Source organism: Meriones unguiculatus, chromosome 15 (genome assembly GCF_030254825.1).
Source record: "Meriones unguiculatus strain TT.TT164.6M chromosome 15, Bangor_MerUng_6.1, whole genome shotgun sequence".
In the NCBI taxonomy this organism is placed as follows: Eukaryota; Metazoa; Chordata; class Mammalia; order Rodentia; family Muridae; genus Meriones; species Meriones unguiculatus.
The window spans coordinates 73,759,322-73,831,410 of NC_083362.1; the positions used below are offsets into that span (position 1 = coordinate 73,759,322).

Below are 72,089 nucleotides of genomic sequence, written 5' to 3' on the forward strand. Positions count from 1 at the left end.
CTACACCTGTGCCACGCGCACATATACATGTGACCTACACAACACACACACACCAGAATAAGGTTGATTCACATTGCTGCCTTGCTCTGCACCCATCCTAGAGTGTACAGCTGCCCATCAAGTGGCCAAGAGTAGGCACCGCTTTTTGCCTTTGCTTTATTCATTTTGTGTAGTGTAAGACAGTGCAACCTGGAGTGGTGGGCAAGCTTTCCGTCATGGTGACATAGTACCTGAGGGAAGTCAGCTTCCAGCAGGAAAGATTATTTGGACTTGTGGTTTCAGTTTGCAGTAGCTCAGCCGGACAGGTTGTAGGCCCGTGGTGAGGGAGAACATGGCAGCAGGCACATCATGTGCACATCATGGAGGCTGGAAAGCAGACTGAAGAAGAGGCTAGGCTCTGATGCTCCATTCAGAAGAACATCGCAGTGACCTGCTTCCTCCACTTGGGCTCATCTCCTAACGTTCTTGCCCTCTCTGCCTGGTACCACTAGTATGACCCAAGCTCTCAGCGTATGAGCTTTGGGGGGTGGGGCGGACACTAACATTCAAATTACAACACTAGGTGTACTTCTAAAGTCCTCGGATCTAGTCCTCACTTTTTCTTTTGAATCCAGGGCACCAGCTCACCCAAGAACCATAAGGAATCACTTCCCATTTACACAGTGAGGTTCCTTTCTCGGCTGGAGGCAAGAGGCAGGCATTCCTTGCAGGGTGAGCTGCACACTCTTCTAGGGTCTGCACTATGTGTGGGCCAGAGCTGAGCATGGCACTGAGTACGGTAAACTAAGGAGAGATCAGGCAGTGTGTTGCCCAAACTCAAGTGTCCAGAACCAGGGTTAGAAATTGGATGCAGACTGACAGCTTCTTACTTGCTACAAACCAGAGAGGCAAGGAGGGAGCTGCAGGGTGAGGATGGGCTGAGACTTGCCTGTGCTTTTCTTCCCTGGGAGCTCTGATGTGCTGAGGACTTTATTCTTGGCAGGAAAGGCTCAATTTAAGCAGCCTCGGGTGGAACAAAGAGCACCTATCCACTTGTGTTCTCTTCCCTCTTCCCCCAGTAAAGCAAGTAGGTGAAGTGAGAGTCATTTTCCAGGCCTAGGCTTCATCTTTGTAGCAGCTTCTTCCATACTGTTATGGCCACAGTGCCTGGCAGGAACAGCTGACGGGAGGAACAGGAGGAATGGTTGAGCTGAGTTTGCAGTTTCCAAGGGTTTTAGTCCATTGTGGTTGGGAAAGCATGATAGAGTTCATGGTGGCAAGGAGGCTTCTCACCTTGTAGCAGGTCAGGGAGAAGAAGGAAGACAGAACCAGAGGAAGGTAGAACCAGAGCACAGGATAGACCCGTCAAAGACCCAACCTGCTTCCTTCAACCAGTCCTCATTTCTTAAAAGGCTGCAGGACCATTAAGTAGTAAACAGGACTAGTTAGGAAGGCAGCTTCCAACACAAGGTTCTCTTGTGCTGTGGGAGAAACACACCTTAACTAGTCAGAAACACACACACACACACACAGGGGTGGAAAGAGGCACGCACATGCACACATACCAAAATAAAGAAGAAAAACAGTAAAATAAAGTGAAGCTGAAAGAGCTCATTTGTGACTTGTGCGTTTAGAACTTCCACTCAAAGCTCATACAATAAATCATGAGTTCAAACCCACAGCAAGAAGAAGGAAACAACAGGACATGGAAGACCAGTGAAGGCGTTGAAAATTCCCTGGACAAGGTTCAGAAAGGGTTTCCGAAGAGAGCTTGCCTGCTGGCTCTGCACAGCACAGCCTTTCTGTGACTAAGCCTGTTTGAACCAGGCGTAAACACTGACACTGATCTCAGATCTCTTCAGCTACAAAGAAGTGAATTCATTGTCCAAACATTAGGCCTCATGAAAGTGATGTGGCCAGCATTCTTATATATGTGTGTCAAATAGCTCCGAGAAAAGACCACCCATGATTCACGATGACTCATATTAAGTCATGATTAGCAACCCCAAAGAAGCTGTTCTGGGCAGGATTACTTCAGGATTTGGTGACGTAGTAGTTTTCATACAAAAATTCAAAGGAAATTAAACCTATCAGTGAGGCAAGTATTGCACTGAGTTTAAAGTTAACACTTCGCTAACTTTCAAAGACTTAAATGAGGCCCGATGGGATGGCTGACCAGGCACAGTCAAGTGCTGCCAAGCCTGACAACATGAGCTTGATCCCCAAGACCCACACGGTGGAAGGAGAGAACCGACTCCCAGGGCTCGTCCCCCACATGCACTCTGCAGCACATGTATGCACTCACATACATGTACACACAAAAACGAAAAATGCAGGAGGAAAACTTAACAATTAGAGTAACGGTTCCTATGCCAATGAAACAGGCTACTTTAAATGAGACTATACTGCTGTACTCTGAGCAGCTCTCTTAGCCATAGGCACGTTTGCAACCAAGGAGCTGGGATAGGGCACTGGATGTTCTCCTTCAGGAGAACATCTAGGCACATCAGTCATGTGAAGGGAATTTAGAATGCAGCTCCGCATGTAAGAATGGCCCACTATTGTCATCATTACCTGGTGCTCACATCAGGAACCTGGTGGCCTGTGTCACTGTGTCACCTCTTACCCTTGTGCCGTTCCTTTACTTTGGCTTTCTAACTATTCCTTAAATGCGTATTCTCTGGATCCTCTTTGTTCCTACTGCCAGCCAGGCCTGCAGTTTTCCCTCCTGGCTTCGGATGAGAAGCTGAAGCATGAAAAACTCAGTAAAATATTTGAACAGAGAGTTCATAAAAGAAGACGATGATCAGTGAGCCTATAAAAACATGCTTAACACCATTAGTCTCTGATAAAATAAAATATAAAACCAAAATGAGATGCCACCTCACATCCATATTAAAACTGAAAAAAACAAAGAGAGAACCAAATGCTGGCCAGGTCATGGAGCAGCAGGAACTCTGGCATGTCGTTAGTGAGACCCTCAAACAGTGCAGCCGCTTTGCAAGATCTGTGGAGCTTTTTTACTAAGCTGAACATATACTTGTCCCACATCACAGCAAATCTCGTAGACATGCAGAATCAAAATATGTCTATGAGAAATCTTGCAAGTGAATGTTCATAATAATGTTATTTATTATAGCCCCAAACTGGAAAAAAAATCCCAGTGTTCATCAGCAGGAGACATGACAGACAGATTGCTGTTTCTTCATACAGTGAGGTGCCTTTCAGCAATAAAGTGAGATAACTACAGATGTATTGCAAAGGCCTTGAGTGAGCAAAAGAAAGCAGAAAGCTCTATACTGTGTGTTCCATTTACCTGGAGTTCAAGAAGAGACACAGCTGATCTGTGGGAGGAGAAGTCAGGACTGCAGTTACCTCTGAACGTAGAAACTGGCTGGAAAAAGCTATATACTAGCTAGTGTTGTGTCAGATGAATACAAGCTAGAGTCATCCAGGAAGAGGGAATGCCAACTGAGGAGTTTCCTCAATCAGACTGGTCTGTAGACAATCTGTGGGGGCATTTTTTGCTTGATGATTGATGTGGGGGACCCAGCCCACTGTGAGTGGTGGCATCCCTGGGCAGGTGATCCTGGAATGTTTAAGTAAGTGAACTTAGCAAGCCGTAGGGAACAAGCCAGTAAGCAGCACTCCTCCATGACCTCTGCTTCAGCTCCTGCCTCCAGGTTCCTGCCTTGACTTCCTTCATGATAGATTATAAACTATAACCTGAAACAAACCACATCTCAAGCTGCTTTAAAATAAAAAGCAATAAAAAGCAGCTAAGACAAGCAATAAAAAGCAAGCTAAGACAAGCTCCAAAAGAATGCACTAAAATTTTGGATTTTATTCTACCTCATTTGCATGACCAGATTCATAGAATCAGATGGGATTTTGCAGCTTTTTGGCTTTCAATATAAGAACTGTTCACACAGAGCACACTATAGTTTTCAGGAAATTTACCCTGTAATTAGTGAATCTTTTCCAATTTCAAATTTGGATTTTTCCCAAAATATAGGACAATTTACCTCATAATAATGATTTCTTATACCCAGATTGAATCTAAGATGCTGGCCTTCACTTTGGGAGGTGAGAGTTTAGTCAGCGGGACACAGCCCTCAGCTCTCATCTCCTCCAAGCTCCTCAGTGTGTTTGATCCATTCATCTCCAGAATGCACCTGCTCCCTGGTGATAGCAACACCGAGTGGACAGCACTGGCCCTGCTGACTCCTGCACCTGAGCACAGGCTGTGCAGGTTCCCCACAGGGATCTTCTCTCAGTCACTGTGACCTCCTGGAACCTGTGCCTGCTTACTTTAAACATGCCCATCAACCTCCCCTCTTAGAAAGCTGTTTGCATAAAGTCGTGGACCCCTAAAGTCCTTGGTTCAAGGGAGAAGGGCGTGTCTCTTTGTTTCTCCCGCTGCCTGTACCCTTGCCTTCCACGTGGGCATGGTGGCAAACCTGGAGGCCACGTACTCCCCGAGCCAGCAGTTAACTACATCTTTATCTCCATCTTGGGTCTCTTCTAAGCATGGGAAGAGTTTTGTTAGTTACTTTCATATTGCTGTGAAAAGACACCATAGTCACGGCAACTTATTAAAGAAAAAGTTTCATTGGCCTCACAGATCAGGGATGCATGTGAGGGAACAGCTGTGCCCCACGCAGAAGGGCACACTGGGAATCCTGAGAGTCTTCAGAAATCTCAAAGCACAGCCCCCAAGTGAAACACTTCATCTAGCAAGAGGATTAGGCCACACCTCCTAATCCTTCCCAAGCACTTCCATTAACTGTGGACAAGGCATTCAAACATAGGAGCCTATGGGGGCCATTCCTGTTCAAACCATAGCAGGTGCTTTCTATCTCAAAAAGCCTAATTTACAGTATTTTGTTGTATGATGTTACTTCTATCAATTCTGATGTCATCTACAAAATCCAAGCTCACCCACTACATTCTCTGGGCCTTGATTGTGTTCCTGAATGCTTCCCAGGATGACTCCCCACGCCACAGATACTGACTTTCTCTGATGTGCCTTGTGCCATTAGACTGGTGACGCTCTGTCTGGAGTATATGACACTATCTCCACAGTGTGTGCAGTGCCCCTTAAGTCCTGGACCCCTCACTGGGGTGGAACTCAAGGCTCATGCCTCTGGATTCATACAGATTTAGCTTGTCAGCAGAGGCTCCATCCCTCCCTGTATGCCTGGGAGACTGCATCTAAGTTAACGAGACGTTTAGGTGTAACTGCTTCGTAATTGTGAGGATTTTGTGAGACGTTTGAAGGGTGCTGTGTGTGGGTCCAGGCAAAGCACAATGAATGAACTTCTGTGTCAGATGCAGCATCTTCACCCTGGCTGAGCTTTCTCTTCACTGCTATGTTTTGGTGTCATGCTCCCAAGCACACAGCTTCTTCATGTTTTTGCACACTAGCTGACATGTGGTAAGCTTACAGGGAGTGTTTGTTGAGAAAACAGATTCACTCAAGTAATGAATTAACGAAAAATCTGTTCTTCACAGAAACTGCAACGTAATGAATCAGTTACTGTGCCCAGCAAAATGCTGTCACAACATTAACCTAACAGACTGAGCAATGAGCACATCAGGAATGGAGAACCTGTTTCCTGTTACACTTTTATTCAGATATGTGTATGATAGTGCCCGTAAGAATTGAACTTCATGCAACTGGAACTTTAGGGAAAAGATTGTTTAAGTGATTTTTTTAAAATTATTATTTATTTTGTTTTGCTTTTGAGACAGGGTTTCTCTGTGTAGCCTTTGCTGTCGTGGACTAGCTTTGTATACCAGGGTGGCCTTGAATTCACAGAGATCGGCCTGCCTCTGCCTCCCTGAGTGCTGGGATTATGGGTGTGGGACACTGCAGCTGACTTTAAGTAAATTTCTAAGTTGCTATTTATTTCTTAAATGTTTTGTATGTATGTGTGTATAAAGGTATATGTGTTGATGCTCTCAGATGCATGTGTGATCTCAACATGCATGTGTGTTGAGATCAGAGAGGTCAACTCTAGGTGTCATTCATTCTTTAGGCACCATCCACCTTGATTTTAAGACAAGGTCTCTCACTGGACCCTCTGGATCAATAAGACAATCAGTGAGCTCCAGGAATCCTGTCTCTGCCTCCCAGAGCTGGGATTGTAAGCGGCTACTATGCCAAGCTTTTTATTTAGGTTTATGTGGCTGTGGGAGGCTGACCTCCGGTCCTCATGCCTTTACTGACTAGAATACCACCTCAGCCCTATTTTAAAAATATTTTTAAGATGGCTCTAATTCTTAGGGGTGTTATTCTCTCATTAAATTTCAAGATAAATTACCAGACGAACAAGGTAAAAAAAAAAGGGGGGGGAACCATTTTCCAATAGGTTCTTAAAGTTTAGAGAAATCCCATCCTCAAAGTTGTAATATAATTTTCAGATCAGAATCCAAATACGTGAATGTGATCTTTGAGAAAGTTTCTTTATTCTTGAGAATTTCACTCCTGTGTGCAAAGACATCTGATCATGTTCACCTGCAGAGCCCCCCATTCAGTTACCCCATGCCCCACATCCCCATCACCAAATCTTCCCTCCCAACTTCATATTTGTTTTTTTGTTTTTTAATAACCCACTAAATACCATCTCTGTAGGCAACAGAAAGCCAGAACTTCCACCCTAGAGTTTTGCATCATTAGCTTAAGATGGTGGTTGACACGCTGGCCTGGTTACATATGCCTCTCTTGATTTTGTACCGTCATTCCTAATATCCCAGCATGTAGGCCTAAGGCACTGTCTACCAAATCCAGGCTTGGCTGGGACCACTGGAGCCAATCACATCTGACAGATCCTGAGCCTCTGGTGGTCATCACTCCAGGATCTTTCTCTTCTTAAGGAGGCTTAGCATTTGCAACTGGGACCCGCGCCAGCACTGTTGACACCGTAGACACTGGCCAGTCCTGGGCTCTGACTGCAGGGCAGCATCTCCCCTTGCCTGAGCACTCGGTGGTGAGCTGAGCGGCAGGAGCTCCTACACCTGCTTCCAGAAGAAGCAGACATGATGACGGGTGCTCCAGTGACACTTCCATCCAGATCAAGAGGCGGTGAGTGGTGCTCTCAGGAGAATGGGAAGAGGGCTAAGATGAAGATTCAGACATTGTCACGGAAGCTGCAGCTAAGTGCCATCCTTCCTGTTAGTAAGTAGCTGGCTGAGAGCTTCTCCAAGAGGCCAGAACTCAATAAAGAGGTACTTAGCTTTTTTCCTCATTCAACATTGAGTAAGTTCTAGTATAAAATTTGCAAAAATTATGCAAATATTTCTTTTTTTCATTCATTGATTCCCCTTTCCTCTCATCAGCAACGTGCTTCTGTGGTAGTGAGATAGCCCACAGTCTCCTTATCCACGGGGAACATACTTCCTATTCATACCTCCACGAAAGACAAATGTATCCATCACATGTCAGCGTGTGCTTATGGTTTTTGTAGTCAGAATTCTTGGACCAATGTTTGTTTCCCCCATTGATGTCATCACTTGAAATATGTTAGGTTTACTGATACATTTTTTTTTTCTGTTTGAATTTTAGTTTATTTTCTCCCTTTTCTTCTCAGTCTTGCAGAGCTAACTAATTTCCAGTGTATGAAAGATAACAGGATTCTGAACATGAAAACTGTACACAAAATAGTGTGTCCACACTGCCCTTCTGGGTCTGTTCCCACCGACTCCTCTGGCCTGTTCTCACTCCATCTTTCCTACTTGCCTCTGACCATTTTCACAAATGGCCAATTCCACCATTTGTATTTTTATTTCTTTTTTTTTTTTTTGTTCTAGTTCCCATTTGCAAGCACAAGCACCCCTCATTTCAAAGGCTCTAATAGTACTCAAAGTTTTACGTGAGAATATTTTGTCCTCCCCACGCTTTATTCCTCACAGCTGCCCCTTTCTTTCAATACCTGGAGGATCCATCTAGGTTCTTTCTCTGATCTTTGTCCAGTCTCAGCCTGGTAAGAGTCACCTTGCTGGGATGAACACCCACATGTGCAGCCGGGCCTTTAATCTTTCCTGCTGCATGGAATACAGCTGGCACATTTCTCCCCATAAACCTGGACCATTTTGCCAATAGACTTGCATAGCATCCTCCCACAGCCTGGCTTCCTCATTCTATTAGGTGGCATTTGTGTCAATTTTAGGGGGACAGATGTACACATAATCTCCCTGCTAATTTGGGACAGTGCTTTGGGATGGTTTTTAAAGTTCTTTCTTCTCCCTCTCTCTATTCTTCCCCCTCCTCCCCCCCTTTTCTCTCTCTCTCTCTCTCTCCTTTTCTTTCCTCTTTCCTTCCTTCTTAATGACCAAATTTGGAATTCAGGTTTAGTGAATGGCTAATACTCATCAACATCTTGATCCCTGATGAGTAACTTTTCAAAGATTTCTGTACTTTTCTAGTATTTAGTTCTTTGTTCAACAGCATTGTTGTTGTTTAATCTAGACTTTGAAAATGAGTTCACTTGTTTGAAAATTGTTTCACTGTGCATCTTTGATGTCAGGTTTTCTTTCTAGAATAGTTTTTCCTTCTAGGTTTCTTTGGAGTCCTTCTGGTTAAAGACTCTCAACGGTTAAAAAAAAATATTTTGTTCATGAAAAACTATCTCCAATTAGTTGCTATTTTTATGTGTACTTTCTGAGTTGCAATGCCACACTGGCTTGCAAAGGATATCCCTGCACTTTTTCTGGCTCCATTCAAGCTAACAACAAGGCAAAGGATTTGCCTCTGTGTGGAGCCAGGGCTCGGCTAACCTGAGCTCTGCCATCCCTTCTTGTGCAGCCTTGCCCAGGGTTTTGTTGAAGAGATATTTTGAGAACATTAAAGAAACAAACGAAGGTCCAACTGGTCTTTGAGCAGATTTGCTTGGATCTCTAGGGATTGATAATGGGTATTCCAGACTTTACTGGATTTTGGTCGCAATATGAATGACTGGGGACTCAGGCAACATAAAGAAAGAATGACTATTTTGCTAAGAAAGCCACACCTTCAGGATGAGGTTGAGACAAAGAAAAAAATACCATGTTTGTGGTGAAGCACCACACACAAAAGCATTCTTCATCTGTGACACCATATTCGTGAGGTGAGTCATGGCCCAGCAGCATTAGTGAGCCAGCCAAGCTCCAGCGGGAAGTCTCAGATTTTAAAGTGTTGACGAAGGAAAGAGAAAGCATTGAACTTCACATTATCTAACTTCTCAAGGGGATCTCAAACATTTATTATAAATCATTTCAATCAAGTAGAGAATGCTGTGCCTGCTTTGTATTTAAATCTAATCATATGAGCTCTCCAGATATTACAAGAAATTAATTAGCTTAATGTGATTTCTATTTATACTGACTAGATTGAAAAAAAAAGAAGAAGAAGAACCATTCCTTTTCTGTTTGAATTGTTGACACCAGACATGAGGAACTTTAGTATCTTTAATTTTATGTTTGTGAGGGGGTTGGTGGGTACACACATGTGTTCACGGGCATGGAGTCAGAGGACAATCCAACTGTCCTTCCTCCAGTGCCACTGATCTTGTTTTGGAGAAAGGGTCTCTCACCGGCCTGGAATTCATCAAGTCAGCCAGGAGGACTGGCCAGCAAGCCCCAGGGATCTGCCTGTCTCTGACTCTGGGATTATAAGCATGTACTACTATGCCCGACTTAAAGAAATAATAATAACCTTAATTTTTTGTCATTCTTAATATAAAAGGTGAAGTCCTTACTGAATGAATTGGGGGCCTAGTGGGCTTTGATTTTCCTGGCAAAGTGAAATCTTCATCACCTGCATGAAGTCTCGGATCTGATCCCAGTTCCCCAAAGTGCCCCATGAGGGACTCCTATTCCCTGAGACCCTGCAGCCTCACAGGTGAAGTGAGTTGTTTTAGTTTAGAACTTCAACTAGCCAGAGAAAGCCAAGATTTACGTGAAGAATGCCACTGGTGAGTTGCAAAGGAAGAGGCATTGCAGATGGGCCCAAATCTTCCTGAAGGAAGAGCTGTAAGCAAGGCATACAGTTGGGAGTGGGAGAAGGAGAGAGCCCTAGCCCCAGTTAGCAGCTCTTCAAATGCACTTAAAATTGTATTTAGCACTGTGAGTATGTGTATGTGTCCACACTGTATGCATGTGGAATGTATGTCCACACTATACGCATGTGGAGGTCAGAGGACAACACTTTTTTTATTAAATTTATTCATTTTACATCCCAACCACAGCCTCCTCCCTCCTCTCCTACTGGTCCCATCCTCCCACTCTCTTCCCCTTTTCCTCTCTTCCCTTCTCCTCAGAAAAGGAAATTCCCCATTACAAACAAACCCACCCTGGCACATCAAGTCATATCAGGACTAAGCACGTAGAGGACAGCTCTCAAGATTCACTTCTCTCCTTCCACTAAGGGATGCTGGGATTGAACTCAGGTCACCCGGCTTCTATTTCCCTGCTGAGCCACACCACTGGCCCCAGTTAGCAGCTGCTGACAGATATTATAAACAATCTAGTCCTGCAGAAGATGGGGACCTCCTGAGCTCAGTGTTGATAATGCCAATGTCTTCAGATTCCATGAAAACACATCAACCAAACTGTGAAGCCACAATGAACGAAAAGACACAGGTTGCTTTTGGAGACAGGTGCTCCAGAACTCTTTAGTAACCTAGAGATGCAATATTTTAGGATTTTAGGTGTAACTTCGAGCTGAAGGATATGCTAGAAGGTTCCATTCAATCTTAAGAATTCAGGGAGGTGAGGTGACAGCAGAATAATCATGCGTTCAAAGCCAGCCTGGGTTACAGTACAAATACAAAGTGGGTCAGACTGGGCTACACTGGCGGACCCCTGTATTAAAAAAAATGCAAACAAACAAAAGACCCAAGGTTTGGAGAGAGAGTAAATCTCAGCTTGATCCCCAGTTCTGGATGAATAATGACACAAGGTGACAGCGCTTTCACCCACTAAGCATTGTTCTAAGTGACAGCTCACTGCTCAGGCATTTGGAGAGAAGGACTCGGCCCAGACAAGTAGGACATTTTCAACAGTAAACAAACGTTCAGGAGGAAAGGAGCACTCTTTTAGAGCCTGAGGCTGGTTGCTTCTGGAAGCCTTGGAAGCCTGCCCTGGTGTCGGTTCTCTCTTCAAATAGAGACTTGTCCCCCCAGCCTGCATTTTCCAGCCTAGTTGTCGTACTGTGCGAAGTTGGCTGGGACCCGTGAGATCCTGGCTGTGCCTGCAAGCCTACTGTGCCTGAGTGCCCCTGCCATACTTTCGGAGACTTATTAACTAGTAACTGACACTCATCAAAGAGAAAGCATGACTGGAAGTCACTTCACACTGTAAAGTGATTTTCAATGGGAGGAAAAGGCATGTGTGTTCAGTCACCCTGGCGCTGTCTTCTGGTACGGGTCTTGTCCTGGAAGTGCTGTTGGTGGTGAGGTCCATCCAGGTCACACATATAAAATGTGAGGTCTCTGGAGGCGGCGTCTCAGAGCTACAGGCCGGTGTAACTTCACAGGGCCACCAGTCCCCTCAGGAGCTGTGAACCCAAGATCTCAACTTCTAATCTACGATGGAGTGGGATACAGCTGCAGTCAAGAAAATGGAGTCAAGATTTACTAAACCATCACTAGAGTAAGTCCTTGTCCAGTGTTAGCCTAGAGTTAGAAATGATGTACAGAGGTGGGTCCACTTTTGAACATAACTGTAGTTAGATGGAGGGAAGAAAGCAACTCATTGTCAGCAGAGTGTCTGTCACTTCTCAGCTGCTGTGATAAAACACCGTGAGCAAGGCAGCTTGTAGAAGGAAGGGTCTCAGGTGTATAAGAACATCCATCATGGTGAAAAACACCAAGCAGCAGGAGCAGAAGCCTGAGCAAAAACACCAAGCAGCAGGAGCAAGAAGCCTGAGCAAAAACACCAAGCAGCAGGAGCAGAAGCCAGGAGCTCACGTCACTAACACAAGCACGGAGCAAAGAGAGCAGCAAGGAATGATGGGAGTCTTTAAACTCTCAAAGCCCACCTCAGCTGACACACTTCTTCCAGCAAGACCACACTTCCTGAATCTCCAGGCAATGCTACCAACTGGGGAACCAGTATTCAAATGCCTGGGGCTGTGTGGGACATCTCACTCAAACCAATACAAGCACCTTGAGGACTGGCTCTACATGGGAATTTTTTTTTTTTTACATCATTTTCAAAACTGGTATGTGTTCTCTAAGGTGTATACAATGTAGTTAAAATATACTGGTTGGATGTGCTGGCCTGTGGAGGCTGAGGCAGGAGAATCCTAAGTTTGAAGCCAGCTTGGTCTCAGAAAACCACTACAGAATGACGTGCTATAAGAGGGGAGAACCAACATTGGGAGAAATGTTCCACAGAGATTTCCATATTTCTGGCCATACACACTCTGTTCCCAGGCAACTGGGAACACCTTAAACCCTGAGAGGACCACACAGCACCAAACTGTGGCATTTTCCCGGAAGGAAAATGGTAGCCCTAATTCAAAACTCTGACTTAGCTCCAGGGGCAATGGCAATCAGCTACAGAATGCAGAAAAAGGCATGAAAACCAAAGGTTCTGGGAAAGTTCAATAATCATTTTTGAAGTCTCTCCATTGTCTCAGAAAATCATAACCACCTGCAGCCAGCCAAGGAGGGGCAGACAAGTGCAGTCAGCACATAGCGAACAGCCCAGGCAACTCTCTCAGGCTCAACTCCATCTCTCCAAGTAATTTGCTCTGGAAACTCTCCACAAGCCCCTAAACTGACTGGCAGCTCCTGCTCCCTCTCCTTCCTCTGCTTCCAGGGGATGGGGACCGGGTTCCTGGGTGCCATGTAACTTGGAGGCAGGCCTTACCAAGTCTCTGTCCTGGTTTACAGTCTGGTGACTCTGGACCATCTATGGATTCCTGTTTATTTTAGGATACAGTGAGTAGAAGACTAAGATCCCTCCCCCACCACCCCAACCTACCCCACTGTTAAGGAAGCATCTCCATGGTTCTTAAGACGAAGCCCTATCACCGCCCATCCCCCATCCCTGAAAGATTTTATTGTTTCCCTTTATTCTCTCCTAGTTTTCTGTGGGAGAGGATGCGTGGGTGCATGTTGGGGGGTGCACATGTGTGTGGGTGCATGTGGAAGCCACAGGTCAACCTTGGGTGTCATTCCTCTGGCACCATCCATCTTGCTTTATTATTATTATTAAATTTATTCACTTTATATCCCAGTTGTAGCCCACTCCCTTATCTCCTCCTGGCCCCACCCTCCCTCCCTCTTCTCCCCTATCCCTCTCCCCTAGCCCACTGACAGGGGGACCCTTCTATCTGACCCTATCTGTTCCCTTCTATCTGACTCTAGCCTATCAGGTCCCATCAGTACTGCCTGGATCCTCTTCCTCTGTGGGCTGGCTAAGTCGCCCTGCAAGAGGGGAGAAGTTAAGAGCAGGCAACAGAGTTCATGTCAGAACTAGCAAAGATCATCCTGAGTGAGGTAATCCAGAAGCAGAAAGACACACATGGTATATGCTCACTTGTAATCGGATATTAGCCTTATAACATAGGATAAACAGACTAAAATCTACAGACCCATCATGCTTTTGAGACAGGGTCTCAAATGGACCTGAAGCTCACCAAGTAGGCTAAGCTGGTTGGTTGGTGAGCTCGAGAGATCCTCCTGTCTCTACTTCCTCATCACTGGGATTACAGTCACACACCACCGTGCCTTGACTTTTTTTTTAACATGGGATCTGAGGATCAACCCGGGTCCTAGTGCTTTCCAGGCTCTTTGCCCACCAAGCTGTCCCTCCAGCTCCCCATCCTTGTTTTCACTCTGATCAACTAGACAGTCAGCTCCCAGGGCAGGGACTTGTCCTCTGTTTCATGTTGCTCTCCTCCCTTATCTTCTGAACATTCTAGAGGTTGTTTCTTGGTCTTTCATCTAATGTCAGCAGAAGAAATCACGAGCGGACTGAGTGCTGCCTCTGCCACATGTCTGTGCTGGGGAAGAGCAGTGGACAGTGGACAGGGCAGAAGAATTTATAAACACGGTGGTCTGAAGTGAGCTTGAAGCAAGTGATGCTTGAAGCGCATCCCAGAGGGACGGTCAGGGCTGAGCAGAGGGGCTGTGCAGGCAAACGGCGCTCCCCGCCAGACCTCCTTCCACGTTTTCCAAGCACCTGGCAACAGAGTCCTGCAGGGAGAAGATCCAATTGTTCATCTAGGCTTATTCTTGGCAGACCAACATGTGAAAATAGACGTGTCAGTCATTTTCACAATTTCCAGGGAGACTGCCAAGTTCCCAGCAGGACCAGGGGTGGGAGCTGACGTGGTCGGTGCGCACCTGCTATTTTCCCATTAACATTTTGCTGTTTGGGGCTACTATTCTGCCAACTTGTCAGGAGATTTTATCTGTTTATATTATAATGTGTGAATTCCACTTTTTTGTGTGTTCAAATTTTTTAAAAAACAGATGAAGAGTTGGTATATATATATATATGTATATGTATATATATATATATATATATATATATATATATGATTACAGAATCTTGGCATTTGGCATTCTTTTGAAAATGCATTTTCATTAGGCAGAGACTGACAAAGTTGCCACTGATCTTAGTTCTTTGGGCTTACCCCACCTGTAGGCTCCCCGTCCTCCCTCGATGCTTATTTAAATAAATGAAATTATCAGAAGTACCGCTGTTATGCGGCTATGGTTTGAATGTGCCCCCTAATTTCATGTGCTGGAGTCTCTCTATCTCAAGTGTGTTTGGAGGTGGGGGCCTTTGGGAGGCAGTCAGGGTTAAATGGGTTTGTGAGGACAGGACTCCTTGGTGATGTCAGTGGCCCCTTAGAGGAGGGATGGGACAGAACAAGCTGTCTCTAGCTCTCCCATGATGCCCTGTGCTGCCCGGAGACTGCACGGTCCCCACCAGCAGGAAGTTCCTCACCACGTACCGGGCAGGTGATGTGGGTGCCAGGCAGTCAGAAGTCCCACCCTTCAGAACTACGAGCTATATGAGCCTTTCCTTTCCGTAAGTTACTCGCTCTCTGTTTGGCAGATGTGACAATCAAGTCCCAGTGTATTAAGTGACTTGCCAGGGTCCCGTTGCCTGTGATTGGTGGAATTGGGACTGGAAATTGGACAGTTGTCTCAAGGACCGACATTGTCAAACACCACATCCTGCTGCTCCTGAAGTGTATCCTATCTGGCATGAAAGGAAGAGATTTCTAAAACAAACACAAATAAGATGGCTTGGGGGTCAGGGAAATGGCTCAGTGGTTAAGAGTGAGCACTCACTAAGCAGACTGGAAAAAACCTTTACCTGGGAACCTTGGGCTTCTTGTCTGTGCAGATGCCATGAGGGCAGTGCTGGTGCTTGCAGGGACTCACGCGAGTTAGGAGATGGCCCAGCCTGTGGAGCAGAGGAGCTGGTTGGTGCCATTGAAGAATGTATCATTATTTTGTCATCGTTGGGGGAGCGGGGAAATCACAGTGAGGGAAACAACCAAAATGTAGTATTTTGGTCCATTCTAACCATGTTTCTGAGCTCAGAATATTTCAGTATTAAGTTGAAAAGTCAGCTAAGAAGTGTATACTGAGCCTTCATCGTGTCCCAGCACAATTCTAGGACTCCGATAAAGGAGCTTAGAAAACTTACATTCTCTGTGTGCTGTCTATCGTTCTCCACCTTAGTCTGGGACACAGGTCTCTCACACAGCTTGGAGCTCATCAATTCAGCCAGACTGTCTGGCCATCAGTCTCCAGGGCTCCTCCTGTCTTCACACCTCTCCTTCCTGTCCTGTGGTTATACACGTATGCCATCGTGCCAAGCTGTTACACAGGTTCGTGGATACAAACTCGGGTCTTTGTGCTTGTGTGGCACTTTACTAAGTGAGCCATCTTCCTATCCTGGAAGCTGAGAGGGGGAGAGAGAGAGGGAGAGAGAGAGAGAGGGAGAGAGAGAGAAGCAAGGGCATGGCAGCCTTGGAAATAGTGTCATTTAACTACCAGGAAATCTACCTTTGCACTCATTCGATTTTTCCGGCCTCCTCTGTATTGAACATGGAAAAGGTGAAGCAGCATTGTTGCACCCTGTGGGGAGCTTCAGCTCAGAGAGAGCATTTCTGAGGACCTCTGGGACTCTGTTAAGCCTTCAAATGCATAAGACCCCTCTCAGTCAGGAGGTTAGAAGGCGCAGTTTCCCCTCAGCTCGCTCCAGCGTGTTTTGAGGTCATGTGTGGAGACCACCCTCAGACAAGAGCACCTGGCACTGGCTGCACACGTTCCCTTGGGGGTTCTTCCCGCCTGGGAGACTAGTTTCTGTGACTCACAGGATGTGAGATGGTGTGAGGAAGAAGGGAAGGTACACCGAAGTCTGCAGCAAAGGGGAATGGACCCCTTCATGTCTTTATGGGTGTATCCCAAAGACAAGCATTAATTTCCTGGAAGATGTCCCCAGAATTCTTTTGACTATGGAAATAAGACAATGAGCTAAAAATCCAATCGTCAGCACATGTTTCAACTTGCCATTCATAGCCGATAGCAATTTGGCTGGCTTCTGAATAACCAAACAGTAAAACACAGTTACATATTAGGAAAGCTGCAATTTACAGCCAGTGGAAGAGAGGGGTGTGGCAGGAATCTTCACTTCCAAAGGAAGCCGTTCACCTTTGTTAGCATGCAATGAAATGCATGGAAAGTAGTCCTAGTGGGAAAATGAGACCCACAGACACTGATGGCAATATACGGGTCCTAGGTCATGGCTCCCGCCTAGGGATTGAATGAGGATCTTTGTAACAGCAGAATACTACATAAAGGCAAATTTCATTCCAACTGAGAATTTGGTTTTTTATATTTCTCTCTCTTTCTCTCTCTCCTATCCGCTCCCCCACCCTTTTCTGTTCACCATCATGTCACAGCATGAGTGTGGGAGACAGTTTTCTCCTTTCTCCATCTGGGACTCAAGGGTTGATCATCAGGCTTGATGGTAAAGCACCTTTACCCACTCAGGCATCTCAGAGCCCACAGTTGAGTGGGCTACCTCTACTGGTAGCTCACTTACTATGGGTGATGAGCAGACAACCCTGTCCTGTGTACCATAGCCATGCTCCAAACACTGTGACCATACCCCATAGGCCAGAAGCATGCCTCAGCACCACAACCATGTCTTATTTACCATGTCCATGCCCTGTATACCATAGCCACACCTAACTATATCCCATAACCCATGGCCATGCCCCAAACAAAATAACCTTGTTCAATGCACCATACCCAAGACTATGTCCCATGCATCATGCCCATGCTCCAAACATGAGCATGTACCATGCATGATGACTTAAGCCCCACCCTGGTCTAAGGAGCTATTGGTTAATTGGTAGCTGCCTGAAAATGGAGAATTAGGATTTATTATTAGCTGATTTTTAAGATTTTTATTTTGGAATATGAATATGTCACCAACTATGCCTAGGATTTTCAACTTCTTTTCCCTTCGATGTTTTTGTTTTCATTTTCTTCTTTTTTTTTAAAGATTTTGGTTTTTTTTTATTATTTATACAACATTCTGCCTATAATAAGATCACACCAGATCTTACTATAGATGGTTATGAGCCACCATGTGGTTGCTGGGAATTGAACTCAGGACCCTTGAAAGAACAGCTAGTGTTCTTAACTTCTGAGCCAGCTCTCTGGCCCTATTTTCTTCTTTTATTAAGTTATTTCCTTACTTTACACCCAATTACGGATTCCCCTCCCAAGAGTTAGGTTTTTTTGAAAGGGGTGTCTCATAGTAAGTCAACCACACTACGAGGAATGGACATCTACCCAAGAGTATCAAGACAGCACTAATTAGACTCAATGGATTAAAAAAAAACAAGTATAATATTTTAGAAGTACCCATTTTGCGGGTGGTGTTTCCTCCTGTCCTTAAGCTCCGAGAATAATGACTTGTGAGACTCAAGATAATTATTTACAAATACCTAGGCCATATAGAAAGGTTCTTCTCTGACTAGCCTATAACTTAAAATAACCCATTATGCTAATTTACATTCTGCCACATGGCTGGTTACCTGGGCTCAAGTACCACATATCCAGCTTCCTCACCTCTTGCTAGTTGAATCTCCTGCACCTGCCTCTATCCCAGAATCCTCTTTGCCTACCAGATGGTCTACCTTCTATTTCTCGCCTAAGCTGTAGGCCATCAGATTTATTATTAACAGTTGCTACAGCCATCTAATACACAATATATTCCTTCTACATGCCCATTACTCATGTTATCCCCTACACTGATTTCCTCCACCCCCTGACAGGCCAGGTCCTTCTGAACCTAGCCTGACTGAGTGGCAGTGTGCCAACCTTCTACCCACCTTAGAACAATAATCCATCCCCCAAACACCAGGAGAGTGGTTGCCATCTCTACACTGTATATAATGGTCAGGACCATGAACCCACACATACTCACATAGTCCAGTGGCATCTCTCCTTGCAGCTGTGTTCACCTAGCCTGACACCTACTTTCATCTGTAGAGAAGAAAACTCTTTGACACCAATCAGTTCTCCAGTGGACAAAGGCTCAGCAGCCTGTACCTCAACTCTACCTGGGGACTAGAGTCACATCCCACAGGGAAGCACTGAATCCCAGATCCCCAGATGAGAACTGTGCTGGCACATACTAGTCACAGGTTAAAGGTTATTGCTTATACTTTTGACCAATTGGGTTCCCACAGCCGCTTCTTGAGTCAGCGTAGTTTTCTAGTACAGCTCAAAACACTTCAGGAAACACTTATCTGTGTCTTATGAGTGCTATTATTAAGGATATGGGGAGAGGGCGAGGAAGAGAAGTGGGGTGAGGACATATAGAAAGAGCTTCCAGGCTTCTCCAGATGCTGTTCCTATCTTGTGGCTCCAAATCTTGCTGGCAGATTTTAATAGAACTTCATGCCTTTAGTGTTTAGAAAGGCACTTTTGTCAGTGCTAAATGGCTATTACTCACATCCTTATATTTTTTTTTCTTCTGCTGTCAATTCGGGTTTGTTACCATGCTGTTTTGGGTAGAGTAGCTTAATACCAAACCCTTGACCTGATGATAACACTAATTATTCCATCCTGTAGAAATAATAGTATGAACAAATTCAAGGAGGCTAGGCATTGTTGGTATTGGGGAAAAATAAGATAGAAGTGACTGGCTGGGACTATAACCAGCAGTAGAGTGCTGACCTGATCTGTGCAAAGCCATGCGGTCCATCCCCAACACCACAGAGATAACATAAAATAAAATGAGTAACTAGGTAAAATACTGGAAACTCATTTCTAAAAGAGGACCGTGGCTGAACAAATCACTGAACAGCCAAAGAGAGGAATGCTAGAAGCTCCTGAGACTCACTTGGGTCTAAAAATACTACTGTAGAAATATATCAGTGATATATTAAGCTGTAAGATTTATGTATGTACACATGCATGTATATATAATGATCCTGTTTTACGTAAGTGGGTGTGTGCTATGAATATACATAGATCTGGGATAATTTGTCATGAACTCAAGAAGCTAACAACTAGCTGTCAGAGGATCCATGTGCTAGGCAAGGCAATGGGAGTGGGGGGCAGGGGGGAGGGCAGTAAGAGACTTGTCTTTCATTTTTTAAATTAGTTCCAGAACAGGAACTCAAATATGGCAGGAACCCTGAGGCAGGAACTGACACAGAGGCCATGGAGGGGTGCTGCTTACTGGCTTGCTCCCCGTGGCTTGCTCAGCCTGCTTTCTTATAGAACCCAGGACCACCAGCCCAGGGATGGCACCACCCACAATGGGCTGGGCCCTCTCCCATCAATCACTAATTAAGAAATACCTTACAACAGGATCTTATGATGACATTTAAATTTAATTTTAATTAAAATTAATAATTAAAAATTTTAAATTTAGTTCATTTTATTTTAATTTCTCATTAAAGTTTGAAGATAAAAATTCACAACAGCCACAATGGGCTGGGCCCTCTCCCATCAATCACTAATTAAGAAAATGCCTTACAGGAGATCTTACGGAGGCATCTTCTCAATTGAGGTTTCCTCCTTTCAGATGACTCTAGCTTGTTTGACACTGAGGTAAAACTAGCTGCCTAGCTTGTCCAACCCATACACTCTGCAGGCCATCAAGGCTGTTGTGAATGTAAAACATTACCATGGGCTCTTGGGTTTGCACAACTGGTCCCCAGTTGGTAATTGATGCCCCCACCCCCAAGTAATAAGTATAATGGATTAATGAAAGCAAATCAACTTTTGATATAGCATTCTACAGAAAGAAATGCTCATAGAGAAAAGATGAAAACAAACAAACAAAAAACGGCTGGGGTGCTGGCTCAAAACAGTGGTTTTTAAAGTCTCCAGAAACTGAGAAATCTCTGTCTTCTTTCCCATAGGCCTGCAGGACTTGCCTTCCACCCAAACTCCCCATCCTGTTGGTGCAGGACCCAGAGCCTTAACTAAGGAAGAAACTGGGGCTTGAAGCCACCACTTTTCTGTTCACATAGGACACTCCTTTAAATTTTCCCGCTCTCAGTGTTCCACAGTTGCCAACTAGGAAGCAAAGGGACCCAGCACCTCTTGCTTTCTGTGACCCTCATGAACTCTAGGCATGACTCATACTGAAAATGGACCATCACTATTTCTTACACTCAGTTACATAGCAAGTTCAAGACCAGCCAGGGCTACATGAGACCTTCTGTCAAAAAAACAAAACAAGACTAAAGAATGCTTCTTCCTTTTTCTTTCCCTGTTTCCCTTCCTCCCCATCTCCATCATCTAGAGTTCAGATACATTATTTCCCACTGCATGGACCTCCTTAGAATAGTGCTAGTCTACTGTTCAGTTAGAACTTTCTGGAAAAGTAAGAGAAGACCTTGGACTTCAGAGAGAAAAATTAGTTTGCTTCTCTGTCACTCATATACAGTAGCTTGGGGGCCCTGTAGCAAACAAACAACAAAATCAGACTAACAATTGATAAAGACCCATACATTTAAAGATGCACACATTCCCTACATGAGAGATAACCCAGAAGGATCTCTAAGCCTCAGAGCGTGGCTGTCAGACTTACACACCATCTTTTCCTGGAAGGGGAGTAGAGAAAGGCCTTGGGAAGCGGCCAGGGAGAGATTTATTAGCAGGGATAGGTTTCGTTTTTCAGATCTTCTTCATCGGTGATTTTTAACGCCCCCTCCGCTTCCTTCTCCTCTTCCTCCTTTCCCCTTCCTTCTTTTTGCTCCTTTTCTTCCTCGGCTCCTTCCTTCTGTCCACCCTCAGCTTTCTTTTCCTACTGATACAGACACAGCCATGCTGACAAACGTACAAGTGCAGCCTTCCTTTACAGATCCACATTCCTCTTACAAAGGAGATGCATTCTAAGCTTCTTCTGTATCTGCTCTTCCTCGAAGCAAACCTGTGCCAAGGCAGTACCCTGTGGAAACGGCGTCCTGAGATGCACGGGCACAGGCTGTTTCCTGGTAGTTACGTTGAGGTTATGTAAGATGCTGTCTTGTGGGAGCAATACGTAGCAATGTTTTCTTTCTTCCAACTACATGTGAACCTACAATTATCTCAAGATAGAAAGTCTTATTTTTAAGAATATGTATTTGCCCAGAAGTGGGCTTAAAGAGATATAAATAATGTTGGCAGTAGGTAAATCTGAGAGAGTGATGAACAAAGGCAAAGACGGTGTCTTGGTCAGAGAATCCTGAATCTCTGACAGTAGAAATGTATTCATATGTTACCTTTATGTCCTTTATAATTTATTTTTTTTTAATTTTACATACATTGGTGTTTTCACTGCATGTATCTGTATGAAGGTGTTGGGTCCCCTGGAACACAAGTTACAGACAGTTGAGCTGCTGTATGTGGGTGCTGGGAATTGAACCCAGGTCCTCTGGAAGAACAGCCAGGGCTCTTAACCACTGAGTCATCTCTCCTGCTCTCAAACGCTTATATTCTTTCAACAAAAAGTTCTTCGTATCTTCATCATCTCTCTCCTCAAATATCTTAATGTACAGCTCTACAAAATGTAAATAAAACATTTTTTATCCCAAGATCAAGCACAGAGCAGTATGTGTGTGTGTGTGTGGCAGCTGCACTAGCAGAGATGCCTTAGCCATCCCTGGGCCTGTTAAATGGCAGCTGTAGAATTGTATAGGAAGGTGGTAGAGGAGTGCTCACATTCAAGAAGCCGGCACAGGTGAGCCATGGGCCCTGTGTGTGAACCCAGGAAAGGACAGCTGCTAAAGAATCCACAGTTAGTTAGTCTGGGAAAACCCAGAATTTACTTTTCTAGCTCAAGTCTCATCGTGACAAATGTTCCTGAAGCTAATGTTTACACTCGGATCGTAAAGAATACATGCTGTGTGTGTATTCCTCACTTCCCTCGCTCCTGTACGGCTCGGGCATCTCCTACTGCATATGCCAGCCCTTACAGCTGTGCCTGAGTTCTGCCTCTCAGCTCTGTCTAAAAAGTAAAGGCTTTATGTTTCCAGTTTCCACCCTACACTATTTGGTGCATAGATAGTTGTGTGTGTGTGCGTGTGCGTGTGCATGTGTGTGTGTGTGTGAGAGAGAGAGAGAGAGAGGTAGCTTTAGCAGGAATGGCTCTCTCTTCTCTATATACACAAGACTCTGGACCCTGTTGCATGTTTCTATCTAGAAGTCCATGTTTAGTGTTAATTCTCATGAGTAGATTATCAGAAACATGGGCAAATGCAGTTTTGTATTTCTACAATGTCAGAATTTATTAGTTATGAATAAGTTTAAAAAGGTGCAGCTGTTTCATTGGGAGAAACTGCCCAAGTAGTTCCACTTTCCTTGATAGCCTCAGTCGAGGCAAAAACCAAGTTCCTTTATTTCAATCTCAATAAATTTTAGATCACATATTGCACATTGCACAGTAAACATCTGCCTATCATCTATCTATCTATCTATCTATCTATCTATCTATCTATCTATCATCTACCTATCATCTACCTATCTATCTATCCATCTATCATCTATCTATCTATCTATCTATCTATCTATCTATCTATCATCTATCTATTTATCTATCTATCCATCTATCTATCATCTATCTATCTATCTATCTAACTTCATAACTACCTATCTATCTTTATATCTACTTATCTATATTTATCTATTTCTATCACCTACCTATCTTCTATATCTCTATAACTATCTATCTGCCTACTTATATGTAGCTTATAGAATTGTTAGAAAGGGATAAAGGGGCCACAGCAGAATTCAAGAGGTTTTGAAGAGCTGGAGAGGCAGGAAAGCTGAATTACAACGAACCAGACCAGGCCTGCGGGCTGCTGCTGCTGCTGCTGCCACTGCACAGAGTCAGGCTGCAGGGCAAAGATGAAAGCCATACAACTGAAGAGCAGAACCAGAGCCAGGGAAATGAAGTGGCGGATGAAAGGTCAGCAGATCCAGACAGATGGACAAACTGACAAAAGGGCAGCAAACCACTTTGTCTTGTTAGCAGTGGGGACCAAGCCAAGCAGAAGCTCCTGCTGGTGGTGGTGGGTGGGTGGGGCATGGGGTTGTCTGAATGTCTGTCTCTTGATATATACACATAGTGGTCTGATGAAAGCCCAGAGGGGTCTTAGCCATTGCAGTATATGGAGCCTCGGTGAGGGAGTCAGATCTTTTCTTCAGTATGATATCTGAGAAGTTCTTGGGCCTAGTTTCTCAATATAGCCTTAATGTACCCACATGCTCCTATAGGCTCCCTTTACTTAGGTGAAGTCACAGGACGGCACCCTTTCTGTCTTAGGAGTAAGTCATTCATCAGTTCACGCCTTGTACATCGTTCTGGACACACTGTTCGTGTGCCCACCCAGGTGCATGATCATCATTCACAACCCAAAATGGAGTTGAAGCTGCACGTAGATGGAGTCTGTCGGGGCAAGTCACAGCCTAAAAACACTGCTACACACATTCAGGGTGATGCAGGGCAGGGCCCAGCCAGTTCTCAGCACTGGCCATTACTGCTTTGTTATTGTTGTTTTGGTTTAGAGTTTTCTCCTCCTCCTCCTCCTCCTCCTCCTCCTCCTCCTCCTCCTCCTCCTCCTCCTCCTCTTCTTCTTCCTCCTCTTCCTCCTCCTCCTTCTTCTATTTTCTTTTTCACTGCTTCCCCAAGAAGATGTAAAGAAACATTGACTCACCCAGAAAGGACATGAAGAGAGCATGGAAAGAGCTCTATCTGAGCCCAGCTGGTGAACAGTGAGTTTACTGTGGTTAAAGGAGTGTGGGTGACTTGCAGAAGCTATGTCACTAAAACGTCCCATTCTCACTAAGGCCACATGATCCAGGTAGCTTGTTAGACATTAGCAGGCTTCGAGGTAGATAGATCCTCTTCTTGAAATCAATAGCCTATGAAACCAAGAATTAGAATTGCAGGTCCAAAGATCAGGAACTCATGGAGACCCACCTGTCTCTGCCTACTGAGTACTGGGATGAAAAGCATCCATTGTTCCTGCCATAGATTTTTATTTCTTAATAACGTATTACCGTGAAATGGGGAGGAGATGGAAAGCGGCTGAGGGTGGTGGTGGAGTATACCGTTAATCCTAACACTTGGGAAGCAGACCCAGGTAGATCTTGGTGAGTTCAAGTCCAGCCTGGTCTACAGAGAGAGAGTTCCAGGACAGCGGGGGCACACAAAGAAACCCTGTGTCAATAAAAGAAGAATTAAGTAGTAGTGGTGGTGATTGAGGGCCCAAGGCCAAGCGTGGCGGCCCATGCTGAAGCTTGGAGATTAACACCATATATGGTACACAGTAGGGATTCTGAAGCAAGAGAAACTTCAGTCCCACTAGGCAAAGCACAGTTTTCTCTCTCAAAGGTTCCTGAGGGGAGGCACACTACAAGAAAGCAGGCATGACTGTTTGTAATTCATGCTACCTGACTGTGGTCAGGTTGCCTCTGATTCTGAGTTGCTGTGGGAAAGGATAAGGGGCGGCTTTGGTCCTGTGTGCAGTCTGTGAGAAGAGAACAGGTAGCCTACAAACTACCACCCAGAGGGAAGACAGGCACTGTCAAGATGAGGCAGTCATACTTAAAGGCTCTTTAACTAACAGTCGAGCATTGGTTTCTGATTTCTCTCTGAATTCTTGTAGACTCCTAGCATCTGGCCAGTCTCAGCGCTGCTGGCTTTGGTTATATTTGTTAAAAACTTAACTTCATTGCTCTCCATAGTCAAGTCAGACCATATTTGAAAAGCCACTTTGTAAAAGTGTATTCTGTGTTGAATAACTGTTTCTTCATTCTTCGTTCACCCTTTTATCTCTTTGTGGTCATTGTTGATCCTGTTCTCTATTATAATTCTTCCCCATCTATTTTTTTGACTTTTTACATGGTTATCTTCATTGTGTGTTTGGAGGCTCTTTCTGCTAGCTATTCCTTCCTTCCTTCCTTCCTTCCTTCCTTCCTTCCTTCCTTCCTTCCTTCCTTTCTCCCTCCCTCCCTCCCTTCCTCCCTCCCTTCCTTTCTTTTGTAATTATTCAGTTTGTTATTTGTGGAGGGGCCTGTGGGGAGAGGGGCATCTGTGCTGTGACCTGCATGTGGCAGCCAGAGGACAGCTTTCCTGAGCTGGCTCTCTCCTCCCAACTTTACTTGAGTTCTGGACATGAAAGTAAACTCAGGTCTTCAGGCTTGTCCAGCATGCACTTTCTTCCACTGAGACATCTCACTGGCCCTTGGAAACTATTTACCAAGGGTTTTCTCCCCAAGAGTCTATTTGCATAGGAATCCAATCTCTATTTGTTTTCATCCTTGTGGCATCTTGTTTAGCTACAGTTCTTCTCATTCTCTTGTACGTTTCTTCTTATTTTTGTGATGTCAAGACTGAACCAACTCACATGTGCTAAGCCAGTACTGAACCACTCAGTCCCACCCTCAGCCCTACTATAGCAGCCAGGGTCCTGCATAACTGTTGGTTAGGAAGAGGAAATTTCCTTCAAATACCTGCTTTGTCATTAATAAAATGCATTTGTATGCAGAGAGCTCACTCGATTGTGGCATATTCCCCATGAGTCAGCTCCTATAGTGGGTTTCTTATTTAATTTGCTCTGCTTTCCAGTACCTGAGGAGGGCATTCCCATTGTCACAAGTGATTTGTAACTCTAGGGTGCTCAGTGCTGTGTCTTGAAATGAATCTTTAAAGTGGATGTTTCACAGATTGTATTTCTGCTGCTGAAGCTATTTTTACTTCTATTTGTGTCTGCACAGACAAGAACACTGCAATGTAGACTGTGAAATACAAATGAGCTCAGCAAGCTGCTTCTTCTTGTCCCCACAACAGAGGGGGTTGCCACCTCACTTGATTATCCCTGCACTTCCTCTTTTCCTGAGAAGCCAATTCTCCTGGGTTTCAGGTATTTTTATTAACTTCCCTTCCATCTTCAGATCCAAAAATTAAGATATTTATTATGTCAAAGCCTTCAGGACCAACCTCTTCTCCAAAGCCCCAAAGCTGGCAACTAACCCTCAGCATGTGAGCAAGCCCCACAGGGACATGTCATACTAAACTGTACTATTTCTTCTTTGGTCCCTAAAGAAGACCATCTTACAGTGAAAAATATATTCAGTTTATCTCTATAGTTTTTAATGGTCCAAGCATTACTTAAAAGCTCAAGTTTATAGACTCCAGACACCTTTTAGCTATTAATACGAACTCCTGCAAGATTCTTAAAGACCTTACATTTTCCAGTGGCACAGAATAAGCATTACTTTCCAACCAGGAGCTATGGAACATAGAAATGAAGCATAGGATTCAAACAAGACCGAAACCTAGCAGAGCAGACATCCTGTCCTTCCTGGTCCACCAATACACAGGTTTGTGGTAGTGGAATATAAGTCCTGAATGTCTTGTCCAGCCCCACCTCTGACCTTGCCCATTGCAGTCCACACGATCTCTCTCTTAGGCTACCTTAGCAGACTTTCTATATTCCTGGCTTCTCTAACTTCCTGGGGTCTCAGTTACATCTTCAGCTTCACCCTCACAGTTCAACACATTGCTCTCTGAGGGGCTGCTTGCACTCCATCTGATCCTGCTTCACATTGCTTTTGCTCCCAATGTTCCTTTTAAATCTCTGTGGATCTCCATGACCCTATAATTGTTGAATTCTGCATGTCCCAAGGACCAGGGTTCCAGAGATTTGGCAAGATCAGCCACCAGCTCAAAAATTGACCAGGCCTCCTTAAACCACTGCACTATCAGCTTCTGAGGGCTTATCTATCTGACCATAATGAAATAAATCCTAGAAAAGCCTAGGGATGGTGCCACCCACAGTGGGCTGGGGCCTTCCACCCATATCAATCATCAGTTAAGACAATTCCTCAGGGATGTAGCTGCAGATCAGTTTGATGTAGGTAATTCTTCAGCTGAAGCTCTTTCTCCCCAAGTCACTCTAGGATGTTGAGTTGATAACAAAACTAACTGTGACAACAAGGCACATGCTTCCAGGGCACATCTGTGGTTTCCTTTCACTAATTAGGCCCCACCTCCAACTTTTGGGCACTTCTGCATTCCACCCTGTCTCACCCCACCGCATACCGAGCTGGAAAGAATAAAGCAGAATCTGGAATGGGTGGGGTCTACAAGATCCTGGTCCGGCTGGGAGTGCTACCTATGACTACCTTGAGAGTTGGGGTTCACCAGCCTACATGCACCAGGGCATGCAGGCTCAGAACAGGGAGGCAGTGGTTCTTACTCCTGCTGATCTCAATTTTACGATTTCAGGGGTTTGAACATGTTCCACCTTGCCAGTTCCATGCCAGTTCTCCTGGTGGCACAGTTTATGTACTCAAAACTTTTGAACTCAGATTATGAGTCCATCAAGGAATTAGTTCATGGAGCATGTGAGAGTCCTCAGAATCCAACCAATTCCCCAAAGTCCATCGGCTGGCTGGCAAGCTCTTAATATGTAACATCTCACGTATAAACCAAAACAATACTAGCCTTTGTTGGGGGGAGGGCGAGAGAGAGAGAAAGAGAGCTTTCTTTTTATAGGAACAAACACCCAGGCCTCCTTGCAAAGGAAGTCGAGGACAGGATCGGAAGGACTGGTCTTGGCAATGAAGCATCACTATGATTGGGAGTCGTGTAGCCCACAACCTGGACACTCCCCCGCAGCAGCTTCCTGTGAGTCAGGAGACAGTCAGAGAAGGACAATGGCAGAAGAGAGTGACTGAGTCAGCCAGCTGCCCTCCAAAGCTCTGGAGCCACACCTGTGTATCTGAGCTCTGCCAGCAACCAGCTTCCTTTCTTCGGGCAACTTATTTAGACTTTATTGGCCTTTGTTTCATCATCTCTGGTTGGGTCAAATAATCCACGTGCCACAGGGCAAGGATTCCAGTGATGATATATGGACATTAGCTGTTGGCATCCTCCTTGGGTTGAGCCACTCAGTGCGGTTGACGGTGACTACATTTGGCTGCCACCTGAGTGAAGGTGCTTCTGAGACTAGCATGGAGGCCATCTTCCAACCCACTATTATTATCTAGAGAGTTGCACCCTACGCCACTCTGAGACCACAAGCATTGATTCTCCCTTATTCGCTCCTTCACATTTCTTCCATCACGTCGTCATGATATTGCCATGCTTAGAAGGTACTCTGGAGAAATAAGGGAAAGAGGGGGCGATGTTGTCGAGAAAACTTTCTTTAAACATTCTCCAAAACAAAACCACCATCTGTCCCCTGCGTCTTCCTCACAGTGTCCACCGGGTGGCCCTGGCCAGCAGCCGGGAACATCAAGGCTCTGGACGTTAAGCATCTCTGTGACATAGTGTTTCCTTCCCTGAACTGTACAGAAATACTAGGGCTGTCTCACCTATCACATTCCTTAACCTTAGATCTCAAATCTTATCGCTCAGATTCAAATCTCCAGCGAGGGCCCCCTCAGTCCCAGGAGAGTCAGATCAGTTAGTCTCCAGGATCTGGACCCAAAAAAGTAGATGTACATGACGTATTACCGAGATGTTGAAATTAGGTTTGAGCCTGGTGAGAGTCACCCTGTCCACAGCTAAGGAAGAAGATACTGGGGTACTTTCTTCTTCCATCATTTCCTGTTCGAGTTCATCACCTGTCCCATGCCATCTGGGTGGCTCCTTGGCTCTCCCTCTTCCAAGTGTCTGTCTTGATGATACTTGGGCTTTGTCCATGACATAGATGCAAGAGTCATGGTGTTTTCCCCACCCTTGTGTCCCTACTCGTTTTCCTCATTTGAATTGCAAACGTTACTTTTCTCCATTCTGCATTTGTCCCCATTCTGCTACCCCAAATATAGTTTCCCTACTAAATACAGTGAAGGCTAAAAGAAGTCAAATAACCCCTGGGAGTGGCAAGTGCAGCAGCCCAGGGTTCTGGCTGAGTCTGGGTGCAGAAGGTGAGTTCCCTGGGGGAGTCCAACTATATGTAGTTCCTCAGTCTGAGGCAAATGAACCTCCTAGGGACTCTGGGTGGTGACAAGATCATAGAACTATGTGACATATGTCCCCACCACTGAGGCCTCCTCACCTTGCTTGTGCATAGAACAAGCAAGGACACCCATTTCAGTATTCAGATCTGGGGCTCCAGGTCAAATATTCCTTGATCTTGATGTTGGTAATATTTTTGCCTTCTCATGAAAAATGCCTATCTTGATTCACTTGACTTTTATTGATAAGCTATTCAGTGTGCAGGTCAGTGGTCAGGTACTCTGGAAGTATTTGTGTCTTGTATGACTAGACCAGGGGATATGCTTCTTGTATCTTCCATTCACAGGGTACCCATCCCACAGGGAAAAGAAGAGGAGCCCTGGAGAACTACCATGTTTTTACAGGGAGGGTGATGGGGTATGAATGAGGAAGCCAAGCTATCCCACCAAACATAACTTTTCCCCATTCTCCTTTCTTCCCCTTTCTGCTATCTTAAACTTAGTTTCTACACTAAATACAGTGAAGGTTAAAAACAAGAAATCAAACAACCCATGAGCATGACCATGAGGCAACTGTTCTCCTTCAGTCATTTCCCATGATGCCTCATGAAAGTCTGTTGATACCCATTACCTCAGGCTGCTGACAAGGGGCCTAAGAACTATGCATCCCATTAGCCTCTTGGAGTTTCTGCCATGCAAGTGGCCTTCCTCTTCCTCAACTCATGTACATTTCTTCCTCCTATTTCATTGGTACCAGTGTGCAGTAAGGCACACAGCACTCAGTTGCATGGCTTCACAAGAGAACACCTCCTTAAAGTCGGTGCCAGTGAGACGCATGTATTTCACCCAAGACCTGCCTTGTTTGACCCTCTTCACTCTGAATCTTCCCTCTGGCCACCTTCTCTTCTCATTCTGCAGAACACTGCACAGGCTTTCTCCCTCTCCAAAAGAGAATGAATGACCCTGGGAAAGACTGTATGTTCCAAAGCCAGCTATAATATCACCTCACCTACCTTCACAACACCTTGCTCACTGGAACCCTTGAGCAGAAGGTACTAAAGCAGAAAGTCCAACTACCATGTTATGTGAAAGCCCGAACCCAGGCCGTTATTGATTGTGATAGTCAGTTTTGACATGATCTAGAATTACCTGGGAAAGGAGTCTCCACGAGGGATGGTCTTGATCAGGTTGGCCTGTGGGCCACTGTGGGTGACACCATTCCCTAGGAAGGGATCTTGCAAGAGTAAAGTGAGCTAAGCATTGGGCATACACCCAGTCACTGCTCTCTGCCCCTAACTACGGATATGATGTGACTAGTTGGTTGCTTTGAGCTCCTACTTCCTTGACCTCTGTGCAGTGATGAACTGTGAACTGTTACAAATAGACCTTTTCTCCCTTAAGTTGGTATTTGGTGTGATATTTTATCACAGCAACAGGAAATGAAGCTAAAACACTGGGGAAATGACAGAAAGGAGTCAGAGGACTAAAGAAGATGGAACCTCCCAGTTCACCCCCATTCTTTCCTCAACTGTTCCAGCCCATCCTCCACCCACACTGTGAGAGACCAGCCCCCGGGCCCTTCTCTAATCCCATCAAGAAACTGTGAAAGATGATAACACCATCCCTCCTTTTCTAAAAACTTAGCTAAGAATCAATAATTAAGCTGGACAGCCTTCTGCCAGGCATTGATCACCCCACTGACTGTAACTTCAGGCTGAAGAACTGGAAGAATTCTGGTGTTCTTTAAGTCTTCAGGGTTCTCAGTGGTAAATATAAAGAAATAAATATAGAACAAATAAAATTGGTACCGACAGAAAAACATGCTCATGCTCATGCTGAAGATGTTGAGCACAAGCCCAGTTTCTTACAGTGGAAAGGAAAATTAGGACATGTCCTTGGGGATGGGCAAGACCTCAGAGCGACCAGGACCCCCTGGCTTTCCTGGTCAGGAGAGCTCTGGCTGCTTGAGAAGCTCCACCATCATCTAGCATCTGCTGTCTCAGCTTAACCGGTGGGAGAGAATGCAGATTTCCAGCACTGCATATGCATGCAGTGGATGTGCAGGATGGGCCACATATTCATTGGCTGACACAACCAAAGGAAAGGAAGAGCGACAATACAGCCTCTCTCTGGAGAGTGTGTCTCTCTGGGGACACAATGTATGCTGCCTCCTTTGGGTCGAGTTCCCTGTGCAGTTCCCTGACTCTGAGGAACTCTCAGAATACAGATCATTTTTTTCGTGTCTATTTAAACAAAGAACATGACTAGGGGCTTGAGTTCTCCTATGGGCAGATCAGTGAGCATCGTGGGCTTCAGCTCTAACACAAGCTGGGATTCATCTCAGGGGTGTACAAACCATGGGCTTTAAGCAACTTACTACCTTGCCTTTGCCCCAGTTTCCTCGCCTGTAAAACAGCAATAAGGATGACACACAGAACTTTGTGAGGTTTCTTGGAGCTGAGCTGTACTGGCACATACATGAATGGTAGAACTTGCTGCTGTTTAAATAGCAACCGTTTCTGTAATGTTATTCCAGTTGCTCACGGTTCACTTTTGTTTGTTTGTATGCTTGTTTTAGATAGAGTCTTACTCTGCACTCCAGGGTCTCAAACTCTGGACCCTCACGCTGCAACCTCTTTCAAATGCTCAGACTGTGGGCATCACTGATCTGTGCCTCCAAACCCAACCAGAGCTGTTCCTAGTAGGTGAGCAGGAGTATTTAGAAAATTAGCAGGTAATAGTTATCTATTAAACTATTTTAAAAATACAGGACTGTGTTTTTTTTTCTTTAAGATTTCAGTGTGTGTGTGTGCATGTGTGTCTGTGACAACACATTTGTGGAAGTCAGAGGAGGACTTATGGGTTATGGGTGTCAGTTCTCTCCCACCAAGTGGGTCCTAGAGACAGAACTCAAGCCATTAGTCTTGGCAGCGGACAGCTTCAACTGGTGAGCTGGCCCAGCGGCTACAATTTTTTGATTCAGCAATGCAACTTACTTTTAAAACTGAGTAAACAAAATAGAATGGGGAGGAGGAAGGGCCACCAACAGCATCAAGCATGAGCCCCTTACTGGGAACAGCTGTGCCTCTAAGCAGACAGATAAATCTGGGTGGCCTTTGATGTTTCTCACAGCAGAGTACTGCGATGAGTCCCGGCCTCCCCGGAGCTTTCTCATCATTCCTAAATTGGAGTCTGCTGCAAAAGCCCTTATCAGCAACTGCAAGCACACTTCCTGGCAGAGCAGTTAGAAACCCAAATAAATGCTCTCATTTCCCAAATGTGTGGCTCTGGCATGCGAGCCTCTGAGACACGGCTCTTGACACCAGGGTAACCTGGCCGTTGAGGTGACGGCCGGAGCCACACTCCCTGACCCTACATCACTTGTGTTCTTGGCAGCTGGCCATTGGCTCTGTGCAGACAAGGCTCCTTCCTCACATTGCGGCTACCATGAGCATTTCACAAGGTCCAGGGCTCAACAGGGTAGCACATAGTGCTCTTACAAACACAATGGAGTCACAGATGCCAGTAGTTGTTGCCACTCACTCCTTTAAAACAGTTTTTGGAAAATGTTGTCAGCCTGGCCAAGAAAAGGCAAATAGAGACCTTGGTAAATAAATCACTTCGGCAATTCAATCCTGACAGAAGAGTGCAAACGCATTTAGCAGCAACGGGAAAACACACACACACACACACACACACACACACACACACACACAGGTAGTTGATAGGCACCAAAGAGGTATCTCTTCCACTACAGAGCCCTTCCTGAGGGAACTCCTGCTCCCCCATTGACCTTTTGGTAGCCTCTTCTGGGGCCTTGTCTGGGATGAGATAGGGATGTTATTGAACCCTAATGTTGCTCAGAGGCTCATTGGCTTCTCAAGTGAGCCTCTGTCCACCTTCGTCTTTATGGTGATATTTGACCCCACTGGTCTTCTCTGGTCTTATTTCTATGGCTAAGGAAAGGACCTGCAGATCCAGGAACCCTTCAGCCATACATGAACACAGTGCCCAGCTGCTCTGATAATGAACAGATGCTCATGGAAACAGAAGTGCAGGGCTGGGGACCTGGCTCAAGAGCATTTGCTCTACAATCATGAGAATCTATGCTCAGGTCTCCAGCATACTCGTAATAGCCTAGCATGACAGAACCATCCAAGTAACCCCAAAGCTGGTGGAGGGGAGAAAGACAGGAGGATTCTCTGGGGCTCATTGGCCAATCAGTCTAGCCAAAATAGTTAGCAAGTTCAGTAAGAGAGATGTTGTCTCAAAACTATGGTAGAAATAGAGGAAGGCATACAATGTCTATATTGTGCCTCTATACACACACACACACACACACACACACACACACACACACACATACACACATGCTTACTTTAAAGTGGAAAACCCCACCCTCTGGTGGGTCTTCAAAAGGCATCAGAAGAAAGGGCTCTTTCACAGACTTTCATGGTGGGAGCCTCACTGCCCATCCAGGAGGCAGCCACATCTGTGTGGACTTTAACCTGCATCCTTCCATCTTGTGATCTGTCATCCAGGACTTCACCCCAGTGACTAAGCCTCATGCACAAGCTTTGTTCATGACGGTTAAGCTCTGAGAGACGATGTCCAGTGGAAGAATGGTGATCGTATAAACAATCAGGTCAGGGGGTGATAAAGCCATTAAACAAGTGAGTGTGTAAGACACAGACTTCCTGTTACATGGCCAGCCACAGGAGATAACAGGACATTACCAGCAATGTAAAAATCTAATGCTACCTCAAGGTTTGGAAGGAGCTGCATGAAAATGCTGGTGGGTTCGCAGCTTAGAGGCTGGAGAGACTCGTTTTTGCTTTCGCTTCAGTATTTTCCTACAGTCTCCATGTGATGAGAAAGTATGCTAGTTTAATAAAAAGAAAAATCTGAGTGACCAAAAGTTAATTCCTGGTCAAGAAAGGCCTGAGTACACACAGAAGGCTGGGATGCCACTTCAGGTTGGCTGCTTATGCTGCCAGGAAGGATGACAACCCAGGGATACTGCGGGAGGTGACTGTGCAGAGTGGTCCTTCTTGTCCGTTAAATGACAAGGTATCTGCAGGTATGCAGGTTCAAGCACACAATGCTGTCTCCACGTCAGGACCTATCTGCTAGAAGCTTCTGCTTCACCTTTGCCTGACCACCCTCCACCCCATTGTCTAAGTCAAATGCCCACACCTACCTTGCTTTCTCCGCTAGGGTGTGTGTGTGTGTGTGTGTGTGTGTGTGTGTGTCCAGCAACCTTGGGAGTAGTCCCCACTTCTGACCGCTGCGCCTGAGAACAGGCTGTTCCCGTAAGGCCAGAAGAGGGCGCTGTGAGGCAGGACAGGCTTCAGACTGCCAGGCTCACCGTCCACGGTTTAATTTAGTCTTTAAACATGTTCTGTCCTACGAACAACAGGACATAACACCCTGGCCGCCGTGGCTGCAGCGGTTACAACAGCAGTTATGGGTGACCAGTGATCTGTAGCTGCACAGGACTGAGCACTGGCCTCCCACAGAGTCTGGTTCCCAATCATGTGTCCTTGCTTTGTCCCGACTTTTCACCTCCCAAGACATCTTTCATCTTCCTTTTGCATGAACCAGGACACTATCCTTGTCTCACTCTTGCTTATAGGGATTGTGCAGGCTTGCTAGACTCTGTACCTGATTCAGGGTGGCCAACTCTTTGGGCTCTGGAACAACATAGGCTAAGAAAGAAGACATTAGATTCCCTGAGCCAGGAATTCACTGGTTTCAAGGCAAAAACTTTGGACTTTGGACATGGTAACGAGACCTTCCTTGAGCCAGCAGTGAAAGAGCCCTCAGAGCCCTCAACTCTTGGGGAAAGCTCTTTTCATGGCGTTACCTAGCTCACTTACACTTGGACACAAGAGTCCCCCTAAAAGATGTCCGTTCAGTCTCTCTCCGTAGATCCCAGTGCCTACTGCCTGCTACTTGGCCCCAGCTGCAACTCTTGTATTCATTTTCCCCACATGCCCAGCCCAACACTGTTCCATCCCACGGGGCCTGCACACTGACTCTGGCCACAGCCTCTCGGAATAGGTGTGTAGCTTGTACATTGCACCCTCCCTGCGCCCATTCATCCTTCAGTCCGTAGACATGGAGGTAAAGCCCTCCTGCAGTGTGGCTATCCACCTGTGATCCCAGCTTGTGGCCTAGGCTCCCTAGGGAGGCCTGGATCGGGATCCTCCTGGATATAAGATGAGGAAGGTTACAGAGTCCCTCCAAATCTCCATTTCCTCAGCTGTAAGGAGAGGCGTCCATCCCAACCACCTACACAGACTGAACTATAGTACCCACCTGCTCTGGAGCCTGGCAACCCTGCTCTAATCATCTGCTCTGACAGGCTCTTCAGGTGGTCCTCATGTCATCAGAGTCATAATCTCACTCAGCCTCAGGATCAGAGACCCAGTCCTAAATTGATCCAATGCTGCCTTGAGGCCGTCGCTGTTCTTAGCTTTGGCCTAGCATTTTCCTTGTCCCCCACAGGAAGTCTTTCCTTCCTAAAGGCTCCAGTGATGGCCTTTTGCCCTTGCCCTTGCTGAGGTAAGCACCCCTTCTAGATAGCACAGAGGGATAGAGGATGTGTAGGGTACCTGCAGAACTCAGGAGCCTAGCCTACCTGAGTTGGGGTATTGTGACTACAGATCTGTGTGGGGAATGCATAGGAGCCATGTTTACACCTATTATGTCTACTCCAGTTTAGGTGGGCCAGTAGGTGAAGGTGTCTTGGGTAGATATCCCTCGGTGCCCAGTATTGAACCCTGTGATTCTGTTTCCCATCACCTCACACCAGTGGTAATGGCGGCCATCTCTGAAGCCAGACCCCTGTCATCTCATAATATTATAACCAGATACATTAGCAGGAAGCCTCGCTGGACCAAGGACAGTGCTAGAGGACACTGGTGAGGACATGGAATACCAACATGCTTGGGCCACTCAATGCAGCCCTCTGAGAGGAAGCAGCCTTTACAGGTGTCTTGCACATGGCCAAACATGGACACAGGCAGAATGTGGGGGACGCTGGCCAGCATGATAGGAGACCTTGCTGCATTGTACTGACTTTTAATTTATCCTGAAGTTCTTGGATGCACTAACACCATTAGCAAGTTTCACTTTGCATTAAACAGAAATTGCACTGTCTCCCTGTGAAGAGAATAGCCATGGACCTTGGGGACCTATTGGAAAGCTGTCAATAGGTCAAGAGAAGGACAAGGTTACAACAGAGATAGGAAATGAGCGATCAGGATAATAGGGACTCACACTCATCTAGCCAGGGGTCAGAGGCTGAATCTCTGACACATGGCAGCTTGGCCTCTGGTGCAGGGGATCTTTGAGGAAGCTCAGAGGTAGAAAAGTCTAGGGACTAGGTGACCAGCTTCCTGAGTGCGTTGAAGGAGAGCTCATCCTCAGCAGTCTGTAGAGGAGTCAATGAGAGGAGAAGGAAGAGGACAAAAGACCCTGGTGAGGCCTCCCCACTCAACCACTTCCCCTGCCTCCCCTCCTGCCATTCCTCCCCTGAGCCCAGTGAACTGCCTCTACTGTCTGCATAGCCAGGGCTACGTTTACAGTCGTCAACATCATAGGAGACTGTATCAATTAGCCAGGAGTTCTTTATAGGGTATAGAAGGAGGCACATGAAGACAGACAACATCGAGCTGTGGTGGAACCCAAAGCTCTCTGAAACGATTTGCTGTTTTGAATTGACAGCAGACCTTCTCTGGCAGAGACCACATCTGCAGACAGTGCGATAAAACTAAGAGAAGCCACGGCAATAACCATGGCTGCAATCTTGCAGTTTGGTTGCCATAAATAAGAGGGTGTATTCGCTTTGAAGGGAAAGGCAGGCTACAATGACGACGACATGGAGAATGATCTCTTCTGGGGTCTTCTAGAAAGCAAGTACAGGTACTGACCGTCTCCCAGGGCTTGTGTCCAAACCCAAGGTGCTCTGGTAACATTATAATGTGAGAGGTACTGAAGGTAGAAGGTGGCTCGTCAGACCCTTAATTCAAGATCTTTGAGATTATTGCAGATTAACAAAGCGTTGCAAGAAAAAGCAGAGCAGTCCATCTGCCTTGTACCTGGCTTCCTCCATGAACAGTGGGATGCACAGTTGCTATTTAACTTCACCCCCAGAGAATGAGCATTGACAGTCAGGGATACACAGAGAAACCCTGTCTTGAAAGGAAAAAAAAAAAAAAAAGAAAAAGAAATAAAAAGAAATAAAAAAAGATTATTAGCACCATAGACAGACAAATGAGTTCTGTTCTTGAAGAATGAAGAACCCTTGTGGAGATACAGAGAATAGAAGACACTTGTATGAGTGGTCTCAGGAGCCTGCTCAATAGAGACACAGACAGATTATTAACTGTGATGAGTTTATCAGAAAGATTATTAGAGGCCAGGCAGTGGTGTCACACACCTTTAATGCTAGCACTTGGGAAGCAGAGGAGGCAGATCTCTGGGTCATAGGACAGCCTGGTCTACAACCCAGGACAGCCAGAGCTACGCAGCAAAACCCTGCCTCAGAAACAAAAACAAAAAAGGAAGGAAAGAAAGAAGACAGATATTAGCACCATGTACAGACAGATGACAACATAGTAGGGACGCTGAAAAGTGTTAAGGCTCCAGCACCAGAGAGAGACTGCCTGGTTGGGGTTCTTTAGAAAGGAATTGGTGATCCATGACTCAGGAGCAGGTTGGAGGAAGGGGTAGAAACAGGAAGTTGGTTGTTCTCTTCTTATAGCTCGGGGAAGGCGTGGTTTCACAGCAGGTATCTGTAGCTAGGCTCTTTCGATTCTCAGGTGGGAGGTAAGAAGGGGGTGTGGCTTCCAATACCTCCTCTGATGTAGATTTACATCCCCAAGGTGAGGTATGTAGGCACCTGGGGAATTCAGCTGGGGATTCACAATGTCACCATCTCCAAGAGAAGGCCTAGTGCAGGTATTGTGGCCTAAGCAACACTCTGGTCTGGATTCTAAAATTACATTCTAAGTTGTATATCTTGAAAATAACCTAAAGTTAAATGAAAGTTTGGTTGTCTTGTGACAGTTAAACAGGGCGAAAATAGCTAGCAAGGAGTTCACATCCACACATCCACACATCCACACATCCACACATCCACACATCCACACATCCACACACCCACACACCCACACACCCACACACCCACACATCCACACATCCACACATCCACACATCCACACATCCACACATCCACACATCCACACATCCACACATCATCCACACATCCACACATCCACACATCCACACATCCACACATCCACACATCCACACATCCACACATCATCCACACGTCCACACGTCCACACGTCCACACGTCCACACGTCCACACGTCCACACGTCCACACGTCCACACGTCCACACGTCCACACGTCCACACATCCACACGTGTTCACACATATGTGGTCCTGCAAGCCTGTAATCCCTGATGTTTCAGGCTGGGGGTGGGGGATCACCAGCTCAACGACAGCCTTGGCTACTGTTGTGTGACAAAACTTTCCCTAGAGACACAACACACGTGTCTACCACCCTGGATAGGGATCACACTACACACCGAAGTACGGACACCAACGAAGTCCAACTTGGTGAACTACTAAGTTTTATTGGAGTTACGTACAGGAGTATGGGTGAGGGGTTACTTACAGGAACAGAAATGATTCAAAGACAGCTGTGTCACCAAGGCCCATGCCGGCACAGATGACAGCTCACATCGCTTGGAACCTGGACCACAATGCACAGCCTACAGGCAGCTGCCTGCGCAGGTTGGAGCGTTCTTTCCAGATTTCTCGGTTGGTTTCAATCTCTTCCAGGCGGTTCAGCTGGTTTGGCCTCAGAATCTTCTTTCCAGCTCTTTCCAGCTTCTTTCCTTTTGTCTGAGAGGGACTCTCATCTTTTACTGTTTACTCTGGTAGGGATGGGTCTAGTGAATCTGGTCAGGTTCAGGGACTTCCTGGAGCTATTTTGAGTTGCTTACCTTCCTGCTTAAGAAACTTCCCTGTGGGATAGAACGTTTCAATGTCAAAGAAAACTGTGATATAACAACTCTGTGGGGCGTTTGCCGCCTGGCTGGGCTATGGGCTGCAAGAGACCCTGTCTCAACAAACAAACAATATATGTATATGCATGTATATATACATATATATAATTAAGAAAACAAACATAAATATCATTGTGGTCCTTGAAACTATTTCGATGGGCAATAGAATTACAAGTCAAATGACTGCAAGATAAAAATGTCAATTGTTGGGACAAAACACAATGACGAAGGCAACTTATAAAAGAGAGCATTTAATTTGGGAGTCGTGATTCCAGAGAGTTAAGAGTCCATGACTGTGCCAATAGGACAAAAGCCAGGTGCGGTGGCACACCCCTGCAATCCCAGCACTCAGGGAGGCAGAGGCAGGGGGCTCTGTGAATTCGAGGCCAGCCTAGTCTACAAAGCAAGTCCAGGACAGCCAGGGCTACACAAAGAAACCCTGTCTCAAACAAACGAGTCCATGACCAACACAGTAAGGAGCATGCGAGCAGGCAGGCATTCAGGCAAGCAGGCATGGCTTTGGAGCAATAGCTGAGAGCATTTATCTGATTCACAAGCACAAGGCAGAGACAGCTAAACTGGGAATGGGGTGGGCTTTTGAAACACCAAAGCCCACCCCCATTGACACACACTCTCCAACAAGGCCACATTCTTAAACCTTTCCAAACAGTTCTATGAGCTGGGGACCAAGGATACAAATATATCAGTTTATGGGGACCATCCTCATTCAAACCACCACAAACGTGCCTTTTATTGTGTGTGTGTGGGGGGGGCTTTGTGTGAATGTGTGTGAATATTCATGCATGAGTGTGAAGATCAGAGGACAACCTAGGACGACTGTCTCTTCTTTCTCTCTTGTTTTAGGGACAGTCTCTTGCCACTATGGTGTACAGCAGCTAGTTCACCACTGTGTAATGCAGGCTAGCTAGTCCACAGGCTTCCAGGAATTCCTCTCCACCTCCCATTCATCTATAGAAGCACTGGAGTCACACGCTATGCATACAGTGTTTCTGTGGGTTTCTGGGGACCTGAGCAGCCATCACCACCCCTGTGCAGAGAGTACATCATAAACTAAGCCATTTACCCAGCCTGCCCTGGCCTTTCTCACACACTCCACCACTTCCTCCCTCCTCTGCGAGCTCACTGGCTCCTGACAGCATTGGATTACAAATATCTTATGTCTTTATATCAATTCATCCATCTAATAAATATTTATATATAACCATCGGCCAATTAGTTTTCCAGCTGCTGGGAGAGCAGGTGGGAACAGAAAAGTCCCGGGGGAGCCAGCATCCGAATCTGGCCCTCCCACTTCGCTTCATTCCATCATAATTACTCTAGCTTTAGAGTCTTCACCTTCCAGAAGGGTACTACAGAGGCATCCCCCTGCAGCAAGTTTGCTGTGGCTCATCAGATCATTCCTATACATCTGACCCACGCTCAGCGCTCTCCCGGTATCTCCGCCGCTTTGCCTGCTTCTGCCCAGGAGCTGGTCCGTCCCTTTGTTGTCTGGATGCCACCCTATCTCACCGTCCGTCTTGTCCTTCTACCATCTTTTTTCTCACTCCACAGTTGGTTCAGGCTCCCTGGCCCTGTGTGTGACACGCCTCGATAGAGTCATCCTCTGGCTTTTTTACCTGCGAAAGTCCCACTCATTAACCTTCGTGTCGAAACAGGACCTCTGTCAAACGAACTGGAGGAAATCCCGCTTCCTGGAGACTTGGTGGGAGGCGACTGAGTGACCGAGTATCGATCTGTTTAATGTGCGCTTGCTCTCCTGGCTCTGAGCAGACCTCTGCTTCAGGGTTATCGGCATCTTAATGCGGGTTGCACCATTATAATGTGATCCTGTAGGGTGGGGCAGAGAAGGTACTCAGTGTTGTCTTAGCAAAGTTTTTGGCTGAAATATAGTCATTTAAAAAAATTTTTTTGACAGTTATGAAAGACTAAAAAGGAGAGAACACCAAATCACCAAAATGTAACCACTCTAAGGGCTGAGCTTATTTTTATCATTTTCCTCAGTTCTGCACATACAAACACACACACAGTTAACCCCTGTGGGGTTTTTTTCCCACTCAAAATACATTAAAATGAGTTAAGCTTTGGCATGAATGGTTGCACCGAGACTTTACCCTCTTTTCGAGGAATATGGATTTGTGGCAGGCACAGCACATTTTCGCTGGCCACTGAGGATGCCCCATCAGCCACTGACAAAGGCTTTTCACTTTGCTTTCTTCGACTCCTCGTAGAAAAGCTCATGTTGTCATCCCTGTGTTTCATCTTTCTCATTTGCTGAACGTTTCTTTGCTTGCTTACTTAATGGCATGTTGTTGATTTTTTTCCTTTATTGTGTCCTATAAACGATCGATACTTTCAATCCTTCCTTAATCATGTTTATTGGAGAAATAGCTTTTCCTGCCTGTCATTTGTGTGTGTATGTACATTTGTACTCACACCCGTGCATCTTTCTCATCCTTTCCAAACAAGGATGTCTTTATTCCAACCAAAGCCCTTTAAAAAAAAACAAACAAAACTCTAATCTTTAAAAACAAAACAAAAATACAAATTGACCATCATCCTTTGCTTGAGGGATGGTGACTCAGGTGTCAGTTGCCTCCAATCTTTCTGTTCTTTGTTACAGAGACAATACTTTTTAGTAAACTATAGGCCTGAGGGAAATAGGGAAGGCATTTCATCTTAAACGTCCCCTATCTTTGAAACAGAAAAGTCTGAGCTTTTTTAAAACAAAAACAAAAACAAACAAACAAAAAAAAACATTTATTTATAAAGGGTGCAAGTTGAAGAACAACCAGTTAGAGACACCCTACCACCAACCACCGTGTGTTCTGAGCATAGAACTGGTCTCTCGGCAAGGTCCTTTACCTAAACACCTGAAGCGTTTTACGGCGTCATACGATTCTCACATATTCTCGGTCTATTTGCTATATCCTGTTTTTCCCTAAGTCTCTTCTTTTGATAGTTGGAGAATGGAAGGTTTTCTTCGTATGTTCTCTTTGGAGATTATCTCCAAACTCGGACTCCTGAAAGCTTGTTAACCACACTGACCTGAAACACCGGCAGCGTGTTGGAGTCTTTCCCTAACGTCATAATGGATGGAGTAACAGATCCACAAGCTGCTTGGCTTTTGTTGGCTGTGTTGTTCCATGGAGTCCCAGTTTCCCTTGATGGCCGGTCTCGCACCATCACAGACTCTTTTATTCTAATCTTAATTACTATTATTAGTTCTCAGGTCACACATGACAGCCCACATGGTAATTGTATCTATAAATATGTATATATGTAGGTTACAGGATAGGCACAAAGGGGTTAAAGAGGCTCTCAGGGTGGTTGAAGAGGCCCTTGGAGTTCAAAGGGCCTCACCAGAGACAAAGAGGTAAATGAGAGGCAAAGGGACACTGCTGGTGGGTGGATGAGCTATTAATGAGCCCAGCTGGAGAGCTGCTGCTGGAGACAGAGCAGCGCTCAGAATGAAGGGGCACGGGGTGGAACCAAGCACAGAGAGCTGAGGCCGAGAGGTCTATAAGGCTATCATTTCCCAACAAAGGAAATTGGGACTCAATGGGAAAAAGAAACAGCCAGCAAAATCCAGGTAGCTTGTGGGTTTGTTATTCAATCCATTGCATAATATATCTATATATTATATGTGTGTTTGATACACACACACACACACACACACACACACACACACACACATATCTCTTAGGCCAGACCTGGGGCTAAAGCCTTGGAGACAGTAGAGAGTTCTCTGCTTATGGACCAGTTGGCTCACAGACCCAGTAATCAGATGACAGAGTGGTGGGCTGTTATCCTGTTAGGTATCCTCTTCATAGGGTCCTGGTGAGGCTGTTGTACGCTCTGTCCTCGGGCGTGCCTGGTCATTTCATTCCACATAAAGAGAACAAGGTTTTTATGAAATGGTTCTCATACACTATGTGTGCCCAATCCAGTTCAGGAAGTTTCCGGATAGTGCCCCTTTTACTACTTGTGGATGGTGTTATTCAGCAGCCTATGCTTGCTCCATGGTGTCATCTGTGTCCATGAAGAGTTACAGGGTCATGCTGTCTGCAGCAGCACTCAGCTAGAATCAAAAGCTGCTTGTGAATTGCTTTCACGCAGGGCAAGGCAGCCTGACGCCAGTGTTTTAGACCACACAGCACAGTGCAGAGCAGGGCACAGAGGAATTCTGCAAGTAAAAACGCCAAGAGTCTGCTAGCTGGTGCTGGGGTGGCATTGTCGTCTCTCTCCTTTCCCTCCAGGACTTCAGTCTGAGAATGGTTGCAGCAGCTCTTCAACCCCAGCCATCCCTTTCTCACGTGTTTGTCTACGAACTGTTCCCTGTCAGCTGTCTTGAGACACACACCTGGTTGCCGGGAACACAGCAGACATCAAGGGCCCACCATGGTGAACCGAGGTGCGCCCCGAGCCCCCTGACTATCCTCATCTGCAGTAGGTGACAAGATCACCATCTTTCCTGCCTCATGCCCCTCCTCCTTTCTCTTCCATTCAGCTGACGCTGGAGCTGTCTGAATAGGACATAGCCACAAATGTGCTTCCTCGGCTTGAAAGGCCTGCCTCTCCTCCAGCCAGGCTCTGCAGTTTGCCATCTCACAGGGAAGGCTCTGAGTGGGCTGTGCCAGCAGAGGGGTGCTCCTCTCTGTTGCCTGAGACCTCCACATAGGCTGAGTGGCTGCCTATGTCCTGTGAGCACAGGAGCCTGAGCCTGAGTCTGTTCTCTGTGCCCAGCACACACAGCCTAAGACAAGGAAGAGGAGGAGAAGACTCAAACTCGGCCTCATTTCTCTGGCTCCTCCCTAACTCCGGTTTCTCAGAGCACCTCTGCTTCTTTGGAAGCCTCTCACAGCCCAGCCTCTGCACACAGTGCCTAGCTACACTCAAGTGTGAGCATCTTCAAACGTGTTTTTCATTCATTGAACAAACATAAACCATGTGCTTATGACATAGATTCTAAGGATGGATAGCTTCCATCTAAATACACATAGCATACATGCATGCGAGCAGGCGTGCACACACACACACACACACACACACCTGTGGGCTTAGGGAAAGTTACACTGTATATTAATCAAGGTTCTCTAGAGAAAAAAAAAGGAATAAGGAATCAAGGGAATGAATATGTATTAAGAGAGGATTTATTAGGTTGATTTATACAGTGTGGGGTTGTCCAACAATGGCTGCCTTCACACTGGACAGGTCTAGAGCCCAGGTTGGCTTCTCACTCCAGGAGGCTGGATGCCTCAACAGTTCCAACCTGGCACTGAAAGCCTGGAGGATCCATGGAGAGCCACTGGTTGTCAGTCTACCTCAAAGAGTTGAAGAAGCTGGAGCCTGATGCCAGCAAGGATGGTGGTGGCTATCAGGGCAGCTGCAGCAGCAGGAGCGGCAGCGGTAGCAGAGATGAACTTACCAACACTATGCAAAGTCAAGCAGGCAAAAAGCAAAGGGATTTTCATCAGACCTAGAAGGAAGTTCTAGGCTTCAGGAAGAATGTGCCACTCACTTTCAGAATAAGTCTTTCTAGTTCAATTAACCTAATGGGGAAAAAAAATCCTTCACAGAAGTGGCCAAGGGCTTGTCCCATAGATTCTAAAGCCAGCCAGGTTGTCAGCCAAGAGTTCATCACACACCCCTTGCCTGTGCTTCAGAAACTGAACTGCAGAATATGAAGACAAAGCTCTCCATCCCAACAAAGTGAAATTGTCACAGAACATCCGAGCCAAGGCCAGTGGCTTCCAATGGTGAATGTTATAAGTCAGAGTGTCTGTCCCAGGTGAGGGTCCTGAGTTCCTGAGTCACAAACAGGCAAAATACAAGGTGTGACTTGCTTGCAAGGGAGCTGAGTAGTGTGCCTCTGGCAAGTCTGGGTCCCTTTTAACAGGGTAGCTGCAGCTGCTGTAATGGTAGCAATGGTTTCTGCCCAACTAGCCAACCCAGAAGTCCCCAGGGAGATGCTCGGATCTTCCTCCCTTCAGGAGGACCACTGAGGGAGACTGACTCCTCTGAGCTGTTTTCCTCAAGGCTTCAGCTTTCCCTGACTGCACACAACCAGGACTGTGACCTCCCCTCTGCCGCCAGCCAGGATTCCAAGACTCCTTCAGCTCCTTCCTGTTCTCTTTCTTCCCACAGGGGTCACTGAGGCTTCCTCTGCCCCCTCAAATCCTCCCCCATAATCTACACAAGCATTTCCTCCAGTAAAGCCTGGGCATATCTAACCCACCCTGGTTCCTGCTTCTCAGAAATCACACACAGATGCACCAATATTGTCTCACTCATAGCAATCACTGTGCTGTGTGAAACTATATTGTCCTCCAAGGTCTCATACTACACAAGCCATGGGTGTCAAAGACAACAAAGTGAAGTGGGCAAAGAGACACCCTCTTGGTGGTGGTGGTCTTATACCAGTCAGGGGCAGAGCAGACAGCAGGCCTTTGTTCATCCTAGCTTGATGCCTGGCTTGGTGGCCAAAGCTGTCTTATGCCTAGGACTCATAAAAATCAAATCAAATCAAATTTAGGCAGAGCATCCCGGAGGAGGAAGACAGGCAGAGACTTGCAGACCCCCCTGCTGCCCCCAGACCTGTTCCTCCAGAGCACAGCACAGGCAGGCCATAGACACCTGCCTGCTGCCATGCCACACAGTGCGAATGGAGAATGTCACCCAGGGACCCGCCAGACGTGCCCAGGGAGTCCCCCCGATGTACAAGTATGCGTTGGTCAGATGGGAGAGCATGAGAGTGGAACAGCTCGGGCATTAGGAGGAGAGATGAAACTGGAGACTCAGGTGCAGAGAGGAGTAGCCTGTGGTGAGTGGCCAGCCCTGTCACCTGGGGTCATGGTGAAGTCACAGCCCAAGCTGCCGCTGAGGCCTATGTCTGGGTCAGAGACCATGCAGTAGCAGGGCTTGGGTCCGTGTCCATGGATCATATTACCACTAGAGAACATGGGGACTCCCCAGGTGGGGCAGCTGCCAGGTGTGGCCAGTGTGCACAGTTGGCCCTGACCCTCACTGGGTGTAGCATTCTGGAGAGCTGGCCCCATCTCTCACTGTGGGCAGTGCTCAGAAGAGTGGGCCTTGTGCCTTGCCCTGGCAGCACAGTAGAGTTTGCTCTTGTAGTGGTGGTGACGATGGGGTGTTCTATGGACACACACACAAGGGTGTGAGTGTGGGAGAACTAACCCTGCCACTTGTCTGCCATGGGGTGGCATGCAGCACAATAGAGCTGGCTCCCTGCCACCCATCTAGTATGAGGTGGCATGGGGGCAGGGCTGATGCCCTCACCCCTTGTCACTTGTGGCAGTCAGGAGAACTGGTCCCAAAGTGCTGAAAAGAGGCGAGCTGTCCCTGCTCCTCATCTGCAGGACTTGGGAGAGTGGGCCCTGCACTTTGCCTGGGCAGCACAGTAGGGTTGGCCCTGTCTGAGGGGATGCTGGTGAGCCAGCCCTCAGGATGGAAGCACAGGAGAGGTGGCCCTGTCACTCCTCTGTGAGGTGGCATGGGTACATGGATGTGGAGGTGATGCCCTCCCCCACCCTTGCCCCAGAGAACTGGCTCTGAGGTTATGAGAGTGGGGGAGCCGGCCCTGCCCCTTGCTGAGGTAGAGCAGGCTCTGCACCTCACCTGGGAAGCATAGGAAAGCTGCCCCTGGCAGAGAAGGATGAAGGTCAAGAGTATAGGAGAGCTGGCCCCTTCACTTCTCTGGTGTGAGGTGACAGTGGGTGCAGGGATGACGCCTTTCCTCTCCCCATTTCACCACTGCAATAACAGGGAAAGCTTGCCCAGGGGTCATGAGAGCTGGAGAGCTAGCCCTGCCCCTTGCTGGCTGTAGCACTCAAAAGAGAAGACCCTGCACCTTGCCTGGGCAATATGGTGGAGCTGGCCCTGATGATGAAGGCAGAGGTGATCCAGCCCCAGGGGTGTGAGACCAGGACAGCTTCTCCATTCCCTCACAAGCTGTGGGGACCAGTGCCTTGCCGGAGCAGCACGGTGGAGCTGGCTCTGGAGGCAAGGATGTGGATTAGCCGCTCAGAGCGCACGAGAACAGGAGAGCTGAACCTGCCTCCTGCCAATGGTGGCATTGGGTGGCCTAGCTCCAGTAGTGCAGATAAGGAAGAGCTGGTGCACTGGCCAGCTCAGCTACCACCCAGGCCCAGATCTAGGACTATGAAAAGTTGGTTGGGACAGTCCTGCTGTTCCAGGGATGTGGGATCTCCATGACACAGGGCAGCAGCGAGATGCCCTGGAGGGGGTCCCAGTGAGAAGTCAATGTTGATGCTGTCACAGAAGCCGGAGGTCGCAGGCCAGACTGATGACTCATTGCAATGAACACTTGCGAGTGAGGATGTGTGGACAGAGACATATGCTACGGGACGCACTGTGACACTACGACACACTACAGCTTCCACAATGAGCTGCTTTGTTGTTGTTGTTGTGTGTGTGTGTGTATTCTGGGGGAAGGTTGCAAGGGCGAAGGGGGGATTTGAGAGGACAAGTAGATGAGCAGAACTGGGGTGCACGATGTGAAACTCATAGGGAATGAATTAAAAGTTTAGGAGAAAACAACAACCCTGTGTTCGGCTCTAAGCAGCGGTCCCTTAAGAGTTAGCGTGCACCTACACACTGGCCCACATCATCTCCCACAAGAAGTTCGGCAAAACCCACACTTAAATGTTTAGTTGATAAATTGTTCCAATCAGCATTTCCTAAGGAGCCTTCCATCTCTTTTCCTTGCCTGCTACAAGTACTGCAACTTGGCCCTCCCCTTGTGGGTGGAGTCTGTAGAGAGTCATGCCTGCCAATCACATAGTACTTCCTTCTGCCTCCCTCCTGTCTCTCATAGACATTGCCTTATAGGAACTAGCTAGCCAGTCTCAGGAGGGATGAGGCCCTTCCCAGCCACATGGGTAAATGGTAATCAACTGGACACTTTTCACCAGGCCCGCACTGAGACAGAAACAACCCATAAAGAAGCCAAAGAAGCAAGCAGACCCCCAAGAGCCTCTGGTGCAAGGCCTGGACAAACAGAGCAGATAAGCCGGGGTCAAAGCAAACTGGAGCTTTAATCTGTGCTTTGATTTACTAAATCCTTCTAATCTCCCAGGATCAGCAATGAAGCTTGTGTAAGTCATAGATTTAGAGACTCTGAGCAGGAAGACATTTGGTATTCAGAGGCAGTTTCATAAAAAGGTATCTCAGACTCATTAAACAATTACAGTGTCAAAGGCAAAAAAAGACAAGGGCTAGGGGTGTAACTCAGCACCAAGCACTGGCATGGCACACCCAAGGCTCTGGATTCACTCCCCAGCCTGGCCCAAGCGAAAAAGCCTTGAATTTTCTATTTGTGTCAGGCTCTCAGTACCAATAAAGCTTTGAGAAGACCCCCTGGAGATCTAAGACCTCCGTTTTCTGATCTACGGGCTGTAGCTAGAACAGCGCATGCAGGATATTTTAAGCGAAAATAAAATGTGCTGTAGGCAGCACACTTGCCTAATTTTCCTCTCTGTTACGTGACTACAGCTCATTATCTGAGGGGGGATCGTGAACTTAACTTTGAGGGCCTAAAGAATCCTTTTGTCTTTCAAAACAAATCAGAACATTTCTAAACTCTTAGAAGCCTTTTAAGATAATAGCATCTGGAGAGGTAGTTCAGTGGTTAGGAACACTTGCTGTTCTTGCAAAGGAACTGGGTTTAGTTCCTAGCACCATATGGTGACTCACACCCTTTAACTCTGTAACTCTGTCCTGTAACTCTAGGACATCTGACATTCCTTTCTGTCCTTGTGGGCCCTGGGCACGCTCATGGTACACAAACACACACACACACACACACACACACACACACATATATATTCAGGTAAAATACAAATATATATATAAAATAAAAATAAATCTTTTCTTAAAAAGATAATAGTTTCTAAAGTGAACATTCTAAGACAAAGATTTGTTTCTCTCCTTTCTGTATCTCTCTCTGTATCTCTGTCTCTCTTTGTGTGTGTCTCGGTCTCTCCCTGTATCTCTGTCTCTGAATCTCTCTCCGTATGTGTGTGTGTGTGTGTGTGTGGGTGTGGGTGTGTGTGTGTGGGTGCACAAGGCTATTCACACAGAGACCAGAAGTCTCTGCTCTCCCTCTAGTACTTTCTGCCTACGCCTTTTGAGGCAAGGTCTCTGAACCTTAGTCTCGCGTCTTTTCAGTGAGGGTGGAAGGAAGCCAGCAAATTCTAGCCGTCCTCCTGTCGCCACCCCAGTTACAGCTGCGATTACTCACTCTTAACCACTGAGCCGTCTCTCCAGCATGAACTTTTTAAAAAGAAACTAATTTGTTTTCAAAAATCCAAAGCTCAGACTTGATCTCACACCTCTGCTGACTTGGTGCTGCACCCTGAAACAGCCACATCCCGCTGTTCCCAGCCCTTCACCCTTGGGCCCTGTCACCAAGGCAGAACTCTGATTCTCGGTGACTTCCAGCCTGCTCTTGACCTGCCCTGAACCTGCCTCTTCCCAGGGCCACCTCCTTTCTGGATGACATGACGGAGGATGTGTGCATGTCAGGTGGCATCTGCTGTCTGAGCTGGCATTGGCCGGGCCGCTCTGCAGCACAGACATGACACCAGCTTCTGAGCTCCCTGCAGCCCGAGCCCCTACGTGGACTGGCTTACTCACTCAGTATTTGTTAATTCAGGCATTCGTTGGGAAATATTTATGTAGTACCTAATATGTTGGGGCATCTATAGAAACAGAAATTAGCTGTAAGGTTAAATAGGAAACACTAGGAGTCAGCACGCTCCCAGGGGCTGCCGGACTGCTGTGCTGGAAATAATAGGAAAAGCGGCATTTCTCCAAGAAAGCCAAAGAAATGCAAATTAAAACATAATGAAGTGACATTTTCACTTGTCAGTTATTAAAATGCCATGATAAAGCCAGTGCCAGTTAAGACAGGCTAATTTAAATGACTTTCTTTTCAAATATGCATCTGTGCCTTAGTGGAAATGTGTGCTTGAGTGTATGCATATGCCTGTATGTGTGTGTGTGTGCACTGTGTGTATGTATGTGCCTTTGTGTATGTGTGTGCCTTCATGTAATGTGTATGTGCCTGTGTGTACATATGTACCTGTATATGTGCCTGTGTGTATACCTGTGCATGCATGTACGTGACTGTTATGTTCTTGTATATATATGTGTGTGTGCCTGTGTATATGTCCATATGTATGTGTGTACCTGTTTGCGTGTGTGTGTATACCTAAGTGTATATATGTGCCTGTTAGTGTGTTTATGATTATTCCTGGGTATTTGTGTGTCTGTGAACATGAGTATACCTGTGCACATACATGCTCCCGTGTGTGTGTGCATGCCTAAATACATGCCTGTGCCTGTGTGTGTGCTGGTCTGTGTGTGGATATATGCATATGGACGTGTGTATGTTTGTCTGCATGCGCACACACATGCAGTTTTTGTGTATGTGTAGGCCTGAGAAAACTCCGGGTGTCATTCTCAAGAATACCATCCACTGTCTTTGAGACAGGATCGTGTGTTGGCCTGGAGCTCTCAGGTTTAGCTGAGCTGGCAGGCTAGCAAGCCACAGGAGTCCTCCTGCCTCTCTGCCTTCTGAGGGCTGTGAGAAAGTGCCTTGAGGCCTCTTGCTTTTGAAAGCAAGCACTTTCCCCACTAAGCTGTCTCCCCAGCCCAATTATACAATGTCCATCTAGGAGAGGGGACAGACTCAGTCTGTGTTCTCCTTTACGGAGGACAGACTACATACAGCTTGCAAAGGCTGTGCAGCAAATGACCACCAATGTGGTAATTTGAGACAGAAACCATTGGTCAGCTCACAGCCTTTGGGAGGGAGGGCTCAGCTTGGCCTCTGCCAGGGGCTTCTGAGAGTGAGGTCAGTTGTCCCAGCTCTACATTCATGCTGGCTGCCCTGGGGAAGACTCCAAGGTGAGTCAAAGCATCTCTTCTTTAAAAAAAAAATTACTTAAAAATGTTGTTTACATTTATTTATTGTAAAGGCATAGACATGGGTACCTCAGCATACTTGTGGAAGTCAGAGGACAACCTGAGTGAGTTTGGTCTCTTCTTCCACCTGGTGGGTCCTTGGAATTGAACTTAGGTTTCAGACTTGGCACCAAGTACTCCTACCTATTGAGCCATCTTGCTGGGTCTCAGCAAGTTCTTAGCAAAATGCACTTCTCATTTAAGTAGGACTGTGGTCCCCCATTTACGCTCCCCAGCTGGTGAGCGTCAGCTGGGAACCCTGAGCTCCTCAGTCTCCTCAGCCACCTGCCTCTGAAGCCTGTCCTGCCCCAGACTTGAAAGGGAGATTGAGTCCCCTGAGTATGGGGCATGGCTTCCATTCCTTTGTTCCCCACCCGTCAGAAGTCAATCCCACCACGTGTTTCAGTTTCTCCCTGTTCTGACAGAGAAGAGATAATCAGCACCTTTGCCGCCGTCCTTCATGGCTTCCAGCTTTAAACAGCAACTGCTATAAAGTCCGGAGGCCACAGGCTTTATCAAACCAGAGGCTCTGCGAGGTCCAGGGTGCTATGGCCAGAGGCGCTCAGCTCACACCAAGCAGAGGTCAGGCCATGGAGGGAAGGGGAAGTCTGGAGGCTGTGTTCTCATTGGAAAGTGTGGGGCACAACTGAGCACAGCATCTCCTTCTCACGGGGGGGGGGAGGGGAGGTCCAGCTGGCCACTGGCCACTGGTGTCATACTCAGGTTTCCTGCAAAAGTCACAGGATGGAGCTAGAGACATTTTGTTTTGAAATGTGGGGTCATGTCCTAAGGATGGGTCCCTGTGATGTTCCCCTCTGGCACCAGCTTTCTGCCTGATGATCCTTCCACTGTTCACTGTTTGCTTCTGTTCCACCCTGCACGCCTCTGCCACTGGCCCCCTTGGGGCACATGTGGACATACTTACACATAAAATTGAACATGAGCAGACACACATGTGTGTAGGCACACAGCAACTCAGACAAACAAACAGCACATGCAGACACGCTCAAGTGCATGCTTCTACACATGCATGCACATAGACACGCCCCACATAAACATAAACACACAGCTTCCGCCAGAGACACATACGCTGTAGGATACACATACATGTAAAGGTACATGCGGGCACATGCTTCTTGCACAGCTGCCTGCCAGATTTTACTCCCTAGTATCTGAAGCGCTTCTCCTGTGTCACTGCGAACTTGGGTGCAGAGAGAACAGAAGAACTGATACTGCCCAGCAGCACAGCAACCTCTGCAACCACAGGCCAGCCCCTGAGCATGCTGGGAATTCTGCTGACTTGGAATTGGGTTTAAATCATAGATCACAAATGTCTATATTCCTGCTGTGCGTGTGTGAGAGAGAAAGACTATATAGTCCTGGTTCTCATCCGGATCTTGCTACATAGCTCAGGATGGCCTCACACTTACAGCTGTCTCCCTGCCTCCGCCTCCTGTCTCCACCATGCCCAACATTTCTTTTCCTTTTGCTCATTTTCCCTCCCATGCAGCTTTCTTCCATGCTAGGGTCCTTGGTTGTCTTTGGCGCTGGAAGCCTCTCCTGTGCCCCCTTAGTATCTCACGGTGTGGGTGTGGTCCCCAGCCCTGCAGCTGAGAGATGCTCAGCACCCCTTTGAGCACCACATGGCAGCTGCTGGAAGGTGCTGTTGGGGACAGAAGCTGCCTACTGAGCTCTGGCTGGGCTTGAATATGTGTAGAAAGGGGAATTCAAGCAGTTCTGGGTAGGTTTATGGGAAGTTTTTCTTTGTAAACACTAGAGGGAAGTCAGCAATTCCTGCCTGTGCTTGAGTGAGCCCTTGGCTGAGGTTTCCGTGAAGACAGTAAACCACAAGTTTCTGTGAAGTCTGTTTTGCAAGACAAAGCCCTCTACAGTGGTTTGTCTTGCGGCTGTGATTTTCAGGACAATCTCTTCACAGTTTCAGTTGAGAGGCTCATCGCACAGCTAGGAGGGGAGGATGCAGCAGAGAAAGGCACACATGCCAGGGACTCTGCTGTCCTTCCAGGGACTTGGTGAAGATGGTCTGTAGTTGGAGACCGACGTACGTCCCTTCTGCTCCATCTGTCTTTGCCACAAAGCCTCTCACACACAGACTCCCAGCCTCTGAGTGCTGGGTTCTCTCCTTTTACAACCCCAAATCGCAGTTCCAGAAGACAATCCGGTGTCCCTTACCCCTCCTGATGAACTGTGGAATGGGGCAGAGGACCCAGAGCTCTTCCCAGCTCTTTGCGAAGACCACCAGGTGAGCTGGTGGAGGCAAATGGCACCCAGGACCTTGGAACTTTATCAACCGATTTCTATCAGATGCCATGGGTCAGCCCTCACCCTCATCAACAGCATGTCTGCGGATAGCTTGGGAGGACGCCTCCTTCACATCCCTACCTAGAAAGCCCTATCTGCCTGGCTCTAGTCCTAGTCTTATACCAGGCACTCCTGGGTGTCTCCAGGTTTTTGGTTTGGTTTGGTTTGGTTTGGTTTTGGCTCACTTTGTCCTTTGTCCCTCAGAATGGTGACGGTGCGTGGAGTGGACTTCTCTGGTTGTGACCTGGGTTTCTTTGAGGATGCTGACCCTGGAAGCGGCTTACTGGCTCAGCCGCTGCGAACACCGGTGATGGTGTGTTTATCCGGCTTCCTCCTCAGTCTTTGAGGCTCGTCCCTTGCAGGGATGCAGCCCGCCGCCACCTGTCCCACAAGCAGATGTCTTCTGGTAGTTTGGAGGCTTGGCCATGCTGTTAAAGATTCAAGGTGAGTGGCTGAGATGCAAAGATGCAAGCCACGCGGCCAGTTGAGGAACGTGGAACAGAGGCTCAGTGGAAGCAAGCCGTCAGGAGGCAGACGGTTGCTGCCTTCCAGGTGGATGCAGCGATGAGGAGGTGATTCCTGGCAGGTGACCAGGACTCTTCGGGAAGGAGCAGGGGAGAGCTGTCCTGTCTCTACTGATGCCCTAGCACATTTCTACTCCGGTGAAGGGTGGCACAGCTGCAGGTGATGCCATATAAACTATCACATGGCCTGATGTGTCTCTTTGGGCCAGAAATAACCCTTCTGAGAATAACTGCAGAATAGGGAACAGATTGGAAATCCAAGCCTCAGAGAGGACCAGAGAAAGAAACACACAACTATACGCCAAACATAGAAAGGCTTTGCTACTATTGTTTTGAGGCAAGGTCTCACTCAGCCAGGCTGGCCTGGAAATCACTGTGTAATTCATGCTAGCCTCAAATTCACATCAGTTTGGTATAAGTTTTCGAACCCAACCGCACAAGAGAGTTTTGAGCTTACCCACCTGCCTCATCTCTCCACTGCCATCACAGGGTTTGCAACCAAATGGGCCAGAGCCTCCAGATACCATTCTTGCTGTTTGGTTGGAGTTTTGTTATTGTTGTTACTTTGTTTTGTTTTCCCAGACAGGGTTTCTTTCTGTAGCCCTGGCTGTCCCGGAACTCCCTCTGTATACCAGGCTGACTTTGAACTCAGAGACCTACCTGCTGCTGCCACCTGGAATTAAAGGTGTGACCAGCCCAAACATCTTTCAATAAGTTCATTCCACCACCTTCTCTCCACACTCTGGAAACGGTGGGAGAATGCCCTGTTATATTTAAGGACAGCTTGTACTCAATGACCCCAGATACTACAGCAGCAATCCTAGTAGGCTGCTGATGGCTTGGGTCAGCAGTGCGCAAATTTTAAACTCGAATCAGAATGCCCCTACGGGTGACAGACGCACAGGTGGCTGGACCCACTCTGAGTTTCTGAGTAGGTGGGGGTGTATAGAGCCGCTGAGGTAGATGCCTGGGGAACACCCTTTGAGAACTGCTGTCAGCCATTTCTGAGGGCATACCGGACCTGCCTTTCAGGGTCCACAGAGTTAGGAAGATAGATGTGACAGAAATGGGGGCCCCAGGATCCCTAACTGCTTTTCCCGTCACATGACTTGCTCCTTGACATCTTTTGTTCCAGCATAGATAGTAGCTTTGCGGAGAGTTAACCAGCCACTGGAGGAGGCCGAGCAGGTAACGAGAAACCTGAAGCCCAACCCTGGGCTGTCGGATCTCTGTGACTGGCCTCTAGTTGATGTCAGGAAAGTGGCAGACTCTCTTCTGTCAGCCGAAAATCCCCTTCACCACATGAAGGTAACTAAAAAGATAAAGAAAATGACCTTTGAAAGGAATTCTTCAAAGTTTAAGGCTTACTCTTGTTTTGTTTTTGATTAGCTATTGCATCATGCAACCAAATAGGACATCGAAAGCTTAACCCTCAAAATCAGTTTCAAGACACCCCTTTCTGAAGGTTCTGTTGGAGTAGAAAGGATGAGACTCTTGCTCCCAGCATTTAGGGACCCACATTGTGGTCACACTATGTGACTTGCTAGGTGGTTTGGATGTTGTACCTGGTGTCAACTTTGCAGCCAGGGTGAATGAGGTAGATCAGGCTTGTTCAGACCTGTGAGGACATCTTTGTGCTGTAAAGCCAAACGCAGAATGTCAGAACTCCAATGGGCAAACAGAAGGTAGAAAGGACCTCTGGCTGACGGGGTTTGCCGAAGCCTTGAGATTTGTGGAGTCAGGCTTTGCAGCACACTGAGAAGCAAGCTGAGTCCCTTCGAGTGAGGACGTCACTGGAAGCAAGAAAAGTGGGATCTGGCTTCTGTGGGCTGAGGTGGGTGGCCGGCCAGCCTAAAGAGCTCACTCTTCCCACTTGACTATGGGGCACCCCTCCCCCAAAGAGGCAGGGTCTGTTTTCCCCACCTTTGACTGTGGCCTTGAACATGAGATTAAAAAGACCAACCACGCATACAGCTGTGAGTGGTGCTGTGTGCCTGGTGGCTCTCAGGAGACCCTGTGTGCCGACCTGCGAGCTCTGCCCCAATCTGATTGGAAAAGAAAGGGTTCTTCCCAAATTCTAAGATGTTGCTCTCTACTCTTGAAAATAAGAGAGAGACAGAGACAGAGAGTGCAAGCCCAGAAGTTAATCTGAAATTTGATGTCACAGATCTGAGCTCTTCTAGAGATTGGCCTCAGGGTGTTACTTGGGGTCACAAAAACATAGCTTGATACAGAAGAGAGCTGACTTCCCTTTCTGAAAATGAGGAAACCACAGACCATCTCCAGCACAGACAGCAGCCACAGCTCTGTCTGGATTCTGTGAAAAGATATTAGTCAACCCAGGGTGACTGAGGCAGCTCAGGCTTGCTCAAACCCATGAGGGAATCTCTGTGCTGTAAAGCCAAACACGGAATATCAGAACCCCCTGTGGGCAAACAGCAGCACTCCAAGGCAGAAAGGACCTCTAACTGAAGAGTTTTACCAAAGTCATGAGGTTTATGGAGTCTAAGAAGAAAGGGGCTCCCCCTGAGGGGGATGCAGCCTTATCAGGCCACAGAAGAAGACAATACAGCCAGTCCTGATGAGAACTGATAGACTAAGATCAGAGGGAAGGGGAGGAGGACCTCCCCTATCAGTGGACTTGGAGAGTGGCAAGGGAGGAGATGAGGGAGGGAAGGCGGGATTGGGAGGGGGCTACAGCTCAGATACAAAGTGAATAAACTGTAATTAATAAAACAATAAATAAATTTAAAAAAAGAAGAAAGGGTCTAGTGTCATCAGTTAAAAATACAAACAAAGCAGTCAGGGTTGGGGAAGGATGAATCTTATGAGCATGCTATCTTTCATTCTATTGGTTCATACATCTAACGACAAGTAAAACAAAAGTCACAGTATAATCAGGTAATGTGGTACTGAGTCAACCTCCGTAAGTTCTGGCCACCACCTTGCAGATGAAATGTTAGTGATGAGGTAAAGTTCGCCCTGGGTCAGGGGATATGGCTCAGTTGAGAGTGCTTACCTAGCATGTGCAGGGTGCTGGGTTCTAGTCCCAGCACTGCATAAATCAGGCATGGAAATGCACTTGTGTTACCCCATTGATACGGAGAGAGAATCAGGAGGATGGGAAGTTCAAGGTCATCCTGTACTGCACAGCAAGTTCGAGGTCAGCCTGGGACTCTAGAGATTCCATTTCCAAAAGCAAAACCCAATGAATTTACATAGGGATAGTCCTGGAATGAGAGGGGGCTTGTGGGAACAGGGTAACACTGTTGAGTCCTTAGCGGGCTCGCCACACATACCCAACACTGACAAAAGCCTTCCCTAGACGGACACTCATGGTCACATGCAATGCAGGCAGGAAGTCCCTGCTTAGCTAGAGTGCTCTATGAGGAAAGTCATGAGAACCTGTGACAGAGAGAAGACTCATAGACAACAGATCCAGGACAAGAATGAACGCTAGCGAGCCAGAGGCAGAAATGTCACCATGCTTCCTGCTCTGAGAAGCTGCTCCGCAGGGAAGGGAAAGAAACAAGAGGGGGAGAAACTGGTGCTGAGGACCAAAGGTTGGCCCTGCGTTTCTTCACCAGTTAGGAGGGTGTGTGTGTGGGTGTGGGTGTGTGCGTGCACATGAGCGCAGAAGAGAGTGCTCCAGGCTCAATCTCTGCTCAGTGTGTCACCCACAGGGCTCAGTGCTTAGACATCTGTAGCAACGCTGCCTCTGGGGTTGCAAACTGCAGGCCAAGTGACAACCCTTCCTCATTCTGCTTCATATTACAGGGGCTGGAAAGGCAGTTTTCCTTTTCCTTTGTTTTAAGAGAGAGAAAGGGCAGCGCCAAGATGTAGCAAAGCAGGAACGCCATTCACACTGACCCTGGAGACGCTTCCCTGGGGCTTCTGGGAAAATCTGCAGCGCCCACACAAGGGAAGTCTTGAAGGAAACACCTGGAATTCATGAACGGGTGACATGTTGAAGGCAGATGTCTTAGTTTCCTTTCATGTTGCTGTGATGCATTGCCCTGATGGCTTTAAGAATGGAAGAGTTTATTTCAGCTCACAGTTAGAGGTTACAGTGTACCATTGTGGGGAAGTCAAGGAAACGGAGCATGAGGGAGTTGGTCCCATCTTATGTACAATCAGAAACAGAGAGCAATGAATGCAATCATGCCTGCACTCAGCTCACTTTCTCCATGCTTGCACACTCTAGGGCCCTTACCTAGGGAATGGTGACACCCACAGTGGATGGATCCCTTCACCTCGAGTAACACAATTAGGACAATTGTGCCAGATGTGCCAACAAACCAACCTGATCTAGATGACCCTTCACTGAGACTCTAGATTCATCAACCATCACAAGAGAGAGGCCTTGGAGGTCCTGAGGATAGTAACATCCTGCATGAATGCCTGGCTTTGAACACTGGGGTCCTCATCATTGATCCTTGCCCAAACTGCAAAAACTCCCCCCATTCGGTGGGGAGGGTCATGGAGAGGATTTGGGTTGAGACAATCTTTTCACCTTCTTGAAGGTTATTTGTGTTGAAGATCAGCTGGGTTAGATCAGCTGGGTCAGTCCTTTCAACATCCCAGAGATAAGTTCACTCTTGTTCCCCCTTCCTACCCCCCACTGCTGTTTTTCTCATCCTTCTGCTTCATTTCTTTGATGGCAACATTTAAAATATATGTCCCAAGTAGGAAGTTTATCATAGGAAGTCATGTCACTGCCCCGGTTGACCTGAAACTTACAGACCAGACCTACAATCAAGAGCCAGCCTGGCCTCACCAGTGCTGTGTCCTGCAGGTGGGGAGACTGAGTTCTGTCCAGGCTGCTCATGAGGTACTGTTGCCCTCCCCCAGTGACTGCATCTTCGCCCCTTTCCCTACTCCCTTTCTTTCTTGTTCTTTCCACTCCTCTCCCATTCCTTCCCCTCCCTTTCTCACTCCTTCCCACCCCATGCCTCCTCCTCTTCCCCCACCCCTCCTCCTTCCCCTCTTCTCTTTCTTCCTCAGCATGATGTAAGCTACTTAAATATCTCCTCTCACTTTATCAGTTGATTCTTTTACAACAATTTTTTTATAGAAATATTTGATCTGAGAACATCTGTTTCTGTCTGGAACATATTTCCCCAGTATTTGACTTTGCACTTCCTATAGCTGTCAGCTCGGCTCGTCTTACAGATTCTGTGACATAACTCCGTATTACCCAGCAAACATCACTTGCGCTTCCGGCTGGAGCTGTATCAGTCGCTATGCAGAGCAGGCACTGCCACCCTTGCTGACAGATGTCTTTATTGTGGTGGCCTCGTTGTGTCAATATTCCAGGTAGCACTGTTCGTCGTCACTTCAGAAACAAAACTGATACTGCGGGCAATTATTAAGTGTGTCACCAGTGGGGCTAGCTTTGGAAGATTCGACATGTTAAGCTGTAAATTTCAGAAACACCCCATGACACTTGTTGACACTTGACATAATTGGCATAAAGAGTGAGGACACCCTTGGGCAAGGCTGTGGCTCTGTCCCTCTGTGGTCTTCTGGCCTCCCAAGTTTCTGTCCAGAGGGGGCCTCTCATTCCACTAATCGACTTTTTGCTAGGATGGGATTACAAGGAGACACTGGCCAGAGTACTTTGGACTGTTAGAGTGGCTACTCTAAGTGTTCCTGTACCTACACTGTATGTCTCTCTGTGCTCTGTGGTCAGAACAGCCTGACCTTCTTATGCCTGTGGTGTTGGCAATCTGACTTTTAAAACAAAACAAAACAAAACAAAACATTACCTGGCTTTCCATCCCTCTTCCCTGCCGACTTCTAAAATCTGTTCAGCTTGAGATCCAATAACCCTTCCCTAAAATCCTTAAGAAAAAAAACTAATTGTTGTTGTTTGAGGCCAGGTCTTCTTGGATAGCCCAAGCAACATAGTGACACCGAACTCACTATGTAACCCAAGCTGGCTTCAAACTTTTCACAGTCCTCCAGCCTCAGTCTCTTAAGGGCTGATGACAGATGTCAGTCACCATGCTTGGCCCCTCAAGAAAAGTCTGAGCCTCCCATATGTCCTAAGAGCTTTTTTGAAAATGCTTATTAAATAGCAACAGAGTTGCCACCATAGAAGCACCCAGATTAGAGTTCTTGTCAATATTCTTTTCTGTGTCACAAATACTATTTGTCACAATGAGTAGAGGTGATGGTGATTCCCTGACTGTGCCAGAGACTAGTTAAACCAGTTATTCTGGGAGGTCTCAGCGATAAACAGGACACCACATTTGTTTACTGTTGGCACTTGGGCTCTGTAGACCTAATGTCTCATTACCCTCACCAATACATCCTGCAGAGACAGATCAGGGGCTCTTCTTTAAAGATCCAGCTGTGGCCTATGTCAGCTGCTTGCTGATTGGCACCCACACTCTATGCTTCTTATGAACGCTGACGGATGAAGGACTTTGCTCACTGCTATGACTGCAGTTTGTGCCCCAAAAGGGTAGGCCCTGTCTCAGGACTGACCCTACAGAGATTAGCAGCAGCACCCCAAAGGATGAAAAGAAAGCAATCCTCCAAACCCATCTCAGGCAACCCACCTCCTTTTCTGACTCTCCGAGCTCCCCACTTGCTTCTTCCTCCCCTCTACGACCCAGAATCAAGGTCAGATATAGGATTACTGAAGGCAGAGGGCAAGTTTTCCTTCCCAACACATCAGAGGTATTGAGTAAGTACCACAGAGTAGTGAAGCTACAGAAGACTGCTCTCCAAAGAGAGACATCACACATCCATTAAAAATGTTTGTGCTGGGGTCTGGAGAGATGGGTTGGTGCTTAAGAGCACTTGCTGCTCATGCAGAGGGTCGGGGTTCAGTTCCCGGCACCCCCCACGGCAGCTCAGTTACTACCTGTAACTCCATGCCCTCTTCAGGGCTCCTCAGACACCTGCACTCACAGGCATGTGCCCGCAAACAGACACATAATTTGGAAAGCAAAGTAACCCTACAGCATTTGGTCTGACCTCCAGCAGTATCGGCAGCACGTGGAATCTCTTGCGGACCCTGCTCACTACTGTGGGGGTCTCTGCAAACAGGATCGGCAGAGGAAGAGTCCTCACGAGGCAAGAGGGAAATCTGGTTCAACACAGCTCAGCAGCTGGAGTTGGTTCAAACTTCTAGAGTCTGACACTGGGCAGCTTATCTTAGGCATCTTTAAGCACAGTGTAATTTTGGAAAAGTTTCTCCTGTGCACAAGGAGTAATAATTACACTGCAACTCGTCTCAAAGCACGTGCCCTTTCTTGTACGAAGATAAGGGTCTAGACATAGGCTCTCTGCGTTATCTCAGCGGGCTAAGGGAGCATCTGGGACGGTGTGGTGTTGGTCATACAGATAAAGTGGAGGTCATCTGGGCTATATTAGCCACCTCTCGTCCTGGTTGTGAGAACTTGTGGGGGCAGGCAGGGATGGCCTGACCCTACAGATAGCACTGGGGTCACCTGAGCTATCATATCAGCTCCTTCCAATCCCAGCCTTCTCTTTCTTTGAAAACACACCCCTGGGCTTTAGTTTGTTTTTTCTTGAACACTCCTGGTTTTCCTAGTGTTATCTGTGGGCACAAGGACCCCTGTGCTCCCAACACACTACTGTTGAAATGAGAATAGCAAATAATTTATTAGATAATAATAGTGTAAAGTATGTAGCCGTTAAGTGAGGAAAACGAGTTGCTGGCCCTGCACGGGCCTTCTGAAGGACTGGAGGTCAGGATGCCTAACTTTCTCCAGCACAGTGGGCTGATCTGACTAAAACCGACCAACTAGGAAAAGAGGGGTGGAGGATTCGATTTTTGTTTTTGGGGAAACTGGGGACATTTGATTATGGAATGGGTACAAGATAGAACTGAACTTCCTTGTTAACTTTTCCAGATCTGATATTATGTGATTATGTTTTCTTTGAAGCCCCTCTCTCCTAAAGGAAAATTTGCACAAAGCCGTGATTCCTGGCTTTGCTTTCAAGGTTTTTTAAATGTGACGTGGTGAGGTGGCTTTGCAGGTAAAGGCACTTGAGGCGCAAAGCTGGTAACCTGAGTTTGATCCCTAGAACGTATGGAAAGGTGGAAGGAGAGAACCGACTCCATGGCGTTGACCTCTCACCTCCACATACACACCATGGCATGTGTGCTTATACACACACAGACACACACACACACACACACAAGAGAAAGAGAGAGAGAGAGAGAAAGTCAGAGAGACAGTAACAGAAAAAAACATGTTTTTTTTTAAAGTTTAAAGTGAAGTAGAACAAAGTGAGACAGGATTTTAAAAAATATAATTGTTGAAACTGAAACTGAGTGAAATGACATGCAGATTTTTATCTTTTTTTGTCTGTTTGGTATTAGTGGGGACTGAACCCTGTGTGCTATGTGCTGAATCTCCAGCCCATCTCCTCCAGCTTTGAGATACACTTAAATCCACCTCATACTCAGAAAAGAAAAAGGAGCAAGTCCATCAGCTTACGGTAACAAGACTGAATGTACTGCAACCCTGAATGAGCTGCTGGCCTCCTTTCATAGTCTACACACACACACACACACACACACACACGATGTGACACAGTTACCTAGGTCCCTCACTAGAGCTGAGTCACTCTCAGCTCTAGGTCATGGGCCTCCAGAGTGTGAGCTAAAAGACAGTCTAGATCTTGAACATCCCCAGAGGCCCTGTGGTAAAGGCTTGGTCCCCCAAATAGTGCTTTGGGGAGAACAGAACCTTGAAAGGTGGGGCCTACTGGGGGTTGGGGAGAGGGAGTGTCTTGGGTTGCTGAGGCCCTGTCCTGAGAATCTAAAGCCTCAGCTGCCCAACTCCTCTTCCTCCTCTTTCTCCCCATCCTCCACTTCCTCCTCTTCCTCTCCTTCCTCCCTCTTCTCTTTCTCATCTCTCTCTGCCTCCACCTTTAAGCAAGTGGTTCACCCCCCTACCCTCTTATCCCATGGCGTGTTTGTTACCTTGCCCAAAACATAATAGCAACAGGGCCAAATGTCATGGACAGGAGCTACAAAATTGTGAGTTCAAAGACATCACCCTCGTTTATTAAGTTCACCATCCGAACTATTTGGATATAGTGGCAGAAAACTTATGTGCTACACAAACCTTTTTTCTTTGTAAAGTTAACCTGCTATGGGTATTTTCTGGGAGTAATACAAACGAACTGACACACCAACAGATCAGGATATTTAAAATGGAGAAACTGAATGTACTTAACCCCAGAAGCCTCCTAGTAACAGAAGAGAGAGAGGAAGAGTTAGGGACTTAAAAACTGAGACACCGCCCAGAATTAATAAAGAAAGACTGGGGATGTTTTTGGATTTAGGCTAGGGACCACTCAGGTCACACTCACCTACAGTGGTGTTTCTTTTCCTCCCCATTCTTATTAGAGCTGCAGTAAAATAAAATGGCTGCACACGACTGTGGATGCCTGGAGGGGGTCTGGGATCCTCACATCCCCAAAGTAAGTTTACCAAGCACCTCAAGAACCAGCAGTTACAGGTGGCACGTTCCGCATGGTGGGCACTGGGTGACTGAAAGGGCACAACCACGGGCAGCTTATGCTTACAGCTCATCAATAGCACGGCAGGAGACCTCCACAACCTGAAACCTCTCGAGAACTCCCCCTTCCTCTCCTCGGCTCGTGGCCCTGAACTCTCCTCAGACTCCACCTGGCCTATCTGCCTGCCCATGTAGTTAAGGATTCCAATAAATCTCTTATTCTAAAGGACAGTCCGCCCCAGTGCTGCCTGGAACCCCAGACTGTACTGTTTCCAGGCCACCTTGAATTGTAATGTTTTATTTGTATCTGAGTTATGCAGATTATCTTTAAGACCCAAACAGTGAAACTGGCAGACTGCGCCTGTGTTTGTCACTGCGCATCTGAGATGAATCTCTAAGGATTATTCTTGAATACTCAGGAACACCGACAGCATCTTCGCTCCTGTCAGATGAGCGACAGGCATTTAGGTGAAAGCCTTCTGAATTCATGTCTTATAAAGTTTGAATGTGCCTGGTTAACTATAAGTCAGCAGGGCCAGCTTTGTGGAAGGTTGAGGAGCTGTGCTCCGGGCATTTTGTTTTTGAAAGAGCTCCTTAGTGTGGATGTCACGAAGATCTAGAGAGCCATCACCATGAGCTCTCCTGTCACAGGGGTCTCTTACACTCAGGACAGGGACTAGAGAGGCAGGCTGCCTTCTCTGCCAGGCCACTGCAAGGACACTCCAGCTGCCCATCAGAATGCCATGGTCTAGAGCACCGGCTCTTTCCCACATTCTCTGGAGCCCTACAACAGAGTTCAAAGTACTGATGAGTTCTGATCTACCCAGTTAAATGGGCCTATCTGCTACAGGACTTGCCTGGGCTTCAATTTGAAAACATCTAAGCACAGAATATTCTGTCTCCTAACATGGTTGGCTGTGGCATCCCTCTTCCCCCCGCTCCTCACAAATGTGGTGTGTTTGGGTACATCTTCCCCTGAGCACGTTGTTGAGGACTACGCATGAGAGTCACAGCTTTGGACCGCATTGAAAGCATGGTTTTCACGTTATCTGCTGAGCCAAGCCTGCAGACCATAGGGGCTCATCACCACAGGGGCTCTCGGCAGGTGTCGGCTAGCCCCATTCAGCCTCTCCCAGCCTTCCACTGAGACACCCAGGAAGGCACGTGCATAATTGCCAAATTGCAACTGCACCAGAAGCTAAGAATATCTATGATTGCCTGGTCACAGTATGGGAGGGACTTCTGCCAAGAGCAGATGCGGATAGACTGTGGCGTTCGTTAGCTAGAATCACAGTGCTGAGAGCAGGCTGAGGAACCAGGCCTATGACACAGGGAGGCCGAGAGGACCACGTCAACCCCCAGCTGACCAAGCAGCCTGCTGATCCAAATGCCTTAGAAGCTGACAACAGGATGCCATGGACAACTCGGGTCACCCGGACATTCTGGCCCCCTCTTCCATCCGGGGAGCCTGAAATAACCCCCACACCAGCTGAACTGAGAACAGGGCAGGATACACGGTGAGATCTCAGAGCTGTGCCGGAACAGCAGCCCTGAAACCTTCACTCACCAAACAAAACAACCGAGGCAAACAGTGCTAAAAAACCTAAAGGCAACTCACAGTTCCCTGCACTGAGCACATCCTAAGCAGCTTTGGTTAGGAAGGAGTTTCACTCCTCACAGGAGCTCAGACTATGGCTCTAGATCTTCCTCGACATCTCTGAGGTGCTGACATCCTGGAATGCCACTCAGAGCCCCGGACACTGCACTTGAACAATTGCATCCAGGAAAGGCTGACATAGTTGCTTAAATGAAAAAAAGGAAAAAGAAAAAAAATGTGTGAACACTATAGAGCCCATATGCTTCTAATTTTCTAAGAAAGAAAGAAAGAAAGAAAGAAAGAAAGAAAGAAAGAAAGAAAGAAAGAAAGAAAGAAAGAAAAGAAAAGAAAGAACCCATCACACCACCAGTGAGTCTGTAAGGGAAATCGGAGATGGGTAAATTTGTTTCTTCTTAGTCTGTGTTTCTTAAATTCAGAACAATCTATATGGTACTTGTACAATACACAGATGACACCTCCCAGGAGTACATGTCACCGCATGCTGGCTGCCACAGGATTCCGCTGGACCAGTGACTTTCATCAGCCCCGTCACTATAGTCACAAGTGCAGTGCCCACTCAGGGCAGATGCACTCAGGTGAGGCCTGCTCATGTGTGATCTCAGGTGTGTTCTGGTCAGGTGTGATCTACTCAGCTGGGAGCTGCTCAAATGAGGGCTGCTCAGGTGTGATCTGCCTGGGTGTGATCTGCTAGGTGTGATGTGCTTAGGTGTGTGCTCTGCTGTGCTCTGCTCAGGTGTGAGCTGCTCAGGTATGATTTGCTCAGGTGTGTGGTTTGTTCAGGTGAGTTCTGCTAGGCATACCCTGTTAGGATATGGATTACTCAGGCATATCCTGCTCTTCCCCCAATGGCCTGTCTCCTGACTGGTGGTTGCTAGAGTCCTCATCAGTGCAGAATTTTGGATTATTTTTCCCTCATAGCAAACCAAAGCATTTCTCTTCTTCCAAAATTATATCTGGATTTAAACCCATTCAGTCCAGTGTGGGGATTCAATGACAACTGCCCTTTCCTTGCACACTCTGATGGGTGAACTTTTGAAGGTTTCCAGGGCTATTTCTCTGGATGCCCCTGCCTTTTCTCTGCTTCTTCCATCCAGGACATCTCTAGAGATTGTGGAAAGGCACAATGATGAGTGAGGAAAAGGTCCTCCTCATGTCCTCATCCTGCATTCCACCAACTCAGTCAAATTTCAGCTGAGGAAGAGGCGTTCCAGATGGAGGGGTAGCCGAAGGGCATCTGAAGCTCAAAGGCTGAAACCAGAACAACGAGGGCCTGGGTGGGCTGGGGCAGGAACCCTGGGACCGCCAAGCAGGATCTCAGAGGCTTGTGGACTCGGCTCTTACTGAAGGAAGGTGAGAAGCCACCGTGAGCAAAGACTGTGTAACCAGATCAGAGGGACACAGCTACAGAGGATAATATCTGTATCTGTGGAATGTACCTCTAGACTTCAGGTAGCCAGAGAGGAGAGTGGATGTGTAAAAGAGGAAAATGACACGGGGCTTCTTAGTCAGGAGAGACTTAATCCTCGCGCATATCAGACAAAATCTGGAAACCTAAGCAGATCTTGGCCCTTTGCTCAGGCCAGAAACATGGGGTTCCTTTGCCTCTTTCCCTTACTTCCCAGATCTGATGCATCGGTGGGTGGGCCATTCGGCTCCCATTCCAAAAGGACTTTCACCTTAGAAAAGAAAAAAATGCTTTGTGCCAATGACCTTAAATGTGATGATGTCATCTTTAGCTAAGGGAAACAGGGCAGTTTCTAGGACTCCGCTGGGTCCCAGGATGGTCCCAGGCTCCCAGGAAGTGACTTACAGAGAGAGCCAGAGTTGTAGGCAGGGATCTTCGATGTCACATGACTATGGTTTGTTCACTGTGTAGCTCCATCTCTAGCTTCCAGCATACGGGAGTCAGAATGTGATTATGAAATAGAAACAGGGCTGGTGGACTCCGGCTGAGTCAGCTCATCTTTAGAGCCAGACTGACCTATGTCCACCACCACCATGTGACATTCTCAAATATGGACCCAGCCTTGTGACTCTGTGACTCCTGCCATTTTCTACACTGTCAGTGGAAGCTTGCAATGCCTAGTTGTGGTTATGGACAGTAAATCATCTGGGCTTGAACTGGCCATCTCTTTGCCTAGCTTTGATGGATGTTGTGCTGTGTTTGTTTGTGCCCAGCCTGTGCTTCAACAGTATGGGAGGGCCCAAGGAAGGAATTTACCTTTCATTGACTAAAATAAGGATATGAACTCTCTATTGGTTTCTGAGAACATGCCTCCAATCATCAATTTAGCAGAACAGTAGGAAGTGCCCAAGATGAGCTAGGTGAGAGGAACCTCAGCCAATGAGGTGTGAGGAAAGCAAGCATGTGACCAGACCTCAGCTTTCTGAAGCTCTGTGGACGGTGGCTGGAGATAAAGAACTTGGATGGCATGGTCCGTCAGAGACCGCGAGGAAGAGGGAGGAGTAAGCATCCCTCTGAGAGCAGATGACAGATGCTCCGTGGGAAAACTGTAGCTGTGACTGTGGTCTGTTGACCTGTAGGGATCCCTTTGCTGCTCAAGAGGTTTTCTTTTATATACAGGAAGGCAGCTTCATGGAGTCACCTCTTCAGGCTTCTGGTGGAGGATAAGACCCTGGTCTGACTGGCAAGGTCAGAAATGAGCCCCCTTTCCTCTCTCCCTGGTCATTTGGGCTGCCTGCTCCCCACTCACCCTCCACAGGTAGAGCAGGGACAATGGCTGTGTGTGCATGTCTGTGCTGAGATCTGGCATCAGGAATCTACATGGCTGTACATCCAAGCCCCGGTCCTTCCGCTTGTTCTCTAGCACCATAGCTTGCATTAGCTCTAACCCCACTCTTTGTTGGTCCATTTCAACTGTCTCAAACGCAGCTGTCACATCGTACTGCCTCTTCCTCTGCCACACTCTGCCAGCAGTGTTAGGATTTCCCCTTCCTGTGGCTGCTTAGATACATGGTATCCTGCGCCATCATGGCCCTATGATCTGCTCAAGGAGGGCCTCTGAGGGAAATAAAAGGCATAACATAGAACCCGCTCGAGCACCTTGTGACCAGTATGCACACAAGGACCCACTCCCAAAAAACTGTGCTGTGCCCCCCCGCCTTGAAATTCTTAAGAATTTCTTTAAGGTGGGGGGGCATACTTCCCTTTTTGCGCTAAGCCCTGCAAATTGGCTGGTCCCAGAATTCAAAGCAAGGTCGGAACTTATCCTCTTGAGCCCTGCTTTGTATGTTCCACTCTCCCAATCTGACGACTGGGGAAGCTGAACCCACACACCACACTATCAGGGCTCTAAGTGTCAAAGCTGAAGCCAGATCCCTCAGCAGCGTTCCAGGCCGGAAGGGCTGATGAAAGACATCCCAGCCCCCTGATTGCCTCCCATATGTCTCACCACCCCTGAGTGCTGCAGTCTTTTCTCCAGGAAAAAGCTATTCCTGGGGCACAAAATGGTTCTCCTACCTGGATTCAAGTAGCTCATAGCTGAGTCACTCAAAGGTCACAGATCCTGGATGGGAGAACTGAGAGATGTTAGGAAAAGTACAAGGGGCAAAGGGTTTGAGAGGCATCTGTAAGTCTAAAACAGAAAACAAAAGCTTCCTCAGCCCCATCCCACATCCCTCTCCCAGAGACTACAGCAATATGCATCTTTGTTGTTGTTGTTTTGTTTTTGCTTTTTGGGTTTTTGTTTGTTTGTTTGTTTTGTTTTGTTTATTTTTCAAGACAGAGTTTCTCTGTATAGCCCTGGCTGTCCTGGAGCTCATGCTGTAGACAAGGCTGGCCCGGAGCTCAGAGATCCACCTGCCTCTGCTGGGATTAAAGGAATGCACCACCAGCATCCGGCCAGCATGTGTATCTCAAGGACACTTTAACAAGAAGGACGTTTGTTTCCATTCATGCCAATGACAACTTCATAACCACAGCAGTGAATGGGAAGCATAGTGCAAGGGAAAGGATGCCTTGCGACACTCATGCTTCCTCATGAGGGCAGGTGCCCTTGGAGGCCAAAGGTATTGGGTTTCCTGGAGCTGGAGTTACTGATGGTTGTGAGCCTCCTGACATTATGCTGGGAGAGCCAACTCTGCAGTCTCTTTCCCTGTGGTTTTTGAAGCAGAGCCTCTTTTACTTGGGCGTGGCCAGGCTGGCTGGCAGGGAGCCTCAGGGATCCCCGTCTCCCCTTTTCCAGACCTAGGTCACCAGCACACCACCAGGCCAGTGAGCTGTTACTTTGTTTCTTTAATGTGGATACAAGCTGTTGACTCTGTCTTGGCCCCGGGCACCGCAAGGTCTTTACCGACTGAGCCAAGCGGTCTCCCTGGCCCACAGTGTTCTTTTTGAAGCTTTCCTCTGTACAATTTGCTGGTGTTACAATACTCAAGCTGAGCGTGAGACAACTGTTTGTCCGCCAGCAGCAGAGCTCCCTCATCCACAGCAACACCCCCTAAACTCCCCGAGTGACGGGGGAAAGCAAACTGGGTGGCACAGGCTAGCCTGTGCCTATGAAAAACAACAATTTTGTAATGTCACCCTCTCCATTTATGCTTAATTTGACTAAAACTATATGTCCATTCAACTCAGAATAAAACGTCCACAAACACGTGCTCACATGACCACTTAGAAGTGCCAGTACCTTCTAAAACGGTGGTCCTCAACCTTCCTAATGCTACAATCCTTTAATATGGCCGCTCACGGTTGTGGAGACCCTCAACCATAAAATTATTTTCATTGCTACTTCATAACTCTCCTTTTGCTACTGTTATGAATCATAATGCAAATATTTTTGGAGATAGAGGTTTGCCAAAAGGGTCACAACCAACAGGTTGAAAACCACTGTTCTATAAGGTCCAAGGTACAGTATAGAAAATGCTTTGTCATCAGGGAAAAAGAAGGTTGCATAGACACAGAGGATGGGCATGGAGTTGGAGTCTTCTGTGCACATGGACCTCAGAGAGATCGAGTTCATGAAGAAAATCCCTAGCCAGGCCATGACTCTTTCCACCTGAAGAGGTGCTCTGGATTTCCTCTTTGTAATCAAAGGATATTAAAAAAAGAAAAATGCCATCTACCATCCCCCATCCCTTATCAACTCTGTCACACTGCTGGAACTGTCTTTTCCAGTTACCTCTGATTAGCACGAAATCTCAGGTAATCAGCCCCTATGCTGTCTCACTCTCATGAAGTGTTCCACTTCCCAGAGTTGATGTGGTATTATGGGCTCTCCCTCCTGAGTTACCAGGGAGCCATGACTGACTGTCCCCAACACCTATTTCTTCCTGTTCTCCCTTGGGAGAAGGAGGCCCCTTGCCCCTCCTGCCTATGGCCCACGGTGAGCCTTTCTCAGAGCCTGCCTCAGCAGCGCCTGCTTTTAGATTGTCATGTACAGGCTCGTGGCAGCTGCCTGCTGATGAAATGGAATTTGGATAAAGATAGGGGAGGGAGGGAGCTGGAGCCGAGTGGCGTGTTCTGGGTGTGCACGGGGGACAGGGTGTTAGGCAGCTGATGACTCGCTGGGCCTGTCCTCAGCAAAGCCACAAGCACCACATCTGGGTCGGCTGAATCACTAGGTCCCTGTCCCCTCCCCACACCCCCAGAGGGCTTCCCTCCCTTGCAAATGACACTCTCAGGAGCAGCAATCCAGGAACACTTAGCTTCTGTTTTGTTCTGTTTATGTTTTTGAGGCAAGATCTCACAAGTAGGACAGGCTGGCCTGGAGCTCATGCTCCCAGTGCCTCAACCTTCCAGGGCTGGGATGAGAGGCTTGCACTGCCACACCCATCCTAACTCTCCAAACACTCTTAGTGAAACGGTTTAACACCGAAATGAAGGGCGAGAAGATTCTCTTCCACATTCTCTAAGGGGTCCCTAGGCCATGTAGAAAATGAAGCTTGAGAAGATTCTCTTCCACATTCTCTAAGGGGGCCCTAGGCCATGTGGAAAATGAAGCTTCCAGCACAGGCCCTTCTATCCTTTCTTTCTTCACACCCCGGCCCTGGGGCTTTCCTTATCAACTGTGAAGTGCCTTGACCAGCTCTACCAGAGACTAACGAAAGGGAACAGTAACCTGACCTTTCACTAGCTTATCTCCAAGGCCTTCTTGGTGAAGAATCTGACCTTTCTTTCTTTTTCTTTCTTTTCTTCCTTCCTTCCCTTATTTCTTTGATTCTTTCTTTCTTTTTTCTTTCTTTTTTTTTTTTTTGTGTGTGTTGTTGTTGTTTAAAACAAGTCTGAGTTTTCATGTGGGCGTGGCAAGCTTGATCTGTCTGAAATCATGTTTAGGCCAGAGTAGGCTACAGTGTTTACTGCCTGACCCCTCCACATGGCATATGTCAGGGAAATCCCATTGGTTTGTACCCTGACCCTGACAGAGGCCAAACAGGTATGTTAGTAAGAGGAACTGTTCTTCCTCTAATGGAGAGGGAGCAGGTCCTGTGGGATGTGTGGGAGAAAGAATCCATCAGCCCAGCAGGGAAATGTGGTGGACCCCGGAAGCTGTTCCTCCAGCCACATGCTCAGTCATAATTCCACCCTAATAAAGCAGGCAGAACTTTCCCTAGGTAGCCATTTGTCC

At 47.1% G+C, this 72,089-nt stretch overlaps 1 non-coding gene across 1 annotated transcript; it reads left to right on the top strand.

Moving 5' to 3' along the window:
* Nucleotides 1-45,896: 45,896 nt before the first annotated feature.
* LOC132648133 (small nucleolar RNA SNORA48) lies at nucleotides 45,897-46,035 on the top strand. The gene has a single exon (XR_009586517.1). It is a non-coding gene; the product is annotated as a small nucleolar RNA SNORA48 (small nucleolar RNA).
* Nucleotides 46,036-72,089: the final 26,054 nt, after the last annotated feature.